General features: G+C 35.4%; 2 protein-coding genes across 2 annotated transcripts; both read right to left on the bottom strand.

Annotated features, from left to right (window-relative positions):
* Nucleotides 1–36,792: 36,792 nt before the first annotated feature.
* On the bottom strand, nt 36,793–42,889 carry LOC128200484 (uncharacterized). The gene is made up of 3 exons (XM_052894068.1): nt 42,545–42,889; nt 40,980–41,472; nt 36,793–37,083 (listed from the first exon to the last, which is right to left on the bottom strand). The coding sequence occupies exons 1-3, from the start codon at nt 42,702–42,704 to the stop codon at nt 37,044–37,046; spliced, it is 693 nt and encodes a 230-aa protein (XP_052750028.1). The 5' UTR covers nt 42,705–42,889; the 3' UTR covers nt 36,793–37,043.
* Nucleotides 42,890–45,503: 2,614 nt separating this feature from the next.
* Nucleotides 45,504–47,149, bottom strand: LOC113514887 (uncharacterized). The gene is made up of 2 exons (XM_026898979.3): nt 46,935–47,149; nt 45,504–46,276 (listed from the first exon to the last, which is right to left on the bottom strand). Exons 1-2 carry the CDS (start codon nt 47,089–47,091, stop codon nt 45,639–45,641), a joined length of 795 nt encoding a protein of 264 aa, XP_026754780.1. The 5' UTR covers nt 47,092–47,149; the 3' UTR covers nt 45,504–45,638.
* Between the last annotated feature and the right edge of the window lie 24,940 nt (nt 47,150–72,089).

Below are 72,089 nucleotides of genomic sequence, written 5' to 3'. Positions count from 1 at the left end.
GGCCCCGCCAGCGTATCCCATTAGCGCAGGCGGGGTTACCACTCCAATTTTCACCCAATAAAAAAAAATCCATTATCATTTATAAAAAAAAATACAAGCAAAATGTCAATGTAGTCACGTCTCGGATAACAAGATATTAGGTTTTTGCGAGCACGCTGTAACATCTTGTCCAATTGTTATTCTAAGAACATTTCAATATTCATAATGCAGTCGTGCAAGCCAGCGGAGCCGCTTTATCGCAGCCATAACTAGCCGAGTCTGCTAGGTATATTAGCTGGAGGATGTGGGGCCAATTAATGTAGCCCAGAGTTAGTACTCTACGTGATAGTTCTTTGAACTTCAAGTTGTTTTTTTTTTCTTTTTCTCAAATATAATAGTAAACAATTATGATTTATTATCATAATTTGTCATTGTTGATACATATATGTACAGGTCTCATTTACTATGTAGAAAATTGACTCTTTTTTAAAGTAACAAGACGTAGAGTGGTTTTACAAAATTTTGAAATTTTCACATTGTTAGACTTTTTTTTTATACAACTTAGAATGGCAAACAAGCTAACGGCCCACCTGATGGAAAGTGGTAACCGTCGCCTATAGACATAAGCAGTACCATGGACATAACAGTACCCTGTAAATTCACGCCATATCCCATCCTTCAAACCGAAACATAGCCATGCAAACAAAACTGTTTCATGGTAGAAACACAAATGGGACAGAGGTACCCAAGCAATCGACTTTTGTACAAAGTCTTCCTCCACAATTTAAAAGGAATGTTATTGAAAATTTACCGATTAATTACCTAATAAAAAGGTTCATGTGTAAGTAAATAGAGAATCGTGAACAGCTTGTATCTGAAATAAGAAGAGAGAACGTCAACTGGAGTCTTTGATTGGGGACGACAAAACTTAGTCCAGTTCAACCCTGCTAAAAAACAAGCTTGCGCGTTCACCGCTAAAAAAAACCATTTCCTGTGATTCCACAGTTCCAGGGCACGTCTTTTAACATCTCTAAAAACATTATTCGATAGTTTAGTTTTTCAATCAAATTTATTGGTCTTGTCACAATTAAAATAAGTATTTTTTGTGGAATAAATTATATATTATAAGGTTACGCCCTGACCATTCACTGTATGTATAATCAACTCCTAATTTCTGGGGAGAAAGGGATTGTTAGTAAGGGGGCCTAATAGCTTTATGCTTTCATCGTCACCTATCATATCTCACTGATGCCCTGCTAGCGTATACCGATAGCGCAGGTGGAGTTACCATTCCATTATCACCCATTAAAAAAGAACTCCTAATTTCTACTTATCTTTTATTAAATTTAATTCTAAAGAATACAACGAGTCTGAGTTTAAACGATTTTATAAATAGACTAAATATCTTTTATTCAGTGTAGAAATAATAAAAAATAATGTGATGGTATCTTCCCTGTAGAAGCCTGGTTAAGTCTGGTTTACGAATACATAAAATACAAAATGGCCGCCTCTATAAAGTTTTTAGTGCTCGGGCGCAGTTATCGTTAAATATTTTGACAGGTTTTATTCGTCATTGATGCTAAAATTCAATATGGTAATGCTGATTCACCGTACGACAAAAATATTTTACACATTGTTGCCTTGTGGCCGTATTACTTACTGAACTTGAACGTTGACTGAGCGACATCCTTGCGATTTCGCCGCGATACCAACATAAATGCAAAGTTACGGGCGAAAAAGCTGCGAATTTTTTTTTTGGTATAACAGTATCAACAGATTACAAACAAAACTTTTACCAATAGAATACAACAATAGCATTATAAGTTTGCAATCCAAATACAGTTGTACTCAACATTCAGAGAGATTAAATAGCGTACATTGATTTTGAATACAAAAAGAATGTTAATGAACGATAAACCTAAATAAAATAACTACCAAATTATGCTTATAGACTATTTTTTTTTGATGGGTAAAAATGGCATGGTAACCCCGCCTGCGCTAACGGGATACGCTGGCGGAGCACCAGTGAAGGGTGATAGATGAGAATGAAAACAGGCCAGTTGGCCCATCATGATGAATTCATCAGGAATTAACCATGATAGTTTCTAGGGGGAACCGCGAGGAGGACGACCTGGTTGGGTATATTGCTAGCAATGGGATTCTCAGTCTCCATTACCAACAATCCCTTTCCCCCCTAGGAATATATATTGGGAATGCATTTTGCTGTGTTCTTTTTTATTTGACTGTCTGTCTTTACTATTTTGTTGTTTATTCGTTTATGCACTTATGTATTAGCTTATCTTTTACATTATTATTATCTCATTCTAATTATATTTATTACTAGTTTGTTACTAATACATTATATATTGCCTATGTATACAAATTGATGGATTATTATGTGACACATTATTGTTTGCGTACAATAAAATCGCAACAATAATGCAAAATAATTTCAAAGATGTAATGTCAAAAGCAAGATCATCCATGTGGGCATTTGAGTACTTTTCTTTCTAATCAGAAGTCAGTTCTTTGAGCTATGTGACCAGTCCATTGTTACTTCAGCTTAGTTATCCCGCAAATTTTTTTTAACAACTTAGTATGGCAAACAAGCAGACGGTCCACCTGATGGAAAGTGGTAACCGTCGCCTATAGACATGAGCAGTACCATGGACATAACAGAGTATACTGTTTCTACCACGATACCCCCCCATGCGTTGCCATTCCTGAGGACTCAGGTGTTATTTCTCTGTAAATTCACGCCATATCCCACCCTTTACACCGAAACACAGTCATGCAAACACAACTGCTCTACGGTTGAAACACGAATGGGACAGAGGTACCTATGCAAACGACTTTTGTACGAATTATATCAGTCACTACGGTTCTTCTGCGGATATTCTTATTTCGGATTTCACACACATAGAAACTCCGAGCATGGGCCATTATAATAATAATAATTATATAACAAAGTTATACCTTAGGGTAAAAGAGAAGAGACAATTCATAAGAACTATTGACGATAGAAGGGAAAAAATATTGGGACACTTGATACGACACGACGAACTTATGAACATTATAATAGAAGGTAAGATAGAAGGAAGAAGGGGAAGAGGGAGACCGAGGCATAGTTACATCAGGGAGATCAAGAAAGGAGTTGGTGTTGTGTCGTATCAAGAGGTGAAGAGACTCGCCGAAAATCGTAGTGAGTGGCAAAAGCTCCACCGACAAGAGCGCAGCTCTTAAATTGGATAGATAGATAGGCAGATAACAAAGTTATATTTATGCATCAATATGTAATGCAGTTATGGTGTAAAAACAGTTGCGTCTGTAGTTAACAAGGCGTCAGGTGTCTAGGACATTCTCGCCTCATATGAGATACAATATGCTTAGTTGTTCGCAAGAAATGTAGCTTTATCTTGCTTAGGGTTGCCAGTTAGCCGGAACTTGGGAGTTTACTTATAATGTTTACCGCTTTTAAATATAAACGTTTATTCAATTTTATCATCGTAGATAAATAAACTGCGTTTATTTTTTATACAACTTAGAATGGCAAACAAGCTGACGGCCCACCTAATGGAAAGTGGTAACCGTCGCCTATAGACATGAGCAGTACCATGGACATAACAGAGTATACTGTTTCGCCCATGATACCCCCCATGCGTTGCCATTTCTCAGGACTCGGGTGTTATTCCTCTGTACCCAGTAAATTCACGCCATATCCCACACTTAAAACCGAAACACAGCCATGCAAACACAACTGCTTCACGGTTGAAACATAATATTAGCAAAAATATGCTGGAAAAGTAGGGGAAAGAGCTCCACCATCTCTCTCTGAATTTCACCAGGATAAGTAGGACACAATTAAATAATAGATTTTGTTCATCTAAAAAAAATCCCGAATTCAAAATTCAAAATTCAAAATTCAAAAATCATTTATTCATGTAGGACATTTTAGCCGCTTATGAACGTCAAATTTTTACATTATAATTTTATATTTACCCTACCGTCCAGTTCGGTATATAGATCCAATTGAGAAGAACTGGCAAGAAACTCAATTGAATTACTTTTTTTTTTTTTTTTTTTTTTTTTTTTTTTCAATCAATTTCAATCCTCAAACCCGTTGTTCTGATTTAAAAACTGCTACTAAACCGATTTTAATAAAATTTTTTCGAGATAAAATTGCAAATATAGTATATATTTGCAGTTTTCGTCAGATATAAAGATTTTTTCCATATCAATTTACAAATGAAGGAGTTCTGAAGTAAGAAATATAAAAAAAACAGCTGAATTGAGAATCTGCTCCTTTTTGAAGTCGGTTGAAAAGAAAACCATGTAATTTTTTAAAGTTAATTTAAACACAGATTTTTAGAAGTCTATGATAAAGTGGATTTTATTATAGACTTAGAGTCTTTATAGTGTGTAGTCATACGTAAATCAATATTCATTCTCTTCATTAGAGCGATATATCATTTGTGACAGCCCTGATGCCAAAAATGGTAGTCCAATCGTTCAGTAAGCAGAGCTCGCTTCCTCGTAGCGCGCAGGCGCAGCGGCGCGACACCATCCGCATACAACACTAATGTGCGAGGAGTCACAACGTCCACGCAATTTTTAAACGGTTTTATTTAGCTCGACCTGTACGGTATTTATTTATTTGGGTCAAAATTAGAAATTGGAATTTAAGCACCTTCCCGTTGTCAGATTGATCTGAAATTTGGTACACACATTTAATTTAGATGACAATACAATATAATAAAATCAATAACATTATAAATCTAAGATGGCCGCCGATACAAAATGGCGGATTACATATTTTTCCTTAACCCCCGCAATATGGGTATCAAATGAAAGGGCTACACTGGTAAAACACGATGATTATGTCAAAATTTAAAATTCAAGATGGACGCCGTTCCCATATGGCGGACTAGGTACATATTTTTCCACAACCACCACAATATGGGTATCAAATAATAGGACTACACTGCAGAATACTGTCATTATGTCAAAATTTCAAATTCAAGATGGACGCTGTTACAAAATGGCGTATTAGGTGGGGGCATGATTAGTCGTATCGAGAACAGTTGCGTCTAAGATTGTGTGACGTTAGAGGGGCAGATAAAAAAAATAGGTAATTAGATACCTCGTTAGTAAGCGGTAGTTATACCACCCAAGTTAAGGTAATAGGTTAAAACGTGCCGAGGACTGTATGCCATTAGGGTGGATAAAAATGTAATGTCGTAAGCGCTTCCCCCTCAAGATTGGGCGCATCTTGTTGTATATTAAGCCTTGCCCCTTTACTGGACTGCGGGGGGGGGGGTCGACCGTCAAAATGCCCCTTAATTGTGGGAACAACATAGTAACAATAAACAAAAAATACCAACAAATATAAATAAGACTGGAGGCTTACCATCAGTACTTGAAATATTTGTAGGTGCAAAAGTAATGTTGCGGCCCAACATTGACGTTACAAAAGGATTGGTAAATGACGCTATAGGCCACATTACAGAAATTTTTTGGCCTCAGTTCCGTCGAACCCAAATGTACGAAACAGATATATCATCAGTTTTAATTGACTTTGGCACAGACGGCATGCACGTTATTTACCTTAAAGCCATACAGTTTCCAGCAAAATTCAATTATGGTACGGCTGAAAAAAGGATGTTGCCCTTAGTTTTGTCTTGAGCATTCACCGTCCATAAAATGCAGGGCAGCACCGTCGACCATGCAGTAGTATATTTGGGCTCAAAATGGTTTGAGGAAGGACAAGCGTACGTGGCTCTAAGTCGAGTCAAGTCTCTGGAAGGGCTATGTATTGAGGAATTAGATTGTACTAAATTATCAGGTAAGAAACCATGTAATAATGATGCACTGAATGAATTAAATAGAATGAGGAATATTCGGTAAACAATTTCACTACCAAAAACTAAAAACAAGAAAATAAAAATCGGTAAAAAAACTTTTAAGTTAAACGGTTTTATTTTATGTGCACTGAAAACTACAAAATAAATAAATAGTTACTTACCTATCAACCTACGTAGGTGATCTCGGTCATTAATATCTCTGATGGTAGTGGTTGTCATAGCATGAACCATGTCAGCGGCCGAAAGGCAGTTCATGAGAGAACACTGACACCAGGGTTTGCTTGGTAGGTAAACTAAGCAGCCCACACTATAACAAGTAGGTATTTTGACCTTCTAGTTCAGAAATATTTTAGTACTAGGCAGAATAGCTTTTAGGCATATTAGACTAAAATAAAAACATGGGGCCCCTCTGAAATCATACCTATAGCAGAGCATATCTTATACTTTGGTAGATCATGAGCTCAGCGTTCGCTGGTGAAGCCGTAACGGCTGGTTATTGATGGTCAAAACCTCCAGTAACGATTATAGTAAGTCGATTCAGCGGACCCTGGACTCCGTAGCTATGAGGTTTCGGATGCGACCGGGATAAACCGCTAGGATGATGATGATGACGATTATAATAAGTCAATGCAATCCACACTTAGTATAGTAGAAAGTAATACAGAAATAGTTAATGGGCCCCACGTTTTTATTTTAGTCTAATATGCCTAAAAGCTATTCTGCCTAGTACTAAAATATTTCTGAACTAGAAGGTCAAAATACCTACTTGTTGTAGTGTGGGCTGCTTAGTTTACCTACCAAGCAAACCCTGGTGTCAGTGTTCTCTCATGAACTGCCTTTCGGCCGCTGACATGGTTCATGCTATGACAACCACTACCATCAGAGATATTAATGACCGAGATCACCTACGTAGGTTGATAGGTAAGTAACTATTTATTTATTTTGTAGTTTTCAGTGCACATAAAATAAAACCGTTTAACTTAAAAGTTTTTTTACCGATTTTTATTTAAAATACAATTAAAAGCCAATCTGTGACAAAATTTGTATTTTTTATACAACTGGCAAACAAGCTGATGATCCAGCTGATGGGAAGTGGTAACCGTCGTCTATAGAACAGCAATATGGGCATCATTGTGACGCCTACAGTACTCTTCATACATTACCTTCCACAGTTCTATGGCGTTACACCTCCATATCCTGTAATTTCATTGCCATATCTATCCCTCCTCTTAAAACATCACCAAAGCCTAACTGCGTTTGCCAACCCGCCTGCCAAGCATGGCAACTACTGGCAAAATCGTCCTTATGGGGGAGGCCTATGTTCAGCAATGAACAGTTAACGGCTTTATGGTGACAATGATGATGTCTCCCTCCAAACCGAAACACAGCCATGCAAGTATAACTGGATGGGGGAAAGGGATTGTTAGTAATGGAGACTGAGAATCCCATTGCTAGCAATATACCTAACCAGGTCGACCTCCTCGCGGTTCCCTCTGGAAACTATCATGGTTAATTCCTGATAAATTCATCATGATGGGTTAACTGGCCTGTTTTCATTCTCATCTACCACCCTTCACTGATGCTCCGCCAGCGTATCCCGTTAGCGCGGGTGGGGTTACCATACCATTATCACCTATCAAAAAAAAAAGTATAACTAGTTCTAAATTTGTTTATGGAAATACACTCTTTGCAGCAGTGACCATTCGACCTTAATACATATTTCTTACAACAAACTACTACATGCAATTATCGCTTATCTCTCTCGCCATCCTGCGCAAGCGCCGCCGCGACCTGTCCCGCAAACGCACTTGCTAACAACTCAATACCAAGAAAACGACTTGGGATTCCATTAAAAAAGTATGTAAATTGACTTGATACTTGAATTGCAACATTTGTTCTAAATGGATATACACACAGGGCAGTAGCTAGACCTACGTTTAAGGTAGGGCAAAAAAACTTTTTGGTTGGGCAGAAGATATAATTAAGTGACTTCGAAAAAGCAAATCTGTCTTATTTTCTTGTAATTTTAAGGTAGGGCATTGCCCCTCAATGGCCCTTCCCCCTAGCTACAGCCATGTACATATATATTATAGTTTTATGGTTTTTGTCATTATAAATATCATCAACATATGGTCCGTTTACTGTCCACTGCTGTACACAGGCTTCCCCCATAAGGAGGGATTAGTCCGGGGTTAAACAGTAATTGCCACGCTTGCGGTTCGCAACCTCAATTAGGCTTTTGGCGATGTTTTAAGACAGACGCTGCTGTCCATCCCTCGTCCATTATGTTCCTTTAGTGGCCTTGTACGACACTCACAAGAAAGCTAGGGATGACTCATTCTATGCCGGGGCCACACCGCATAAATGGAATAGACTACTTCAATGGAGTTTAATTTACATGTAACCAAGTTTTCTCGAAATTATTCCAGAAACACTCTCTAAATAGAATAGAAATCATTTATTCAAATAAACTTACATTGAAGCACTTTTGAAAAGTCATTACATTTTTTTTTAATTTACCGCTCGTTCGGAAAGCTGTCTCATCACAAGAAGAACGAGCAAGAAACTTGCGTGATGCTCTTTTAAATAATTTTATTATTATTTTACATTTTTAAGTTTAATTGTGTGAATACAAACCACCAATTAGCACTAATTCAATTAAATACTCAAAAAGAAAAAAAAAATTGAATACATAACCAACTGGTTAAACAATTAATAAGAGGAAATCAGTCATAGTGATTAGAGCAGACCAGTCCCTACAAGCAGCACCCGTTCACGAGTATGACGGATGAGCCAGCCATCACTGCGCTCGACCATATTTTAGGGAGCCCAATGACCCGGCCCACCACGCCGCCACAAGTCTGGACATTTTAGTGAGCATGACTACTCAAAACACTAGACCACGTCAAAGCTACTCACAATTGCCATCTGATAGTTATAGTATTCACATTTTACATAAGAATGCATGCGGCAATTAATACAAAAAACCGCTACGCTTTCATATTTCTAAAATTAATCAATTAAATCAAGAAAGCAATGAGAAAATAAAATTATAACGTTGTATGCTAATAAACTAATTATTTACTTGATATGTTGTCATCTATGAATTCGTCTATCCTGTAATAGGCTTTCTTACATAAAAATTGTTTAATATAAGATTTGAATTGCCTCTCTGTCAGATTTAATGCAGATTCCGGCAGTTTATTATAAAATCTTATGCAATTACCATAGAATGAATTACTGATTTTGTGCAGACGGCATTTAGGTAAAATAAGCTTATTTATATTGCGTAAGTTTCTACTTGTACAGTCTTTGAGTTTTTTAAAACTCGCTAAGTTCTTCCGTGTATACATAATATTTTCATAAATGTATTGTGAAGTAACTGTGAGGATATTTGAGTCTTTAAAGCACTGACGTAATGACTCTCTCGAACCCATACCATAAATAGAACGTATGGCTCTCTTTTGTAAAACAAATATAGTATTTATATCGGCTGCTTTACCCCACAGCAGTATGCCATAAGACATTATGCTATGGAAATAACTAAAATATACAAGTTTAGCCGTCGCCACGTCTGTTAATTGCCTAATTCTTCTAATTGCATATGCAGCAGAACTGAGTCTACTGGCCAATTTTGAAATATGGGGCCCCCATTGTAATTTCGAGTCCACTGTTATACCTAAAAAAACTGTATCATTAACAAAATTTACTATTTCGTCATTAAGCAATAACTGTGTATTTATTAGTCTTACATTAGGAAGTGTAAATTTTATACACTTTGTTTTGCTGGAATTTAATAATAGGTTATTACATGTAAACCAATTTAATATTGCAGACATAGCACAATTTACATCGTCTAATTGATTACTTTGACGTCCAATTTTAAACACTAACGAAGTATCATCCGCAAACAGCACTATATCTGCAATTTTCTCTACCATAAAGGGAAGGTCATTTATGTAGATTAAAAAGAGAAAGGGGCCTAAGATTGACCCTTGTGGAACGCCCATCTTAATATTAGCTCCCTTAGATTTTACACCGTCAATATCTACAGTTTGAACCCTATCCTCTAAATAAGTTCTCATTAATTTTAGATCATTATCTCTTATACCATAATGTTCGAGCTTGTACAAAAGCGTTTTATGATCCACACAATCAAATGCCTTTGATAGGTCACAAAAAACTCCGAGTGCATCCTGTGACCTCTCCCAAGATTCGAAAATATGTGTCATTAGCGCAACACCTGCGTCAGTGGTAGACTTGCCGGCGGTGAAACCATATTGCTGACTGTGAAGCAGTCCGTTAACCCTGAAGTGATGTAACATTTGATTTAACATTATCTTTTCAAACACCTTACTTAGAACTGGCAAAATAGATATAGGTCTATAGTTCCCTGGCTCAAATTTATCTCCTGATTTAAATAGTGGGATTAATTTGCTAAATTTCATTAAATGTGGAAAAACGCCATTATCAATACATTTATTAAAAATAGTGGCTAGATATGGAGCAACAATATCTATGAAAGAACTAACTACTTTTACAGACATGCCCCAAAGGTCTTCCGTATTTTTTAAATTTAGCTGTTTGAATATTTTTATGATATGAAAGGGGCTAACATGTGAAAATTTAAATCTTAAAGAACAACAACCGATATTAGTCTCTAGTAATTTTTTTGCTCGAGATTGAGATGAGTCCAGAGAAGATGTAATATCAATCGGAATATTAGCAAAAAAATCTTCAAAAATATTAACTACATCTTTTGTTGTTGTTATTAATTTATTATCATAATTTAATGTAAATTGATTACAGGCTATTTTAGATCTTCCAGTTTCTTTATTTATAATGCTCCAGATGGTTTTAATTTTGTCAGAAGACTGCTTAATTTGTTTATTAAAATAATTAGACTTAGCCATAATACAAACTTTTTTAAAAATTTTAGAATAATTTTTTACATAAGTGGTGAATTTGTCATCAAATCGATATTTTTTTTGATCGTATAAATCAAACAAAATATTTCTACTTTTAAGTATTCCTACTGTTGCCCATTCCGTGAATTTAGATTTAACATGAACTTCTTTTTTCTTGAAAAATTGTTCATATTCTCCGGATAAAATATTAATTAGCTTGGTGTAAAGATAATCAGGATTATTACTAGATTGTAACAGCAAATCCAATTTATTTTTAATCGCGCTTTTGTATTTATTAATATTGTAAACGTTTATTTGTCTTTTTGATTTTTTATTATTGTTGACTTTATTGATTTGACTGCTAAACTTAACAACTTGACCACAGTGATCTGAAGGAAGTTTATTTATTATGAATTTTTCTGTATACTCGCAGTTACAAAAAACATTGTCAAGACAAGTAGCAGACGTGGCAGTTACACGAGTGGGTTCATGAAAGACATGACATAAATCAAATGACTGAAATAAACTAATAATTTTTGTACATGTGGGTGTGTTACAAAGAATATCAACGTTAAAATCTCCACATACAATAATTTTTTTAATACTATTAAATACTTTTTTTAAAATATCCTCCATCACCCCTTCAAAAACATTGTAATCACTATTAGGAGGCCTGTACACACATATAAGGATATAATTTTCTAGTTCTATACAAGATAATTCTATACAACACTCAATAGAAAGTCTAACAATGTCAGCACGTTCCTTTACTTTAATATTATTTCTTGCAATTATCATAGACCCGCCTCTGTTAACTGACTTTCTATTGAAGCAGCTGACAACGTTATAATTATTTAAATTGAACATCATATTGCTTTCTTTAAGCCAATGTTCTGTGAAACAGACAATATCAATATTATACTTTTCTAAAAATAATTGTATAATTAACTCGCTGCCGGGAAAACTTTGTATGTTCTGATGAACAATTATTAATTCTGATTGCTTTCCCTTTGTCTTTGTGAGCAGTTTAAATCTGCAGTCATAGTACTTATGTCACAAATATTAATAGAATTATCTGTTATGTCAGCATTTTTATGTTTAAGTTTACCATGTAAACTGTTCATGTAGTCAATATTATAAGCCACTAAAGTGGCTATTTTATTTTTAGATGATTTAGAAAGATACATTGTATCTTTTGTCAAATAAAAATCACTAATAAAACTATTAGTATCAAAAAATGTCAAAATGTCACTATGACGACATGTCAATGTATGTAATAAGTTATTCAGGTAATGTACCTTACTGTTAATTTTTTTATGAAGATGTCTATTTGTGTAAGGAAAAGCGCACAATACAATCTTATACACATTTAATTGTAATAAATATTCAATTCCTTTAATTACATCCTGCCTATTTAACTGAATACTATTACCAAAAAATAACACAATTGTGGTCATATTGTTCATTTTCGTAGACTTAATTTTATTTATTATTTGTGTAAATGATGCTTCTGGCATGCAGTAGTGTAATAAATCACCCTTAAGATGATACTTCAATATAGACCCAAAGTTACAGCCTATTCTGTCAGAGAACACCATTGTGCTACTCTTAGGGTTACAGTCACTGGCACAAACACCCTGAACTTCATTTTCCAGCACAGTTACAACTGAATTATTATTTGATATATTTGTGTGATTACATGTACAATGCTTAGTCAACGACTCAAAATGGTCAGCATTGTATTTACTGACATCAATCAGATCATCCATTGCTAAAATATGCTCCTGGATTTGTTTCTGAGAGATAATATACTTTGTATTTAAATCATGAAGCGAAGATTCTAAACTATTGATTTTTGAAGTTAGGTAGTCTGTATCAATGTCATATAACTTTTGGCTTTCCACTAACTTATTATTACACTTATTAATGTAATCATGCAATTTTAAATTATTCAAAGTGGTTTTTTTCAATAATTATATTATATAATAGCATTGGTAACAAATTAAAACATTCTTTCATTCGATCGATATTTTATTAATGACATTATTGGTCTTATTATTGGTCATTCATTTATTTATTTTACACTTTATTGCACCAACACAACAGGATTTGTTGAACAATATTCGATAAGTATAGTGTAGTACAAAAGGCGGTCTTAATGCTAAGCAATCTCTTCCACACGACCTTTGGGTAGAAAGAATTAAAACATAAGTAGGTAGGTGGCGCGTTAAAAGAAATAGATCTGTAAAAATAATATAAAATAATAAATATATATATATATATATATATATATATATATATATATATATATATATATAACACACATAAAACTGGAAATAAGGAGGACCAAGTGATTATAAGGATACGTAGTGGAATTTAACTAGGTTTTGAAACTGGGAAAATAATCTATCTACCCGTGCGAAGTAGGACCGGATCGCTAGTACCAATACATAAAAACCACCGGCACCTAACCCTTCTGAAAGTGGCTGAAATGAAACAAAATATATTCGTGTACCGAGCGAGGCCGCAGCGCCCTACATTTCTCTCACGTGTCACGTATAAAACGTGCAAATATATACAACATCGAATGATGTATCACAATACTATAATAACTGTTATATACATACATACATACTTCATTTTATTTATATCGAATAATTTTGTGTGTAGAATTTAAATTATAAAATGTCTTATTATCATCGTCATAGCGGCTTTTAACTCTCCATTGCTGAACATAAGCCAAAGGGAGACTTTGTAGGTGGAATATGGCGTGAATTTACTGGGTACAGAGGAATAACACCTGAGTCCTCAGGAATGGCAACGCATGGGGGGTATCATGGGCGAAACAGTATACTCTGTTATGTCCATGGTACTGCTCATGTCTATAGGCGACGGTTACCACTTTCCATCAGGTGGACCGTCAGCTTGTTTGCCATTCTAAGTTGTATAAAAAAAAAATACAAGATATCATTATCATATCAACCGTGAACTGCCCACTGCTAAATATAGGCCTCCTCTATAATATACTTTCAAGACGACCTCCACCTGGTCCCCCTTGGAAACCATTGTGCTGAATTACAGATGTATTCACCACGATGGGGTAACTGACCTTTTTTTTAACTTCTGGAAAATGCTTTATGCAGACACATACAACTTGTATCTACTATATACTATCACCTCTCACTGATGCCCCGCCAGCGTATACCGTTAGCGCAGGCGGGGTTACTATTCCATTGTCATCCATTGAGAAAAAATAATTAAAAATATATTACCCATTTTTACATTCATAAATACAAACCGTCAGAAATCAGCACTTCCTCCGCTCGGTATAGAAAAATCATATAAATATAAAAACTAAAAGGCTTACGCATCAACAAAAACACAGAGAGAAATCAAAAGCGAAACTAGCACGTAATATATTCGCCCCCTCCCCCCCCCTCATCGCCCCCACCCCTCGCGGGTCCCAATGTTTCAATAAACCGCACATAAGCGGTACATTTTCATACAAATCACTATCACACAAATCATACATATTTACACACGCGCGGTAAGAGTACCTGCGTACTCCCCCCCCCCCCTCCCGACCCTTGGAGAGTTCCTTGTTGTTTACAAAAATATGAAAGAAAACGCGAATAATAGTAGATATCGTGCCAAGACACCGTGCAGATAAGAAGTCGCGACACACACAAACATAATAACATTATGAATTTTTTTTAAGGGGGAAAATGGAATCGTAACTCCGCCTGCGCTATCGGTATATGCTGGTAGGGTATCAGTGAAGAATGACAGGTGAGGATGAAGGCAGGTCAGTTGGCCCATAGATTATGGAGAGCGAGCAATTAAGGTAGCAGTGTCTCTCTTAAGTCATCTCCAAAGCCTAACTGCAGTTGTCAATCCGCCTGCCAAGCTTGTTTTTTTATGCAACTTAGAATGGCAAATAAGCTAACGATCCACCTGATGGGAAGTGGTAACCGTCGCCTATAAACATGAGCAGTACCATGGATATAACTGAGAGTGTACTGCTTCACCCATGATACACCTCATGCGTTGCCATTCCTGAGGATTCAGGTGTTATTCCTCTGTACCCTGTAAATTCACTGTCATATCCCATCCTTCAAATTGAAACACAGCCATGCAAACACAACTGCTTGGCGGTAGAAACACGAATGGGACAGAGATGCCCAAGCAAACGACTTTTGTACAAGGACTCTCTCTGGTGGTAACTGCTGGTAAAACCCCCTAAAAGGGAGGCTTATGTTCAGCAGTGGACAGTTAAAGGCTGACATGACTATCTATATAAAAAAAAAATTAATGAGTGATACTGAAATGATAACACCGCCTGCTTTCAGTACTTCTAAATTCTAAATTCACGCATGAAAAAAAAATTTTATCTATTTGTTTTATACATTTTGCTTTTTTTAAATGCATTCTTTTTTTCTCTTTTTACATATATGTCTGTTATTATTTGTATGCTGTAAGTAATTCAAATAAATTATATATCTATCTGTATAAATTAAAATAAATAAAACATACACCAGTTTTTAAGTTAAACATCCAGGAAAACAAGAATGAAAACAGCATTTGATTTGCTAGTAGTTTTTGTATCACCACAACAAACATACAGACAGTCAGACAAAATTTCAAATAAATATCCCTCATGTAAAGATGTCGGCCAGTAACAATTTATTATCTTAGTAAGATGTCCCCTGCCCACTTAGGACTAGACGTTCTCCGTGTCTAGACATGCCAGATATGCAATAACGCATAGTCAGTGTCTCAGGCCGATGTCAGAGGGCGGTTTGTACGCGGAACGAGAGTTCGAGACATGATTGTATATGTACAATGTGCAAGATATTAATATATCTAATGACAGTGTGGTCATAGTGAATTTAAATTAATAACTAACTAGCTTTTCTTTATTATAATTACTAACCTTCCGTATACTAAAATAAATTTGAAAACGTCTCATTGTAAATAAAAATTAATTTGAAAATTTCTTACTGTAAATAAAAATGAATTTGAAAATTTCTCACGAATTTCTTTCGACGGAAGCTTAAAAATGGAGTAACTTCTTCCGTTTTCCCAACATTTCCCTTCACTGCTCTGCTCCTATTGATCATAGCGTGATGAAAATATATTATAACCTGCCCAGGAGTATGAAGAATAATTGTACCAAGTTTCGTTAAAATCCACCGAGTAGTTTTTGTTTCTATAACGAACATACAGACAGACAGACAAAAATTTTACTGATTGCATTTTTGGCATCAGTATCGATCACTAATCACCCGCTGATAGTTATTTTGAAAATATATTCCATGTACAGAATTGACCTCTCTACAGATTTATAGATAGTAATTAAAAGTATGTATTTAATTATAATTAATTTTTTTTTTTTAATTCCACAGGTAATACAGACGTTGATTGACAGAATAGCCAGAACAGAACAGACAGAATAGGTCTTCAGGTAAGATCATTAAGCTTTTACAGAGCAAACTTCAATTGTAATTCCAAAATTTATTTATTACAGCTTTTATTTCTTGTCATAGATAGATAAATATATAATTTATTTGCATTGACACAAATGACAACAGATATAGATAGACATATACTAAAGAAAAGAGATAAAAGAATATATATAAAAAAAAGTAAAATATATCTTAATCAATACCAGGAGACTTTATATGAAATTCGTCTTCATGAGTGTAGTGATACACATATGTCAGTGAATTTACATGGTACAGAGGAATAACACCTGACTCCTCAGGAATGGCAACGCATGGGGGGTATCATGGACGAAACAGTATACTCTGTTATGTCCATGGTATTGATCAGCAAATTTTGATAAATCACTATTAACTATTCTCATACTAATACGACACCATACGAAAACAGAAATGATTTATGTAAAAAATATTTAAAAAAAATAAACACTGCCCAAAAATAACATACCTGGAAATCGAACCTGATAACATCTCGATAATCCGGATGTAAAAAAAGGGGCAAATATCAGCGTTGATATTATTATACGAATGAAAACGTGCGTCTAAAGTCAACAGTGTCCCATGAACCGAGAACTGATAAATCTGTAAATGGATTCACAAAAAAATCTCACAAAAACAAAGGTACATTCAAGTAGGGAGTGCCATTTTTAAATTGTTTTTGGGGTTCAGTGTTGTATTTTATTAAAATTTATACATGTTTTCAATATTGCTTGATTAAATTGATGTAAAACAACGGAATGATAAAGGAATCGTCTAGCGTAATATATGTGTTATTAAATACTAGCTTTTATTTATTTATTTATTCATTAGTACAAATATGTGTACATGGCGGACTTAATGCTAAAAGCATTCTCTCCCAGACAACCATAGAGAAGTGTCAGAATACTCGAATGCGGCACTAGTAATTATTGATATAGTTAGTACCATATGTATGCTAAAATTACATATAGAAACGAATAAATATATATGAATAACAAATATACTTACACATATATGACATATACTATATTATACACGATATTGAGAATAATCCTGGTGAGCGGGATATGTTTACTAACCGGCATAGAATTATTCTCCATCGCTTTAATGAATGTTGTCCCAGGTTCGATTCCTGGTCAAGCCCAATTTAGAAAATGTACTTTTCTATAATTCAAAAAAATAACCGTCACATATTACATAAAAGGAAATAAACAGATACAGGCGTCTCATAATAAAACGTTTATTACCGTACGGAACCCTAATAATATTTAAAGCGATGCAGTGATGTCATTATTTGTCCCAGAGGGAACACAACTTATCTTTCAGATCTGTGCCCAACAAATAGCGTATTCGAAAGCTGTCCATCACTGCGTTTGACATCTGGCTATACCTGCTCTTATCTGTGAGTGTGTTGGTGTAAAAAAAATACTGAAGTTACAATGTTTTGGGTTGCCTAAACAGATAATGCTTACGTATGTCTTCAAAATGCCATTTTAGCCCCGTATGCTTTATTTCTTCTCTATTTTACATTTTTCATGTTTTTCTAAAGTTTGACTGGGAAAGAATGTTATGAAGCATTAAGCCTGCCTTTTGAATAGTGGATTTAAAAAAAAATACGATTTAAAAATGCTTGTAAATAAACCTACTTGAATAAAGACGATTTGAAATTAAACCAAACATTTTTTGTAATATGGTCAGGTCAATGAATAAATAAATAAATATTTTGACAGCTAGTCTATCAAGTAAATATATCATTTGATATGTGTATTAAACTTTATATTGTACCAAACATGTGGGCAGAATAAAAAAAAAATGGCTCCCCTTCTCGTGTGATATTTCGATAGTCCTTAAATGCCTGATATACATACTATAGAATCTATATGTACCAAAATTTTCAAGTTTTTAAAACTCCATGCTTTTCACTGCGTATTATTATCAATTTGATAGTAGCAGATAAAACTCTTTATCACTTAAAAGTATTTATAATTTAATTAAAAAAAAAATAAAAAAATATTGTTAGTTAATACCTTTCATTGTATAATAATGTTTACAAAACATTACAATACAATGTAAACCAGACCTGGGCAAATGGCGGTCCGCGGGCCAAGTCCGGCCCGCGGTAGAATTTTGTCTGGCCCCTGAAGCATTGTATATATTAAAAACACAAATATTAGTTTTTGTCAAACCTAAATTGATGCATAAAAATTTTTAGATACAATATTAAGCAATACTTATATACACATTATCAGGGCCGGTGAAAGCCAAAATGTTCTCCCGGACAACCGCTCTTTTCAAAGCTTAATAAATATTTTGATTCAAAAATGTTGGTTTTAAAATTCATTAATTGACATCCTTAGCAAAAATTAAACGTAAAATTAGAAAAAAAAACTGTTTGACCCGAGGTCTAATTTTCATCTGCAATGTGGGCCCGACTATCAAAATATTTGCCCACCCCTGATGTAAACTAGTCGTGAAGATAATATTACGTTGTCAGTATACTACACTGTTATTAGAAACAATAATCAATAAGCCAATACACAAAGGTGGTTAAAACAATCAATTAATATCGTGTTCATACAAAAAAGCACCTAACGCGGTGAGTCACATGAGTAAGTATAGCGGCAGAACATAAGCTACAAACAAGCGGCGCACTGTGAATAAAATGTACGTAATTTACCAACCAAGCTACCGTCGATCCACCGTAAACTAGTGGCCAGTTCAGATAAACCAAGTTCGAACTATTCTCTAACTACTAATATGTACTATTAGTTATGCTGGCAGCCAGACTTTTTTGTATTTTGTACATATTTGTGTTTTTATATTATTCTTTTTCACATTTTTTTATATATATTTTTATGACACATTTTTATTAGTTTCAATACAAGTATACAGTTTATATGACATGCATTGACTTTATTTTTCCTCCAATCTCACATCATATAAAGCGAATCATTTAAATATATAAAATTATTTAAATATATCCAATTAAAACAAAAATTAAATAATTATACCACATACTCCATTTGGATAGTGATTTTCATTGATTTTTGATCACACTCAATAACGATACTTTTATACGAGCCAAAAGCCCAAATTTCCTTACCAAAATACTTAAATACCATACTTTTCTATTTATACTATCATTCAAACATTGTTTAATTTTTTTTATAGTATTTCACTGATAAAATTTTGATAAATACCTAAATCGCGAATAAATTAGACAAATTAAAATATAAATACTAGTACTCAAACTAGAGCACTAGACAAGATTGTTTTATTCACTTAACTGTAAATAGATAGATACTCTTTATTGTTTCCTCCAAAAGATTACAATAGTAAACTTATTATAAATATAAATAATTACAAGAAATAATCACAATGAGAAAACAATGGGCGACCTTATCGCTAAGAGCGATCTCTTGCAGGCAACCTTTGGATGGAGAGGAGTAATTATAAACAATTTGGTGGGAGGCACGATGAAAAATTTTGTTAGTTCTAAATATGGGAAATGTGATCTGATATTATATTATAAGCATTTATATATATTTAAAGATATTTTATACATACATACTTGCCACTGCCTACAGTAGACCGATGTATGGAACTTGAATTCTTTAAGGATACGTACTCCTGTGACGGAGAGCCAGTTTTTTGTAGCACCCCTAGCAGGTAACCCGTCAAATGTTTTGACAGCTGAAGGATTATTACTAAGAATTGTCTAACAACAATGCCAGTTGATAGTTTTTATGGCGTCAACAATAATCACCTTATAATCCTCTAACAAGGGTCTAAACATTATAAAGAGCTGTCACAGTTCTTTCATTGTAAGGACAATGCGGCGTGTGACATTAAGGAGAATTCTTCTGTTATCAATGTTATTTTGTTCTTAGCTGTACAATGTATCACTGGGTCGACTCTGAATATTATTATTTCGTTAAATTTTATATTATATTAAATTAAATATGTGCATTTTGCCATGTGGAACTCATTCTCTCTTATTCTCCATATATAGATCCATCTGTTTTAATTGTGCATTATTCAAACGAATTTTTCTTTATGAATATATATATATATATATATATATATATATATATATATATATATATATATATATATATATATATATATATATATATATATATATATATATAGAAATTTTCAATTGCCCTATATATATATATATATATATATATAGGGCAATTGAAAATTTCAAAATTTTTTAAAAATAAAGCTAATAAAAGTCGAAATAATTTTATCTGTTATAAAAAAAAATAGGTACATAAAATACTAGACAAAGATTAAAATCAAATTAAATATTTGTTACGACTCATGGGTAAACAGTATTTGTCTCACTACGTCCTACCTTGTCGACGTACAATATTATTACAACAAGAAGTATAGTAAAATAAATTATGACCGAATTAAATGAAATAATGAATGATAATTTTATTTGCTCGAATACAGGTTATTACATTTTTTTATACGACTTAGAATGGCAAACAAGCTGACGGCCCACCTGATGGAAAGTGGTAACCGTCGCCTATAAACAAGAGCAATACCATGGACATAACAGAGTATACTGTTTCGCCCATGATACCCCCCATGCGTTGCTATTTCTGAGGACTCGGGTGTTATTTCTCTGTACCTTGTAAATTCACTACCATATACCACCCTTCAAACCGAAACGCAGCCATGCAAACACAACTGCTTCACGGTAAAAACACGAATAGGACAGAGGTGGCTAAACAAATGACTTTTATACAAAGTCTCCCTCCCTTATCCTTTAACATAATATATCCATTTTGTAAAATAAATTTTACGTCTAAAATGATACGTCACTTACAAAATCTAATAAATACTATAATAATATTATAATATAACTAATATAATAATATTTAAGACGTTTAACACATTTACATCTAAGCTTTAAATTCTAACTCAGATGCGACTCAGCATTACTAAATACGCCCCAACAATCCCTAATTAGATCCCTAACTCCAAACTGCAGCCTACAATCAAAGCTTTATTGGAGCCAGGGGCCCGTAAAGGCGTGTCCAAGGGTCGAGCAGGGCACATTAGCGCTTAATTTTATTGATTCAACCGCCGCCCGCCAGATAATCATGTTTATTTATGTTAATTAGCTAAACGATTTGGTAATACTCATTATAATAAGCGGATACGCGCGTGCGATGTTATTTATCGTATTCTTTCTTATCTGATTCCCCCTGATGATACATGGGAGAACCCTGTTTATATATTGTAATAAATGATAACTGGCTAAATTACCTAGATTATTGCCTGAATACCTGAATGTGACAGAAAGTGATCTCTGACTACCCCTCATCTAATGGTATCTGTTATTTATTTATTTATTTAGAATATAATATCAAATGGAGGCAAATATAATGGACACATACAATGCAGTTTGTTTATATTTCTTTTTATGTTATTTTTAATTATTTTGAGGAGTCTCGCGACTGACTCTTGGCCGCAGCAGAATATCAGTGTTTTGCTCTTTTAAGGGCAAAGCAATAAACTGAGCTGTGACCACATTTATGTTACTATGGCACACGCATAAAGGAAAGGAAAGAAAAGAGATTGTTAGTTTATATACTTTGTTTTTTTTATTTGTGCTTTTTTATTTTCATTCTTTTATCTCTTTTACTGTGTATTATGTGTATTTTTTTTTGTATTGTAATTTGTGTGCTGTAAGTAATGTAAATAAATTATCTATCTATCTATCTATCTAACTGTCGTCGATTTATACCAATTTTTTTAAAATACAGACTATTAGAAGACCCCGCTTTATGAGAGAAGGCCCATCCTCGTGATAATTACCTCAAGCTAAGATCATCTTTGTAAGAAATGCATAAAAGTGGCTCTAGTCGAATCTGAAACAATTCGCAACTAATACTCCAAACTTAGTTGTAGCGTATACCGTTAGCGCAGGCGGGGCTACCATTCCATTTTCATCCATAAAAAAGACCTACTTTTTCTTTTTCACCTGTCATCCCTTATTGGTGCCCCGCCAGTGTATACCATTAGCGCGGACAGGGTTACCATACCATCAAATGTTTTCCACAAATGTTTCTATCTTGCATGATCTGTACCAATATTTGTAGAGCCGGCCAAGACCATGTTCCATCACATACGAAGTCTTCCAAGCTACGAATATAAACTTATAATCTTAAAAAAAAAATTGTACAACTTAGAATGGCAAACAAGCTGACGGCCCACCTGATGGAAAGTGGTAACCATCGCCTATAGACATGAGCAGTATCATGGACATAACAGAGTATACTGTTTCACCCATGATACCCCCCATGCGTTGCCATTCCTGAGGACTCAGATGTTATTCCTTCGTACCCTGTAACTTATTATAACATAAAACATAGTTATTACGCAATTACACTTAATTTTAATGCTAAATGCCCTAACTTAGTGAATATTAGCAATAAATTGAAAGTGTTAACCTAAACATAATTAAATTTAAACTAAAGTAGCTCATAAAATATATAGAACATTAAAATAAAGGCGAGTTCTGAGTTAGCGAAAGGCGCAGAGAGCCGGGGAGCGTGATAAGTGCGACTGATAACAACCTCGGGGTTCAGACGGCCCACTGGGCCTCGCATAGAGTAAACAGTATATTATGCATAATACCAGATGTGACAACTGACAATTATTGTTCTAGTATTATACCTATAATAGTTACATAAGCATAAATATACGATTGTATTTAAAATCAGAGCAAGAAATATAAATATTTAGATAGATAGATAGATAATTTTATTTGCATTACTTACAGCACACAAATTACAACATGCATACACAAAAAAAAAGCGAGATAACATAAATGACAAAAAAATACACAAAACCAAATGCAACTTTCGTTTGTGAGTGTGCCATAGCAATACAAAATGGCCACAACTCAGTTTATTGCTTCGCCCTCAAAAGAGCAAAGCACTGATATTCTGTTTAGATATTTAGAATTACATAACATCAGTCGCAACCTACATACTGACTTTTGATCCAATGGAATTAGGATCAAATTAAAATAGTATTAAAATAACAAAAATTGGGCATTACCTTGCCTTATAGTTTTATTTGTTATAATTTTGTTTGTATCCTAATAAATACAATTGCATAAAAAGTAGTGAATTATTTATGATTTATTGAACCAACTTATCGCTGATTTTAAACACTTTCTAATATGTTTGACTCCAATTACCACGTAAAATTTAAATTTCATTCACGAGGTTTTCCCTAGAGATTGAGAGTATGGGGTTTGTTAAAAAGGATATATTAAAGTTTCGTCAGGTTTGGCATTGCGCACGTAATGCCCCTGGTGTTGCAGACATCCATAAACTACTGTAACCGTTTACCATCAGACGAACTGTATGTTTTTTTCTACTGTCGTGGTAATAAAAAAAAACCGTAACATAATTTATTCTGAATTAAAGTTAATATTTAATGAGCAGTACAAAAACGCGTTACCGTAATTATATGCTTACAGTCGACATAGATAGGTCACCTGTATTTTGAAATAACAATAAAACGTCGTTTTTAACATTCTTTCTTACAATATAATGATAAATAAATACGTTTATATTTTGATAGTGACAAAATTACTTTTTACAATGTCTCTGAGAGGCACTAACATTTATGAAACATTAACATCATTGTTGATGCGTCTGCGACCATTCTATACTCTATGGACGTCTCAAGGCGCGTTATCTACAGCCGAGCATCAGGTCACAAGTCGAGCGCCGCATTAAGATCCCGGATAAGCAACTCCTCACTGACCGAAGACTCAGCGATAGTTTTACTGCCGTATCTGGGCTGCGTTTTGCGAAATGTCTCAGTTAACATTGGAAGCGACCGCGACGACGAAATTTAGCTTTTAAACGACTACAGAAAAGAAATGGCTGTCGACTAGTCCTCACATTATGGTCAGCAACCCGATTTTATTGGGGGGAAAGGGATTGTTAGTAATGGAGACTCAGAATCCCATTGCTAGTAAGATACCCAACCAGGTCAACCTCCTCGCGGTTCTCCCTGGAAACTATCATGGTTGATTCTTGATGAATTCATCATGATAGGCTAACTTCTCATCTATCACCCTTCACTGGTGCTCCGCCAGCGTATCCCGTTAGCGCAGGCGGGGTTACCATGCCATTTTCACCCATAAAAAAAAAACGATTTTATTATCTCATTTATTTATTCATTAGTATATACATAGCGAATAATTAATGCTAAAAGCATTCTCTCCCATAATCCAGTCATTTAAGCTTAAATTGGGTAAGAATCTCGGAATTCGAGATACCCAGCTGTAAGTTTGTTGCCTAAACTGAACCTGTCTAGAATCGCACCCAGGACTATTTATTCAAAGTTTAGATTATGGATCCAGAGTAAACTCTTTCAAGTAAGGAAAAGGGTTTATTTATCGCGGGAGCCATCAGCTCCATTACGATCACAATACCCTACCAGGTTGACCTTCACGCCGTCTTCTTTCGTGGTTAATTCCTGAGACACCAATTGGTCCATTATACCATTTGACCTGATTCCATCACCGCCTATTATATGAGAACTTCTCTAGTTCACCATCAGCAATAGTCATAACGCAGGCGAGGTCACTATCATAAAAAATCCTTCCTAGAAGAGAAAAGACGGTATCTACTGGATTAGATACCGTCTTTTCTCCATTTTCCTTTAATCTTTAATTCCATGTTCAACCGACTTTAGAAAATGGGAAGTTCTCAAGTCGGTTGTATTTTTTTTATGTTCTCATAACTCCGTCTGTTATAAATCGATTTGGAAAATTCTTTTTTTTTTATTTGAAAACATATAGTAATTTAATTGGTCCCATAACAATTTTATCAAAATCGATGCAGTACTTTAGTTTTGATTATTTTATACCACTGAGGTGGCAAACAAGCATACGGCCCACCTGATGGTAAGCAGTTACCGTAGCGTATGAACGCCTGCAATACCAGAGGTATTACGCGCGCGTTGCCGACCCTGAAGAAACCTCTTTACCCCCCTTTTGAAGAACCCCATGCTGTAGTCTCTTGGGAAAACCTCGGCAGGGAGCTCATTCCACAACCTGAGTGTTCGTGGGAGGAAACTTATCAAACTTGATATCAAAGTTACTACTTTTATAACAATTGAAGTTGATTTTTTTGTGAAATCCAAAATTTTTAAAGAACGTGAAAAATTTTATATCACTTGCAATGTATGAATCCCTAAAAAGCAATATTCATTCGTTCCCAAATATTTATAAATATTTGAATTCGGATACGACAACAGGAGATATAGTAGAAAATATCATTCTACTAGAGTTTATCAATGTTTATTAAAATTAAACCGCATATGTAATAGAATACTCCATCCAATAAATATTATTATTAAAAAAGTCCTAACTTATCTCCGTCACACTATTTTAAGGTCGGCGTCACACACACGAAAATTAAGCAATTTTATTCTAACCTAAAAATCGCACGATCCTTATTTTTAGTACATCATTTTAGTGGCGAAAGTTCGGTAAGAGTATAGTGTTCAAAATACAGCCTTAATCCCTTTGTAATAAAACACAGATTGTTTACAATATTGGAGTCCGTCATTATTATTTTTCTCCCACCTTAGTTTAACGAATAAAAAAGTACCGACTGAATGGAGGCGTGTGCGCGGACGCTTGCTCCTGTAAAACAAATGTAATTTGTATGTTTTAAACTGTACGAGTATGTGCCCTGAAGAACCTGTAAGAATTTGTGTGTGCGTGCATATAGGAGTTGAGGAAGAACTGTCGATCACCTACAGCAGAAAAACTCACGAAGCCGATGCCAGGTTATTCCTCCTCGACAGACAGAATCTTTCCCTTATAAAACGCTTCCATTGCGGTGTTTTACCTTAAACATATAGCGATAACGAAATCTATCATTTAAATTAAATTTGCTAATGTTTTAATTAAATTTTAATTAAAACATTAGCATATTAGTTTTTGAACTTATGACATATTTTGTTTAATTCCGATACGTAGTTTAATTACGGTCAAAAAAGTGTAAAGTTAATACACGCTTCGCACGCACACGCACGTATGTATGTATGGAATTTTGTTAATCTTTTACAAAAAACTACGTAACAGATTAGAAAAAATTTGAAACACAAGTAGATTATAACCTAACTTAGCATATAGGATATTTTATATTACTAATTGACGCTAGTGAAGCTGCGGGATACAGCTAGTCGAAAGAATAAATACATGTAATGTTAACAGAGATTTAAAACAGTAACTGTTGAGTTTCTTACGGGCTCTTCTCAACGGATAAGGATCTTCCGAAACCAGCAATAGATTAAAAAAAATACGTTTTAAAAGTGCTTGTAAACAAGTCTATTTGAGTAAAGATTATTTAAATTTGAAATTGAATAACGCCGTCAGTGAAACAAGTCCCTAACTGTGATACTATCTCTTGTAATACATACAGTATTATGTTATCTGTGGTAACACTAAACGAGATGCAGCGGATTTTAATAAAATATCCCATTGAAAATGAGATGGTAATCGAATTACCAGTACTACCACAAATGAATGAATACATATCGACTTTATTACCAAGCAATAAGAGTTAAATTAATAGATATTGTATTCAGCCACTATTTCTCTTAACAATACGTAATTTTCGTGAGTGACAGCTTTTATAAGTAATCTTATTATGATTGTATATTCTGTCTATATATTGAGTCTTTGTAAAATTGAGAGATTTTGGACAATACTGTTTGGATAGATTTTTTTTTATACAACTTAGAATGGCAAACAAGCTGACGGCCCACCTGATGGAAAGTGGTAACCGTCGCCTATAGACATGAGCAGTACCATGGACATAACAGAGTATACTGTTTCGCCCATGATACCCCCATGCGTTGCCATTCCTGAGGACTCAGCTGTTATTCCTCTGTACCCAGTAAATTCACGCCATATCCCACCCTTCAAACCGAAACACAGCCATGCAAACACAGCTGCTTCACGGTTGAAACATGAATGGGGCAGAGGTACCCAAGCAATCGACTTTTTTACAAAGTCTCCCTCTGGTGATAATAGCCAATACATTTGTATTGGCTATTTTTACCACCAAGCAGCTCGCCTATCGACTGCTTACCTCCAATACCTTCTGACATTAATTATTCATTATTCACCAGGGGGAAACTTTGTACAAAAGTCATTTGCTTGGCCACCTCTGTCCTATTCGTGTTTCTATCGTGTAGCAGTTGTGTTTGCATGGCTGTGTTTCGATTTGAAGGGTGGGATATGGCAGTGAATTTACAGGGTACAGAGGAATAACACCTGAATCTTCAGGACTGGTAACGCATGGGAGGTATTATGGGCGAAACAGAATTTAACTCTATTATGTGCATGGTACTGTTCATGTCTATAGGCGACGGTTACCACTTTCCATCAGGTGGGCCGTCAGCTTGTTTGCCATTCTAAGTTGCATAAAAAAATTACATAGTTGTAGACGTTTTTTCTAACTTACCTATCTTCTTGCCTATCTCATTCTTCTTCTTTATTATTATTATTAATATTAAAACCAATGATCCTTACAGGCTTCCACTTCCATTACCGTGAGTGTCGTAAGAAGAGATAACTGTAACTTAGGGAACTTATTGGTCGAGGGATAGGCAGCGGCGTCCTTCTTAAACTATCACCAAAGCCTAACTGCGATTGCCAATCCGCCTGCCAGGTGTGGCAGCTATTAGCAAAACCTCTCAAGAAAAACAATTATATTTAGGAATGCACAATTAACGGCTAACATCATCATCGTCATAAATTTACTGTTTGGTTCGGAATAAATACTTGGCCACGTTTTATTTTTATCAAAATCGATTCAGTAGCTTAGTCTTTAAGTTAAAATAACTGTTTTTGCCTTAGTTGAAGTCTGGTGGTCTACCATGAAATGAAATTCCAAATTTTCGTGCTCAATTTTGTGTTTTTGTTCAAACTAAAATCGACCCAATAAATGGAGCTTAACATTTCGTTCAGCATAAATCCTATCTTAATAGTCCAGAGGAATGATATTTTAACATTTTTAATAATTTTAAACGGCATATATTATGTAATTTTAACATCAAATTTCTGTTTCGTTCGTCCCCGAAATTTCGGAAAATATTTCATGGGAAGCTCTGTTTTTATGAAAAGTAGTCTTAATTATTTATTTTCTTCAATTGTTTAGTTGGTTAAACACTCCCTTACAAAGAGGCTAACGTTTTGAATTAAATCCTGTATAAAATATATATATATATATATATATATATATATATATATATATATATATATATATATATATATATATATATATATAAATCCCAAAAAAGGATCAGCCAACAGTCGGTCGATGCGTCATTTTTTCATGCTGAATATTCAATTATTCAATCTCCGTTCAGGATGCACGAAAGTCTGAAAGTATAATAGGTATTATACATAACATAGTAAATATTAATAAGTCATTTTATTGTCTGAAAAAATATTTTTTATTTTATTTATTTATTCATTAGTACAAATATGTGTACATACTTAATGTTAAAAGTATTCTCTCCCAGTCAACCATAGGCAAGTGTCAGAATACTCGAATGCGGTACTTACTAATTATTGATATACATACATATTAAAATTACATATATAAACGAATAAATATATATGAATAACAAATATACTTACACATATATGACATATACTATATTATACACGAAATTGAGAATAATATAAAGCACTTACTGCTCGGATAAAGTAATAAAGTGAGCGTGAACTACGTTAATAATTACTAATACAGTACGCCATTTTGAAAGACGTTCTTGATCTAAGTTAGATATATCTCCTTTAAAATATCCTATCCTATTTATATTAAAAATATGAAAATTTGTAAAAATGTATGGATATATGTGGCAGTATACACTGAATACACTGTATACACAGAAAAACACCTGAGTCCTCAGGAATGGCAATGCATGGGGGAAACAGTATACTCTGTTATGTCCATGGTACTGCTCATATCTATAAGCGACGTTTTGCCATTCTAAGTTGCATTAAAAAAATATATTTATTTTTGTTAACGCTGTGGGATCCCGACATTAAACGGGCCTACCTTTCCTTACCCATAGGGGTCGAAAAAGTAACTAAGGGAACATAATGGTCTACAGATGGGCTGCGGCATCTCTCTTAAAACGACACCAAAACCTTACTGCAGTTGCCAACCCACTTGCCAAGCGTGGCTACTACTGACGAAACCCTTCTAATAGAGGGAGGGCTACATTCAGCAACAGACAATGCCGTTGATTGTGGGTGATCATGGGCGGCGGTAGTCACTTACCACCAGGTGAGCTGCATGTCCTTAATGATCCCAATTCTCCTTCCTACCTTCGTTCCCGGTTCCAATTGTTACCTCCTCCTTCCAGACCTAGACGTCTTTGTCTGAACCAGTCCAGGGTACTGAAGCTTCCCAGCTGTAAAACCCACTTTATGGGTAATTCATTTGCATATAGTGCTGTACAGCTGTGGAATAAACTTCCCCTTATTCAGAATAGCCCGTCTGGTAACCCCGCCTGCGCTAACGGTATACGCTGGTGGCGCACCTGTAAGGAATGATAGGTAAGAATGAAAAGGCAGGTCAATTAGCCCATTGTGATGAATACACCTCGAATTCAATACGATGGTTTCCAAGGGGGACCACGTGGAGATCGATCTGACAGGGCATATTGCTAGCAATGGGACTAGTAGTCCGTATTACTAACAATCCCTTTCCCCTCAGCTAAACTGATTCGAATTAAATTTAATACACTCTATCCTAATTATATCTCTCCTATCCTACTCTAACTCAATCTCTAATTCTAACTCGTTTCTGTGTTAGGCAAGGTTAAAGCACTCAATAAATATATATAAATATATATTTATTTACGTATATGCAAATTACGTAATATTATAATAATACATATTATAAAAATTTTCTATCGACTCCATCAACTGCCTAACCTGTAAATCGTAAAATCCACAATGATAACTCACCACCCATCAATCCGCATCAGAAAGGTTATCCTAAAGGTCATGCTCTCAGTACCCACTCAATGATGAAGCCCAAACTCTTTACCCATATACATAATTACCTAATCGACTGCAAACCTTGGCATATGCGAGCGTACACCAAACGCGCAACCGCAAGTGCTTGGGAATCCAAACCCAGTACATTGAACAAAAAAAAACTCATTCTCTAACTAGTTATATAACTAGGATAGAGTTAGATAAACCTAATTTAGTACATAGGATAATTTATGTATTAAATGACGCTGACGAAACTGCCAGTTACAGATAGAGTGATTCATAATTAATACATAATGCCTACACAAGATGCCTACATCCCCAATACGTGTCACATATGATATAGCTAAAGATCACATCTGTACTTAACAATTCGAGAAAGGTATCGTATACACTAATCCGGATAATCCGATTTGTGGATTATTGTCGAGACGTAATTTGCTGGGACTTATTGAGTCGTGACGCGGGGCTTTTCATCACACTCTGAGATTTCTTCGTGCCAGTACCTTACCAATGTGTATTTCGATACCTGATCGATTTATACAAGTATATCTGAGAGAATTGAAGTCTTCCTAAACTGCATTTTTTTTATGGGTGATAATGCAATGGTAACCCTGCCTGCGCTAACGGGATACGCCTGCGGAGCACCAGTGAAGGGTGATCGATAAAAATGAAAATAGGCCAATTAGCCCATCATGATGAATTTATCAGGAATTAACCATGATAGTTTCCAGGGGGAACCACGAGGAGGTCGACCTGGTTGGGTATATTGCTAGCAATGGAATTTTTAGTCTTCATTACTAACAATCCCTTTCCCCCCTGCCTAAACTGCATTAGGTAATACTATGTATGTAAAATTTTTTAACCACATTTTGAGTTTATTTAAATGTCTTCAAAACTTCTTTAAAACAGTTGGATTTTTTAAATGAAACTTCGTACACGAATGATCTATATATTCTATATTTTTTATGCAACTTAAAATAAGCTGATGACACACCTGATGGAAAATTGTAACCGCCGCCTATACATGTGAGCAATACCATGTACATAACAGATATAATGCGTCACCCATAATATCCTTCATAAGTCGCCATTCCTGAAAACTAAAGTGTTTGCCTCTATACCGAGTAATAACGAATGAATAGTTTATTTTTCTCTTCACAAAAGGTATTAAAAAGAACAGTTTGATTTACAATTAAACATGTGAGACCAGTTTCATGAGAGACTGATGCCTGCAGTAGGTTTTGAAAAGACCTGTGTCACAAGTCACCAGTAATATAACATATTAGATAATTTCTTATGTATATTTTATTATATATTTTAATATTTTATTTAACTGTATATTTGTTTATGTATTAATAGTTGTAGCACTTCAGCTGCCCGCTAACGAAATGCTTTCTCACTGTACTGGGTTAACTGGAAGAGATCTCTGTCAGAGATAAGTCCACCCTTGCTCACAACATTTATAAATACATTATTTTATATGTAACTTACAAGTGCAATAAAGAATATATATATATATATATATATATATATATATATATATATATATATATATATATATATATATATAATTTCTTACAAATGCATCGATTTAATAAGTTTTATGACTTTCTGTTAGTTTAAATCGTCTCCAAGCAGAGAACACTTGCTACACAAACTATGGGTAACATTAAACAAACGTAGCCATTAAAACTTCAGGTGATAAGTACGCAGCAACTCACTGTAAACTGCAGTTAAACTCTTATCGTCCATAAGACTATCGGCTTCAATTTAAACTGCGCTTCTACACATTCGATCGCACTGTGGAATCGCTTGCACGTGACCTAATCACCTATTTCGAGGCGAAAATGGAATGTTAATAATGGAGACTAAGAATCCCATCGCTAGCAATATATCCAACCAGGTCGACCTCCTCGCGGTTCCCCCTGAAAACTATCATGGTTAATTCCTGATGAATTCATCACGATGGGCTAACTGGCCTGTTTTCATCCTCATTGATCACCCTTCACTGGTGTCCCGCCAGCGTATCCCATTAGCGCAGGCGAGGTTACCACTCCATTTTCATCCAATAAAAAAAAAAATCACCTATTTCAATTTCTTTAAAAAGGTACGTATGTAAACATCAACATAGAATACAAGAAAGAAAGGTTCTTGAGTGACCACCTCATACGCCACACGCCAGGACTGTTCCCTATGGCAGTAATTATTTTAATTAAATAACTTATCTCATGCTTTTTTATTTTAAAACCAATAAAAGAAATTGATGAACGATGAAACATTTTATAGATTCAATTTGGGGTGTAGTAGTTTATATTAATTTACCAAATTGTGTCTACCTTAGAGATATTGCTCCAGCTTGTTGCAATAAACACTTCGCTGCGCAAAAATAAACTGCGGTTTCAATTGTTATAAAACTAATTTACCTATCTATATAAGATTAGTAGGTACAAGAAAAAACCTATACCGATTAGAAAAATGAATTATCAAAATCGGTTTTGAATTGAAAATGACTTTTATGAATTTAGGTATATATAAACAAAAATATACACAAATTGAGTGCTCTTCTCTCAGTAGTCGTTTAAATGGCCGATATTAAAAGAGAACTAGAACGAAATCATAGAAAGTGGCCTTATTTTCACAAGAGTACAGCTTAGTCCTGTATTTTGGAACCTAGCCAGTTTCCATTTATTGTTACACGACCGATCCGCCATTGCACTGACAATGCGACGCCATTTTGTGGAGCTGCTGCAAAGCGCGGGAAAACGTTGTCTTTGTACACATGGTGATAAATTGCGACCACCTATTGCTGTTAAGGATAGCAAGCTGAGTTGCATGTCTGTACATTAAGATTAAAACCGTCAAAATAATAGATTTATTGTCATAACTTTATGCAATAGTTGTCTTATTCATTCTTATAATAGAAGTGTTTAGTTTATCTGTATTATTTGTAATACTTTTGTGACATTGCACTCTTCAATTACTACAACACGCGCACACACGCACGCATGCACGCACGCATGCACGCACACATGCACGCACACACGCACGCTTTTATATCTATTTAGTATAATTATCCTATTTATTTAGAGTGAGTCTAGACTTAATTTATTATTTTATTAATTTCTATACGTGTACATTTATATAATATTGATGAAAAATAAGCAACGACAATGCACCTACCCTGAACCAGCGACCTTAGTGTGAGATGAAGTAGGCAATAAAAGCTAAAACTCCACCGAAATCCCTTTATTTAAGAGAAAGATTTAAATTATATTCTGAAAAACTTTGCAGCCGTGTTTGGATGTTTGGTACTTAATCACGCTTAAATATTTGAATGAATTTGAATGATTTTTTTTAGTAGCCAGTCGAAGTAATCACATACCACGTATTAAAAGGATATTGAGCAGACCATGCCCGAGAATTGTCTAGTGGCTATCATACGATTTGTAGCGGATCTTTCAACTATAAGCATAGGTCTAAAAAAACACATGCACCTTTTTTAAGAGCCTACCCTGAGAAAATAATCTTAAATACGCCAATAGACACACATGACTGAGAAATTAATTCCAAACTTCACAATAATTCAACAAAGATGAGAGTCTGCGATTATTTAAAATCCAGATAGATTAAAACGTGGAATATTTTAACTTTTTTTTTATATACCACTGAGGTGGCAAACAAGCATACGGCCCTCCTTATAGTAAGCGGTTACCGTAGCCTATGTACATCTGCAATACCAAGGGTATTACGCGCGCGTTGCCGACCCTTTTACTAACTGCAATCACAAATATTTCAAATAGATACATAGCTAATTCAATAAAATAATAACCCTTCAATAAAGGTAACTTGGAAACACTTGACACCGCCCTCACACACTTATAGCAATTTTTGAGTAAGAAAATATATTCTAATCGTTAAAAAGGCTCATACTCAACATGTGTTCTTCTTTTTAACGATAATGGTATGGTAACCCCGCCTGCGCTATCGGTATACGCTGGCAGGGCACCAGTGGAAGATGATAGATGAGGATGAAAGTAGGTTAATTGGCCCATCGTGAGGAATTCATTAAGATATTAATCACGAAAACTGCGTAATAGTACCTACCTGATAGATTATATTGCTAGGAATGGAGTAGCTAGTCCCCATTACTAACAATCCCCCTCCCCCCTTAATATATACGGCTCTGTAACGCTGAGTAAAGCACATTTCCTCACAATACAAAATCTCTCGCCGTCGTAAGCAGTAAAGCAATTGCCAAAATAGACATTCTTCGTTCATTCATCAGAAATAATGCTAATTACGAGATGAAAAGGGAACAATACGTCAATGTGAAATCCGAGCCACCCGCCATTGTTCAATGTACCAACATGGAGATAGAAATAGGACGTGGAAAGAAAATTATTTAGCGCATCGTAGATAAAAATATCTATGGAGATCATGAAGATATAGCCCAATAAGTAAATACATAACACCTAATTGGGGGGAAAGGGATTGTTAGTACTGGAGACTGAGAATCCCATTGCTAGCAATATACCCAACTAGGTCGATCTCCTCGCGGTTCCCCCTGGAAACTATCATGGTTAATTCCTGATGAATCCGTCATGACGGGCTAACTGGTCTGTCCTCATTCTCATCTATCACCCTTCACTGGTTCTCCGCCAGCGTATACTGTTAGCGCAGGCGGGGATACCATACCATTTTCACCCATAAAAAAAAATAACACATACGAGTAATTACGTCATTACCGTGTGGTCCCTGCATAGAATAGGCCACCCCTTCCTTACCTTTTTAGTTAAATTTGGCACCGATATCTACTCGTAGCATTGCATTTAAATGTCCCGGAGCAAAAATGTTAAAATCGCTTCGAGTCCATTTTTTAATTACCCCCCCTTAACTATCAAATTGCCCCTCCTGTGAGGCATGGGCCCCACGTTGGGAAACACCGCTCTAAAATCATTTAAAAAAATTAAATTTTCATATATTTTGCTAAATTAATCACGGATTTAACTGCTAGAGCAGACCGCAACAAGTTTACTACTCAACGACTGTTCCATTCAGTTTTATACTTGTGTTGCTGTCATTGACAAAAGCAATGCAATGGCCTGCTATTTATTCTGACGACACGGAAACGGAAACCTTAGCTTAATTTTGTTCAACACGTCTTTTTAATTAGCCTCATTTCCCCAGTTTTACAGTGGCAACACCAAAATTTAACTAGTATTGAATTACAATTTATTTACGACCTTATCCAACGTCAAATGTGTTCTATGTTCGCTTTAACATGTCGCATTAGTTGTTCAACTATTTCGTCATATAGAAGGTTGTAATAATAATAATTATTACTATTTATTTAGACAACATAAGGCCCATTTTATTAATTATAAATTTACTTAACCTATGTTAGTAAATGAGCGGTCATGATGCTCTTGCATTGATCACCTGTCCCACCCAATATTCTAGGATGGGACAGTGCATTTTACCGGCAGTTGTCTTCAGGACATTGTTTGAACTAACACGCACCCTGCCCAACAGCGAAAGAATTCGTTTGCGCCGTATTGCGTTAAATTCATCTCGTGCAAAGATGTGTGATGCTCTAATGAGGATAATATCTTATCGTGGTTTTATTACTATTTCATTATCACCTATAAAAAAAAATTTTATGTAATAAATATTGGTTTAACGGTAGGATTAAGAAACAAATACATTTGACATCCAAACACTTTAGACAACTTAATATTAATGGATTTTAGACAAGGATAGATTGGACAATGGATTTTACCAAATATTAGAATAACGATAAATTCAAGGAACATTTCCATTAGATAGGCAGGTAATTTTAATAATTAACATTTCTTGGAAGCTTCGGAAATTATGATACGAAACGATAAAAGGTTAGATTTACATGAAAACGTAGAGCAAAGAGAGATCCGGACAGAGTATTGTTGAACGAACAGCGCACTTGAAATCTTTTGAACGAACTCTAGCTGATTGCTATTCAGAAGGTCAAGGCTGAGGGGACAGGAAGCGTTTGCGTAGAAGACAAGCACTGTTTATATAATAGAAATCGTTACAGATGGTAAATATATGTAATTTCATTATATCTCTTCTCTTTGTACTAAAATATTGGCAAGGATATGAAAGTAAGTTGATATTTCTTTTATTAGACCTAAACTTTCGTGCAATACTAGCGATCCGCCGCGGCTTCGCATGGGGATAGATACTTTTTATGTCATCATCACAATATCACATTATTGTACCACATTTTTAACAATAAACTCGTTCGTTCGTTCATTCATTTCTATAGGCGATGGTTATTATTTTCCATCGGGCGAGCCGACAGTTTGTTTACCATTCTACGTTGCATAAAAAAGAAAAAAGGATTGGATTAAATTGATAGAAAGTTAAAGTAATATTTTATATTAGATTTAATAGGCAATTTATTATACATAACAAATTTGTTAAAATAATAACAAACTTAAAAAAAATACAAACGAATTGAGCACCTCCTTCTCTTTAAAGCCGGTTGAAAATACATAAAGTTTTCATTCAAAGAACGACGTCGTAAGCATAACGTCAATGTCACGAACTAACGCGTACCACGACCGAACACATTTCCGAGACCGTGTTATCCACAATATATTTCACTTAGCATTCCATCATTCACAAATGTTTAACCCTTCTAATCCAATATTCGTTATACAGTCAGCAGCGACGCGGCGCGCCCGTAGATTCGTCAACGAGGACGGCGGCCCGGCATGATTGAGTTATTCCGTCTGTAATGTCCAATGTGTTATTGTTATTAATTACATATTTATTGGATGGTGCGCCCACGGCGGTGTAGTATTGCAGTTACTGATTAAGCGGTAGCGGAAACGACAAGTGATTACATGTTTGTTCCAGACGTTGATATAACTAAGTAAACCACGTGATAGCTCTTAACTTAACCCATTAGGTATTTTTTTATGGGTGAAAATGGAATGGTAATCCCGCCTGCGCTAACAGGATACGCTGGCGGAGCACCAGTGAAGGGTGATTGATGAGAATGAAAACAGGCCAGTTAGCCCATCATGATGAATTCATCAGGAATTAACCATGATAGTTTCCAGGGACAACCGCGAGGAGATCGACCTTGTTGGGTATATTGCTAGCAATGGGATTCTCAGTCTCCATTACTAACAATCCCTTTCGCCCCACCCATCAGGAATTGTGAAATTGAAAATAGCAAACGGGCTGGCTTTCTATCTATTGAAAAGTGAAATATGTAGGCGATGAGTATCTGTATAAGTTGTCAGTGACATCTGTCAGAATTGATGTTTAATATGTCATTAAAATGTCAAGCGAGGAGTCTAGAATATGTCGACGACTAATAACTATATTGTGTATCTAATTAAATTCGAAGTTTTATAATTAAACTTAGTGCTGATTTTACTTGTGATATTGAAAAGCAATGATTTACTATACATATATGGAGAATGCATTTACTATATATTTATTTATCAGAGGGAGACTTTGTACAAATGTCGTTTGCTTGGGTACCTCTGTCCCATTCGTGTTTCAAACGTAAAGCAGTTGTGTTTGCATGGCTGTGTTTCGGTTTGAAGGGTGGGATATGGCGTGAATTTACTGGGTACAGAGGAATAACATCCGAGTCCTCAGGAATGGCAACGCATGGGAGGTATCATGGGCGAAACAGTATACTCTGTTATGTCCATGGTACTGCTCATGTCTATAGACGATCGTTACTACTTTTCATAAGGTGGGCCGTCAGCTTGTTTGCCATTCTAAGTTGTATATAAAATAAAATATATACCTCTATAGCTGTAGCATAAGGAGAGTTTAAATAATCAACAATGTCGATGATTAGAGTGAAGTACTAATAAAGAAAAAAAAGGAGACAATTCTAATAATGGTAAATAAGTCGAAGGTCTAATGTTGGAAAGTGGTAACCATCGTCTATAGACAAGAATATTGATTTTTATCACAGTTGTCAGGCAGGCGTCTTACATCTATTTTTCCTTATTGCATTAGAATTATGCATCTTCTCATAATCAACGTGCTAGGGATAAAAAGGAGTGATGGCACATTGTATTCTTAGTACGCGACCACACTACAGAATACTAATCGCAACAAGGAAAAAAGATTCCCATACTTGTGTTTTACACGACTTCACTCCCGCTTCCGATCGGCCACCATTACCCCGGCCGTACCAGAATTAATATAAATAACATTTTGACAAGGTTCGTGAGTGTCATACTGCAATAAATAACGTAATGGCTTGTAAATCGTGTCGGCCGGACGCGGTCGTGACACGACACGACGGCGGCAACGCGGCGCGCGAACTTACCGGCTTACCGCAGCTAATTAGGGCCAACTTATATTGACATAACGACATAATATGGGTATTAGGAATGTATGTTTATTGTCAACAATATGGTAGGTATGGTATAAAAAGTTAGTTAGAAAATAATGAACATCAAGTAACACATTGCCGTGTGTGCCCTGACATAGAATGGACCACCCCTTGATTAATGGTTTCCACAAGTAAATAGAACATATCGTCACCTTTATGGTAAACTTGCGAAACTGAAAAAGATACATTTTACAGGGGAACGTTTTAAAACATTAGAATGCAAATAACTTGTGACAGAAGACTAGTAAAAGATCATGCTAACATTTTATGTTTTAAAATCCTGTTTTTTATTGAATGCGCTTAATTAATTATTATTATATTACAAGTATCAGAAATAAATGCATATTCGTTACTTTGCACCTTCATACATGAGAGTTCCTAGGTATTGAGTTATACAACAGCAAATCTACGAAAGTGGCAGTTTCGTAAGTTGCCAAAGAAAAACATTTATTTTAATATGTGGCAAACTAACGAAAGTGCCACTTTCGTAAATATACCAAGGTATAAATCACGTGTTTTGGAGAAAAAGTTTAAATAACAACGTTATAGCAACCATTTATGTAAAATAACTAAATTAGGATTGAAAAATTGATAAAATAATTATTGAAATTTTCAAATTAAAGTGTTTATTATAGAAAATACTATAAAAATATGCTAAGTAAGTTTACTTTGGGTATATCACAAAAATATGGAGATTCGAGCTACTTGATTTCTTTAACCGTTAGAGATAGAAATTTGAAAATAAGCCACAATAAGTAGTATGACGCAAAATGTAGATTTTTAAAGAAATGTCAAATTTGAAAAAACTGCAGATTCGTAAATTTGCCATAGAGATGACGATATTTAACAGTGAATAGACAGAAATAAATTACCCATTCAATAGTAATTACATAATTATGAGATATTTCCTGTAGGTTAAGATCCTACAGTTAAATATATCTATACTAGTAAATTTAATATTATAATTATTGCAAGATCTGAACAAAAATGTATTTAAAGTATAATAAGTAACATTAACAAATATTCTTATTCTTAATATCTTTTTTTTATTTACCACTTACAAGGATACATTACAGTGCATAACTATTTAGATTTTTATCTTAAAATGGGGGTCCTTTGAGGGAATCTGGAGTCTGAACTAGGTCGAAACCTGTACTACAGATCTGTAGGCTTTCTCGGGGATCTTACATTATTGTAGTACGTAATATTATTCAATTAATACAGTTATTGTGAGGTATTAAAATAACATTTTATAAAAAAAAATCATTTAAAGAAAAATGTGTTGTTTTATTATTATTATTTTAAATTTTACAAAAATTCTCATCTCCCCTCTTAAGAAGAGGAGATGGCAACTAACCCCCGGCAAAAGCACAGTCGGCCGGGGTTCAGGGCCCCAGGGAGAGAAACTGGCGTACAATGCGGGTAAAATCTAAGAGCACCGCTTTCTGCATCTTTCCCGGGAGTGAGCCGCCTCGGAATCCCAACCGTCTGAGATGTTGTTCAAGACTGGTTGGGATTAGACCGTTCACCGTTCAACCGTTCACAAAATTATTATTATATATATATATTATTATTTCGGCTGTTAACTGTCCACAGCTAAACATAAGCCTTCCCCATAAGCGGAGTTTTGCCAGTAGTTGCAACGTTTGGCAAGCGGGTAGGCAACCGCAGTTAGGCTTTTAGAGATGTTTTAAAGAGGGATGCTACAGCCAATCCCTCGCCCTCTCTTAGTCGCCTCCAACGACACCCACAGGAAAGGGAGGGATACCTCATTCTATGCCGGGTCCACACGACTAAGATATAGGTACCCACAATTTGCGTTACTAAATACCATAGAGTTGTCCTGATGGTTTTTTTTATGCAACTTAGAATGGCAAACAAGCTGGCGGTCCACCTGATGGAAGTGGTAACCGTCGCCAATAAACATGAGCAGTACCATGGACATAACAGAGTATACTGTTTCGCCCATGATACCCCCCATACGTTGCCAATTCTGAGGACTCAGGTGTTATTCCTCTGTATCCAATAAATTCACGCCATATCCTACCCTTCAAACAGAAACACAGCCATGCAAACACAACTGCTTCACGGTTGAAACACGAATAGGACAGAAGTACCCAAGCAATCGACTTTTGTACAGAGTCTCCCTCTGGTAAAAATGTAGGAATTCAAACAAATATCATGGCGTTATAAATTGTTTATTTAATAAAAAAAACTGAACAATACATTCTTATAATTGAATAACAATAATTTCCTTACTCTTGTTCATAACCTGGTGGAAACTGCACACCTTCGTCCTCGATAACCATTTCATTTATTGACTGATGACTCGTAGATGAAGTGGACAAGGGATCATCATGCGATAGTGTAGAAAGTCTGGTGGTACAGACCTTAATTCCCGAGATCCGTGACTGATCACGCAACAAGACTTCTTCCTCTGCGCGAGTAACTGACTCGGAGATCTCTCTCTGTACCCTCAATTGTAAATGTTTAGGAAGATCTCGAGTCTTCTGGTACAAACTTGAAAATAAATTTGTCAAAGCATCACGAGGTAAAAGGAGAGGAGAATCGCTCACATCAGAGCCTACTGCAATACTTGACAAATAGTGTTTTATCCCTAAATATGGTAAGATGAATTCCATTTGTTTTTCATACATCCAACAAGCGTTAACCAAATATCCCCTTTTTCTTCGTCGTAACGCGTTACGGAGACCATAGCGTAATCTATGCCAATATGCTTTTGCTTGTTGTTCTGTAAACGAAACGAAACGTAACGAATAAAAAAACGAAATGTACTTAAAGAATATGTTTCACTTTGCCAGCCATTGTACAATATCTCAAATTTTATCTTAACAGTGAATCCACTTCATTAATTGACTAATTTCTTGCTTTAATTATATTTATTAAGATTACGTAAATCGTTGCCCAAACTGTAAATGAATTATAGATCTAAATAGGTATATTCCAAAATATAGACGTTTAATTTTGTGATACGAATTTTTAAATATTTCTCGTGTCTGATAGCTGTTTATGGATTTTCATATATTAGTGCCCATAAAAAGGTCAATCAAAATGGCGTTAATTATTATTTCATCCTGTTTGACTGTATAATGCAATTCTTTTGTTTTAGATTTATTTTGTGTCCGAAAACAAAGCAAAATTATTATAAAAGATGTATTCAATTCAATTATATTTTAGTATACCTCTAATGCAGTACCACAGATTAAATAGAATACACTGTGACATCCAAGATGCGCTATAATGAATTTTTGTAGTTGTTATGAATAAATATCCTTTTGGAAGTTTCAGTGCATAGATGGACAGATAGATACTTTTTTACTTATAGTGTACAATGACTAGGCCCATACAATACTGAAACATGTTCTTTATTAATATATATATAAATATATATAACTGTGTATTTACACTTATTTACAACATGCAATATAAACAGGTGATAAGTACCACAATATACACATGCAACAATGTAGATAAACTTATAATCAACGGTAATAGGACTTAGAATGCATTCCGGGTATAATTCAATTTGACCCATTATGCAGCCATGTTGCATATGTGCAATATAGTAAGTCAAATACAATAAATGCAAGTAGTGTTCATGCTTCGTAAAGAGTGAAATTACTATGATAGATGAGAAAAACAAAGTATTTTTAACAGAATCTAATGGTAGGCGAGGACAACGACCCCACACTTTATCTTTATGTTGATCCCGAAAAAATCTGGTGTAAATATAAACAAATATAATATATATGTCTATATATAAATTTAAAATTCGAACTCAGACCAAGAAAAAAATAACTTACTGTTAGACATATTACATTCATGGGCCACCAATGCCCATGTTTTATTCTTAATGCCCAAATCTCTATACTTTTTATTGGTCAAATCCCACAAACATGGATTACTTTTAACGGATCTAATAAATGTTTCCATTGCCTGTTTATCATTATAAAATTTAAACATTATTTTTATTATTAACTAGTTTTAACGCAGTATTTTTAAAGCGACGATAGACACAAACGAATGTTGAATACACACTGACAAAGAAACGCATGAGAGGGGATGATGTCTGCGGTGTGTGGTGAGAGAGGTGGGGGGAGGGAGCTGCGCACAATCAACGCACGTGTAGTTTGTGGAGGGAACAAGTCGACTAACTTCACGAGCTAAGGTAGAGTACTACAGCGCAGCGTCGCGGCCCATGATCACGTGAACACGTCACGCGCGATGACGTCATAGCTACATAGTCATACACATATGATTGTGGTATATTATATGCTATGTTATATGCTATAAATGGAATAAATATAGAATAATGTATATTATATTTTAACTGTAAAAATAACTAGAATAACTTACTATTAAGAATTCTCGTCTAGTTAATTTTAAACTTTCGCGTTGTTGTAACACATATTTTAAATACTATCCTGACTTAACGTGATGGAAAATTGTAGGTAAATAGTACCTCCATGCCTGCTTTTTCACTGCCAACGTTACGACGTGAACATTTTCATCGACTTAAGTCCCGATAGTGTATTTTTTTTTAATGGGTGATAATGGAATGGTAACCCATTAACAAATTACCAGAGGGAGACTGTACAAAAGTCGATTGCTGGCCGTGTTTCGGTTTGAAGGGTGGGATATGGCGTGAATTTACAGGGTACAGAGGAATAACACCTGAGTCCTCAGGAATGGCAACGCATGGGGGGTATCACGGGCGAAACAGTATACTCTGTTATGTCCATGGTACTGCTCATGTCTATAGGCGACGGTTACCACTTTCCATCAGGTGGGCCGTCTGCTTGTTTGCCTAAATATCGTTTATATAAAAATAAGATTACATTATACATTTATTCTGTGACGGTTTGGATGTAAAATAGGCTCCTGCGAGACTGAAGTCGCGCCGTACGCGTTATCTCGATGAGTCATTAGGTTGCACCTTGATTTTTTTTTTAGTACGTTTGTTCCGTTGTGGAACAGGCTAAGGTCGGAGACCATGCTGCTTAGTCTTCAATATGATAAATTCTCTGGAAATCGCGCCTTGGTTCGTCTCTTTGTTTTTTTTTTTAATAGATTGTTTCTAAGGCATGGTATCCTCTTTTACACTAACAAATGAAAAGACTAGTCTATTTATTTTTCTAAGGAATACCGTTTCCCTAAATATTGAAAGCCAGTTACCCTTCGCTGTCGGGATACCAAGTGTAATTGTGAATTTACGATTTATTTATTTGGTTTCAAGTTTTAAATTTTCTGTTATCATGTGTATGAATATTATAATTTTTTTTTTATACAACTTAGAATGGCAAACAAGCTGACGGCCCACCTGATGGAAAGTGGTAACCGTCGCCTATAGACATGAACAGTACCATGGACATAACAGAGTATACTGTTTCGCCCGTGATACCCCCATGCGTTGCCATTCCTGAGGACTCAGGTGTTATTCCTCTGTACCCTGTAAATTCACGCCATATCCCACCCTTCAAACCGAAACACAGCCATGCAAACACAATTGTTTCTCGGTAGAAACACGAATGGGACAGAGGTACCCAAGCAATCGACATTTGTACAAAGTCTCCCTCTGGTAAAAATCTCTTTGTACTTATCCACTATTTATGCCAGGTTGTCTGTAAGAGATCGCTTTTAGCGATAAGGCGGCCTTTTGTATATGCACATTCTGTATAAATACTCCTTGTATACATCTCTATTGTACGCAATAAAGAGTTTATTATTATTATATTCCTTACCGAGGTTCAGTCATAAATACAAGTACCATGACCCTTCGGTACATGAGAATCCCATTGCTAGCAATATACCCAACCAGGTCGACCCCCTCGCGGTTCCCCCTGGAAACTATCATAGTTAATTCCTGATGAATTCATCATGATAGGCTAACTGGCCTGTTTTCATTCTCATCTATCACCCTTCAGTGGTGCTCCGCCAGTGTATCCCGTTAGCGCAGGAGGGATTACCATACCATTTTCACTTATCAAAAAAAACCCTTCGGTACAATGAAAAACACTCAAATTGCTACGAATCAGTAAAAGTAGACTATTATGTTTATAGATTAACTAATTATGATGTATAGGGGGAAAGGGATGGTTAGTAATGTGGACTGATGGCCCCATTGCTAGCAAGCCCTGTCAGGTCGACCTCCTCGCGGTTCCCCTTAAAAACCATTGTGATTAACAGTTAACCCATGTAACGAATGCAAGGAGCATTCGTCACGATGGGCTAACTGACCTGCTTTCATCCTCACCTATCATACTTCACTGGTGTCCCGCCAGCGTATACCGATAGCGCGGACGGTGTTACCATTCCATTATCATCTATTAAAAAAAATATAAAGGCATAACACCTTAGGCTTCAGGAACAGCAACGCATAAGGTATATCATGAGCGACACAATATACCCTGTTAAAGCCATGGTAGAGACTGTTCATATCTATAGGCGACGGTTACCACTTTCCATTTAGGTAGACCGACAGTTTGTTTGCCATTCAAAGTTACATAAAAAAATTAACTGTTTTATATAATGCTAAATATTCAATTTATATAATGCTAAAGTATAAAAATAACTCATTCAATAGTGAAAACCGTACTTTTATATTAATTAACATGGTATTAATATCCCTCTCTTGCGTGATTTTGAACGCAATTTAATTGGGGTCAAATCTAATCGATGAAAAACGTTAACTAGATGTTACCATTTCTTTAAAATGCACTCTACTATCTCCTGTTCTGAGAGCACAAATTACAACAACAATAATGCAGCAGTGAAATATGTTTATTGTATTAAAAAAATATAATTAAAACATATAATGGAAGAGAATTAATAACAATGGCCGCAGTATCATGTTCCCAACGCCATCTATGTGCTTATTTTAAAATTACAAATCTATCATTACGGCTCCTGTTTAATCTGCATTCCTTCATCTTCGATGTCTACTTCATCCTTTGGCTGAACAGTCGCAGATGAACCCGGCCTCGGGTTTACGTATTCATACGATGATGTAGAGGATCTTCGGCTGGAGCTCATGTTCACGGTTTGATCAAGCGACAAGGCTTCCTCCTCAGCACGGGTGACTGATTCGAAAACTTCCCTCTGCACCCGCAATTGTAAATACTTGGGCAGTTCCCGTGTCTTCTGACAAAGACTGGAGAACAAATCGCTCAGCCCATCGTTAGGGAAACGATTCGCGTCGACAGCTTGCCGTCTCATTTGTTCTCTTTCCGTCTGTTTATTGTCTCTTCTCTCGTGAATGACGTCGTCAACAGTGCTATTCTTATTTATTAGCTCCACTCGAAACGGAAGTGGTATTGGCGAGTCAATTTTAACATTACTGCTTACACCAGAATCCGCTGATGACATATTTGAAGAATTATTATCTCTCTTCTCCGGCGGTATGAGAAACTCCATCTCTCTCTCAAACTTCCAACACGTGCTTCTAATGTGGCCCCTTTCAGCAGCAATTTTTTTACGTCGCAGCGCTTCCCTGTGGCACTCCCGTAATCTTTTCCATTGTGATCTTGCTACTGATCCTGTAAATGTAAAATTTAGATTAGGCTAAGTGAGAAGTAATTGCTGCACACACCACAGGACCAACATTTCTGTTTCTAAAAGTTGCAAGCATTTCTTAATTATTTTTGTTTTTGTCATCCATAATGATAATTTCTTATATCTTAAATATATTTTTCTATATATATTTGCCTATATTGTAATAACTTGTATAATTTAAACAAACGAATAATCATTAACTAATAATTAACCTAATTACAATACTTATTGCATTAAAAATCGATTAGGTAATTGATTGAACATTGGGGGGAAAGGGATTGTTAGTAATGGAGACTGAGAATCCCATTGCTAGCAATATACCCAACCAGGTCCACCTCCTCGCGGTTCTCCCTGGAAACTATCGTGGTTAATTCCTGATGAATGCATCATGATGGACTAACTGGCCTGTTTTCATTCTTATCTATCACCCTTCACTGGTGCTCCGCCAGCGTATCCCGTTAGCGCAGGGTTACCATTTTCACCAATCGAAAAAAAAAATGATTGAACATGATACCTTATATAATATATTTCAAATGGAATGTATATTGTAATAAATTCAACTAAACTTGGTTACCATCTCATTGAATTGTAATTAACTACATATTAAAACAAATTATACAAATGCTCACAAGCTTTACTTACCATTAGGTAAACCGCATGCTCTAGCTACCATCTCCCAAATTAAGTCCTTCCGTTCCGAGTCTCTATACAGAATATTGTTCACGTCCCACAAGCATGGGTACTGCTTCACATTTTCTATAAGTAGTTCCATTGTGAAATGAATATTAGTGTTGGACATGATTGCGATAAAGTACACACGTTGGCAGTTCGATATAGACTGAGAGAGAACGGTACGGCGGTGGCGGTGTGGGGCGCGGGTGCGAGGGGGAGACGCGTACACGCCACGCCAATGGCCGGCCCACGTGAGCGAGTCGTGCGTGTACGTGAGTAGCGTGGTCGGGTGACGTCAGCGTTTCCCCTGCACGCACGCACGAACGCTATCGTCGATGGAAAGTCACCGGCGCGCAGTAATGTAGCACGCAGATCAACTAAATTGAATATTACAATACAATATTACTCACGATATTTGTTATTCAACAATTCTTTCGAACTACATTTCGAACGAAAAAATTTTTTTTTATTATATCACCAAAGGGAGACTTTGTACAAAAATCGATTGCTTGGCTACCTCTGTCCCATTCGTGTATCAACCGTGAAGCAGTTGTGTTTGCATGGCTGTGTTTCGATTTGAAGGGTGGGATATGGCGTGAAATTACTGGGTACAGAGGAATAACATCTGAGTCCTCAGGAATGGCAACGCACGGGGGGTATCATGGGCGAAACAGTTATGTTATGTCCGTGGTAATGCACATATCTATTGGCGACGGTTACCACTTTCCATCAGGTGGACCGTCAGCTTGTTTGCCATTCTAAGTTGTATAAAAAAAACAATTGGTAATTGTCAGTCACCGCTGTCACCCATAGACTATTATAATAAACTGTCGTAAGCCACTTGCAGTCGCTGACACCCTGCAATGCATTTGAGGTCGTCACTCCATCTAGGGCGGGGTCGTCCCACACTGCGTTTGCCTGTACGGGGTCGCCACCCAAGAACTATATGACCAGCCCATTGCCACTTCTGCTTGCTTGTCCTTCGGGCTATGTCAGTGACTTTGACTCTTTCGCGGATATGTTCGTTTAGGAGTCTGTATCGAAGGATATGTTGTAAATTGTCATAACAAGTTTAACTGGGATGAATTAATTTGAAAATAATTAAATTATATTAATTCCATCACATTCATTAAACGTGCGATATTAAAACTGACAAATTATGTTCAACATTAATATTGAATGAAATATTTAAATTAAATTAAAGTTACAATTTTGAAGCGCCACCTGTCTCGAAAGGTGAAATTTAAAATTGATAATTTAACAAAAGTATTGTGTTACAAAGTAAATTTATAATTAAATTGTATTGCATAAAAATCGACTTCAACTGTGCCAGATGTAGTTATTTGTATTTAAAAACTAAACTTCTGAACCGATTGTGATAAAATGTATGGGACCAATCTGTAAGTACATATATCCTATCAGATAAAAGAAGAGTTCCAAATGAAGACTCTTATTTGTAATCGGTAGAAAATAGAAAATGTTATACGGCCGTATAACCCTACCAAATTCAGATACAACCTGCTTGCATACTTTCTACATAAACTATGTCGAATATATAAAATAACAACAACAACAAGAGTTCTCATTGCCCGCCAGGTGGTGTGGGCGGGCGAGGTAGGGCCTCGGGGCGTACCCCATTACCCCGGCTTCAACTCTGGAGGTAACAACCTCCGGGTCACTGGATTTGAAGCCGACATACACTGCTGGTCTGTGTATGTCGTCGTGGCGTCTTCTTTCTTCATCTTCGAAGCAAATGGCGTCTCTTCTCTCTTGAGATGATATAAATTAATTTATTAATATTTTTTTCTAGTAATTTAAATGAATAAAAATTTTACATGTTTTTTTTTATTTTTTTATACAACTTAGAATGGCAAACAAGCTGACGGCCTACCTGATGGAAAGTGGTAACCGTCGCCTATAGACATGAGCAGCACCATGAACATAACAGAGCACACCGTTTCGCTCATGATACCCCCCCTGCGTTGCCATTTTACACATTGTACACATTTTCTATACACTAGCCTGTTATGAATTGAAAAAATAGCAACTGATGGTGTATCTTTTATCCTCTTTTTACTAATTATATTTGCATAAGAAGAAAGGAGGCAGCCATGTGATTTACAGTTTTTATTTTATCATTCCTTCTATATAATTCCTTGTTCTTAGGGTCCTAATAAGACCAATAGAGACCGAAACATTTTTTTTTGGTTCATCTGCATAAGGTAATGCACCAAATCGGATGCGGTTTTTATAGTCCTGAAGGTCTAACTTAAAATCTGGTATATATTTTGTTTTGATACATCATCTAAAAGAGGTCTGCATTTTCACTAATTTTCCTACGGTTTTTTGCCGTCCTAACTTTTTTTATGCCACTTATAATGGCAAACAAGCTGACGGCCCACCTGATGGAAAGTGGTAACCGTCGCCTGTATACATGAGCAGTACCATGTACATAACAGAGTATACTGTTTCATCCATGATACCCCCCATGCGTTGCCATTCCTAAGGACTCAGGTGTTATTCTTCTGTACCCTGTAAATTCACTGCCATATCCCACCCTTCAAACCGAAACACAGCCATATAATCACAACTGCTTCACGGTAGAAACACGAATGGGACAGAAGTACCCAAGGAAACGACTTTTGTACAAAGTCTCTCTCTGGTATAATCTACCATAACACAAGCGTAAAGTTACAGAAGCGTTCCTTTATCATACTGTCACAACATCTGGCAACAAAATGTTTCATAATTTTTTAAAAAATAATAACGAACACTCAAAAAACGCGGGAACTATCGAGTATCGATGTTATCAAGATCGATTTATTCAGTTTTGAACATCATTTTGGAGTTTCATATTTCGAACGCGCCCTTCACCAAACATTTTTCACGTCGCAATGACAAATCACATCCAATCGATTACGACACAATCCATTTCTGCTTCAAACAATCTACACGGATATTTATTGGGAACTTTAGTATCAATGTATAACGAAAGGGTGGCGTTAGAAAATTGGTCAATTAAAGTATGGTAACGAATATTTTTTTTTTGTATATATGAGTACCATTTGTCAGGGAACTGTCTCTATTTATCACACGGTATCTGATGCCCACGCGACAGTCGGTAATTAATATTTCTGTTGTTATTCATTGACGTCTGCGGTGTTAGTTAGTTTTATAGTACATATTTATAACTAATTAATGTCCCACTACTGGGCAAGCGTTTCTTCCCTTAAGAGGAGTAGCCTAGATATTATTTTGAACCAATGAGATTTTCAATTCGGTTGATTTTTTAATTTTCTTGCGTCATAACTCCGTCAGTTGAAAACCGATTTAGAAAATTCTTTTTTATCTGAAAGGATATATTTTTATTTATTATTTATTTATGTAATTCTTTATTGCACCATAAAGAAAAATATACAATGACAAGTGAATAATTCAAGTGAAATACAGTAACATAAATACAGATTGAAATATACACATAAAGGGACAAAAGGCGCTAGTCTTATCGCTAGGGCGATCTCTTACAGACAACCTTTGGTTAAAGGAGAACAGATAGAAATGGACAGGTGGCGCAAGGGTGAATTAATAATTTTTCGTGCATAAAATACAAAAACCTGTAATGCACAATATAGTTAAAGATTGGTCCCATGAAAATGTTATGAAAATCGATTCAGTTGTTAAATTTTTAGACCAAAACAGCTGATTTTGTTACAGTTGTAGTCAGTTTTATTGTGGTACACAATCTTTAAAAAACTTTTTTAATGGGTAATAATGGCATGGTAACCTTGCCTGCGCTATCGGTATACACTGGCGGGGCACCAGTGAGGGATGACAGGTGACGATGAAAGCAATCAAGAAATAAATCAATCACGATTGGTTGGTTTCCAGGGGGAACCGCGCGGCGGTAGACCCGACAGGATATATTGTTAACAGTGGGGTTGTTAAACCCAATTACTAACAATCCCTTCCTCTATTTCTACTACTACTACTACCGGACTATCACGGGGGTCGCCCAACACTACGTTCGCCTGTATGGGAAATAAATAAACGTTCATAGTTAGTTATCTATAAGATATTGCGTGATCATCTTAGAAAGAAGAGGAAGACTGCACTTTCGTAAACCTAAGTGGAATGTAATATTGAGAAGGGGTGGCCGAGACGCAGGTTATTAATTGGACAGAGCGAGGGCGGCGCGCGGCGCCTGCTCAGTGCTCAATTAGGACGCGTATCTACACTAATATAAAGAGGATAGAATAAAGAGGAAAGATTTGTATTTTTGTGGTATATGTTATTCATTGGATATTGGATTCCTGGTTGAACATATTGCTAGCAATGGGATTCTCAGTCTCCATTACTAACAATCCCGGGGGCAGCGCCTCTCGCGTGAATTTGGTGAACTATTGTTGTGTCTCCGCTTGAACGAAAACAAGACACGATCGCGCTGCCTCCTTACATTCTCTGTTAATTAATAGTGTTTTCTTCTACATTCCCTACAACCAACCAGGGCGACCTCCTCGCGGTTCTCCCTGGAAACTATTATGGTTAATTTCTGATGAATTACGGACGGACGGACAATGGCTGAAATCATCATCATCATTTCAGCCATTGTCCGTCCACTGCTGCACATAAACCACCCCCATAGACTGCCATAAAGAACGATCCTGAGCCACCTATGCATTTCAAGTTGTCACTCCATCTAATGGGAAGGTGTCGTTCTACACTGCGTTTACCCGTACGCGGTCGCCACTCAAGAACCTTTCGTCCCCATCGGTTGTCGGTTTTTCGAGCTATGTGACCTACCCATTGCCACTTCAGCTTGCGTATCCTTCGAGCTATGTCGGTTACTTTGGTTCTTTTACGGATATCTTCGTTTCGGATTCTATCATTGTATAATATATGTGTATTAATTAATTAATCGATTATAATCCAATAATTTAAGCGTACACTCGATTAGATCGATTATTACAATACGATTAATCGATAAGTATATAGTTACTTATAATCTATTTAATTGTTAATAATCGATTATATCCGCTTACATAATCGATTATTAGATTATTTGTAACCCTAATCGAGCTATTACTACAAAAAATGTGTGTAGAAATACGAAATAACAAAGTTTATTGGAACAAAACGTAAATGCGTTTTGTTACCGATGCATATATATTTCCACACACCTCCATACAAAACGCCTTACAACATATCACTGCTTATAAACCAATCTAATTCCGACCCTATTCCCATAACGTGGAGATTAACTTCGCAAATTATCACATACCGTTCTAAAATTAAACAGGAATGTAATTTAAACCGTAAGTCTTAGCGGGCAGGGTGTATTTTTACTGTGTTTAAAATGCATTAATATTAAAATACCAGCTAAGACAGAGTATGGTAATATTCGCTCGGTCGCGTCGCTGACAGAATTAGTTCCTAATCAGTTGATTTAATCAACAACGACGGGCAGCATAAGTTGCTTGCAAATATCTGAAATCGACAGCCATGTTTAAATAGATTTTATATAATAATAATGGGGGGAAAGAGATTGTTAGTAATGGAGACGGAGAATCCCATTGCTAGCAATATACCCAACCAGGTCGACCTCCTCGCGGTTCCCCCTGGAAACTATCATGGTTAATTCGTGATGAATTCATCATGATGGTCTAACTGGCCTGTTTTCATTCTCATCAATCACCCTTCACTAGGGCTCCGCCAGCGTATCCTGTTAGCGCAGGCGAGGTTACCATACCATTTTCACCCATCAAAAAAAATATAATATTAATAAACTATTACAAACTGGACCAAAGTTAAAAAAAAAAACATATCACTCCAAAAAAGAGAAGGTTCTTAGTTCGATTATTTCTTTGTGTGTATTTTATGGAAGTTTAACTATTCATCAAAATCGATAAACAATCGATTCGAATTGAAAACTTTTTGTACAATTCTCTAACATAGAACCTAAGTCTATGTCGCAATACTAAACGATAGCACGAACCATTACTTTCCTCTCAACGATGGCCCATTCAAACTTAACCGTTTAACTGTTAAACTTTAACTATTAAGCCATTAATCTAGAATTTCTGCGAAGTGTCGGTCACAGGCAGCCATTTTGCATTTCCGCGCCATTTTTACATCGACAAGATGGTGTACGTTGGTGAAACAATGCGCCGATTGCGCACGTGCGTTGTTAAATCTACATTTCCTGGAGCGTGCGTTTTCAAATAATACTTTTTTTTGCCAAGGTTTGAACCGACGCGATACTTTTTAAAGCAAATTAAGTTCTTGGTATTCGATACTGCAATTATAAGGAGTGTGACTAACTTATTATGCGAAAACGTGTATCAAATTCTAACAATACATTTACTAAAACAAATACACGTATTTGTTCGTATAATTCAAAAATTACTTAAAACATTAATTAAAAAATATATATTATTTACCTATTAAATATATACTAGCTGTATTCTGCGGCTCTGTTTACGTAAATCAATACATAAAATATTTTATATGCTAAATTATAATATAATCTACCCATGTACCAAATTTCATTTGAATCCGTTTAGTAGTTGTTGCATGAAAGAGTAACAAACATCCATCCATCCATTGCTACAAACTTTTGCATTTATTACATTAATAGGATTTAAGTAAACTATACCCATGTTCCATGTACGTTGTTTAATCGCATATAGACAGCTGAACAAATTTGACTGAATTTTGTTACAAAAAGTATATGATCTTAAGATTATCTTACAATGATATATAAAATAATTGTATTCCTAAAACATGCGGACAAAGTCGTATGATAAACTTATTTGAAGATATCAAATTAGTAGCCACTTTCTACCATCGTACGGCTCGCCATCGGCAGGGAGTTCATCCTCATGTCCTACAGCCTCAATGGTCGCGTACTGCGCGGTTTCAGAGATGTTTCCTCCCACGAACACTCAGGTTGTGGAATGAGCTCCCTGCCGAGGTTTTCCCAAGAGACTACAGCATGGGGTTCTTCAAAAGGGGGGTAAAGAGGTTTCTTCGGGGTCGGCAACGCACGCGTAATACCTCTAGTATTGCAGGTGTTCATAGGCTACGGTAACCACTTACCATCAGGTGGGCCGTATGCTTGTTTGCCACCTCAGTGGTATAAAAAAAAAAGTAAAAAAAAATTTAAACGCTTTCAATATCTACATAAAGTGGACTCATTCTATAACACGTTTGTAAGTATTTAAAGTCCGAATAAGTGTCCAATAACATTAATATCAGTCATAAATAATTTTAAGGATATAATTTGGCAAAAGGAAAAGAGAGGGGTCCCAAGTGCGTGCCCTTAAGAACGCCACGAGTTAGGACACCCAAATAAATATAAATGCGTTTTGTTGGATTGTGAGAATTGATATTTATGGTCGAAAAAACGACATCCCGCTGCGGGACAGCTGCTCGGGCTGCGGAAAAAATGGACGCCTTTAGAATAACGTTCCTTGACGTCAAACGGTGGAGTCGAGATGGTAACTGAAATGTTACAAGATACGCGGTAGTTTCTATTGAGTTTTTAACGCAGTCTTATAGTAACTTTATCATTGTTTAATATTAAAGCCTCTATTATTGTATTTTACCAGGGGAAGAATTTGTAGACAAATCTGTTTGGGTACATTTATCCCATCTGTATTTCTGTCGCAAAGCAACTGTAACATGCATGGCTGTTTCGATTAGAATTCGGCTTATTTTTTTTTTTATACAACCTAGAATGGCAAACAAGCTGACGGCCCACCTGATCAAAAGTGGTAACCGTCGTCTATAGACATGAGCAGTACCATGGACATAACAGGGTAAATTGTTTCGCCCATGATACCCTCCATGCGTTGCCATTCCTGAGGACTCAGGTGTTATTCCCCTGTACCCTATAAATTTACGCCATATCCCACCCTTCAAACCGAAACACAGTCATGCAAACACAACTGCTTCACGGTAGAAATACGAATGGGAAAGAGGTACCCAAGCAATCGACTTTTGTACAAAGTCTTCCTCTTGTAAAACACATAACACGTAAACACTTCTTAAAATATATATGGTTATACTTATATCTATGAAATATATTTATATATATAAACTATGATAAACTCTTTATTGCGCACATTAGAGATGTATACAAGGTGTATTTATACAGAATGTGCATATACAAAAGGCGGCCTTATCGCTAAAAGCGATCTCTTACAGACAACCTGGAGATATAGTAACTATTGAGTAACCTGTAACTAGAGCTGGTTTTGTTGACTCAACAAATAATTAAAAAGTGTTCTTTTAAAAATATGCTTTATGGGTGCTCTGCGTAGGTCTACAGGTATTATATATCATAGTTCTCAACTCCTCTAGTAGAGTAATGCATGAAAAATATGTAATAAATAAATAATAATAAATAAAAATACCCATCCTGCTGTTCATGTCTAGGTCAAAAGCTTGTTGCTGAACTTAGTATCAATGTTTGTTTTATATGTTGCATAAAAATATAATTATTTACTTAATCCGTTAATATCTTGTTTATAATTACTCCTCTCCATCCAAAGGTTGCTTGGAAAAGATCTCTCTTAGTGATAAGGTCGCCCATTGTTTTCTCATTGTGATTATTTCTTGTAATTATTTGTATTTATAATAAGTTTACTATTGTAATCTTTTGGATGAAACAATAAAAAGTATCTATCTATCTTTGTTCACAGATCTGATCGACGAAGATTGCATCGCACTATTGCTATTATTGTAAGTATACTTTAATTATATACTTTATATACTACATTATATAAGTCACATGGTAACCATTGAAACTATTGGACATGTGGTATTAAACAACTCATTGAAAAAGATACATTTTAGAGAACAAGTAAAGAACGAATTTGATCGAAGTAAACTTAAATTTAATAATTTCTAAATGGTTATTTTTTTATAATAATTCTAATAATTTTAAACTGTTTAATGCAAATAAACTCATTTCATTTCATTTCTTTTATTATTTCACCGCCATCTATTTCTATTATTTTTACTAGTTTCTAAACTTTTAAATCTTTTAACGGAAAGTAAATTAATAATTACTAGTACCACATTCGAGTATTCTGACACTTCCCTATGATTGACTGGGAGAGAATACTTTTAGCATTAAGTCTGCCATATATATATATATATATATATATATATATATATATATATATATATATATATATATATATATATATTGTAGTAATGAATAAATAAATACTGTTAATACCTTTAAAAGGCATGTGCATTAATATCGTATTGTATTTAATGTTTGTTATACCTATATGTTATAATTCAATATGCTGTTGGTGTTCCTTTAAATAAATAAATAACAAATTTTCAAATGAAAAATCCAACAAATATTTAATTAACACTTCTACAATTGATAAAACATAATTAGTGCAAATGTATTGAGCAGTATATTAAGCAATATTTAGTAATTACAACATGTTAATTCGCGAGGGAACAGCAGTTAAGAGCTGCGATATACAGCGCTGTGCGCGGTCGCTGAATGATATACGTATTAATAACACCGCGTCGTTGCCGCCGCGGAATATTTTAATTTGCATACAAATTAATTCTGGCAACACTAATAGACACAATAACTACCACGGACAACTCGATAAGTGATCCTGCCGATTCTGATACAAATCTCTCCCAATCATTTAGACTTGTTTTAAAGACATATGGTAAGTCGATCTGCGCCACTATCTCATTCCTTTTCTGCCGCCATGCCAAAACAATTTGTCTGTTTTTTTATGTTACGTGATTGCTAATTGTAAACCGATTTTGATCATTCTTTTTGCAGTCGATAGGCTTTACAACTGCATAAAAATATTGTCGCGATTGTACTAGCAGTTCTTTTACAGAGCAATATCTTTAATCTGAGGGGAAAGGGATTGTTAGTAATGGAGACTGAGAATCCCATTGCTAGCAATATACCCAACCAGGTCCACCTCCTCGCGGTTCCCCCTGGAAACTATCATGGTTAATTCCTGATGAATTCATCATGATGGGCTAACTGGCCTGTTTTCATTCTCATCTATCGCCCTTCACTGGTGCTCCGCCAGCGTATCCCGTTAGCGCAGGCGGGGTTACCATACCATTTTCACCCATCAAAAAAATCTTTAATCTTATGCCAAATATAGATTAGGTATGTTTTCGTTTGCGAAGTAAGAAAACTGCTTATTGTGGAGTAAAATCTACTTGTAGATACCTACACCTTTCTATTATTATATTTTTAATTCAATTCAAATCAATTTATTTATAGCATTTTACAATATTATTTTGAAAAATCTTAATAATTAATAAAGTACATTGTAGACCCTGTCAGGCACAGCAATTAGAAACGAGAGGGGCGTCGTTTTTTAAATTTTTATAAAGATTTCAATAATTTTTAATTTTATATACCTTATGTGTTTACGAAACATCTCGTCGTTGGTTAACATTTTATTATGATTAAAGTCGCTGTTTGTGCGAAAGCAAAACATACTTATTTACTATTACATTACATATATGTATTTGTACTTCTCTTTAATTATTTATTAATATTTTTAGTTACATGACGATATTATTAGAGTCAACAATAAAAAATATTTATATATCTGGCCGTGTGGTTCTGGCATAGAATAGCCCACCTTTTCTTAACCCGTGGGTGTCATAAGAGGTGACTAAAGGAGGGCGAGGATTGGACAGCGTCCCTCTTAAAACATCTCTAAAGCCTGTCTGCGGTTGCCAATCTGCCTACCAAGCGTGGCAACTACTGGCAAACCCACCCAAAGGAAAGCTCAGCAGTAGACAGTTACCTAAGGACTGGCATGATGATGGTAAGGCTATATTTGTATTTCTCAAAGCTCTCCATTCTACAGCATCAAATCTTCCATATATCATACGTCCTATCATACGTTGTCACTTATACCATTGTAGACTAATTAGCCTTCTTTCTGTACATTTTTTATTTTATCATCTGAATCAACCAACAGGAACTAAACGGTTGTTAACTTATGCCTAAATCAAAAGATTAAAACGTGGGTGTACCTTAATTACAATTATAAACTTAATGCACCTATATTGTAGCCAGAAAAAGAACAAGTCACGGTATAAAGTAAACATAAACATAATGTTTTATGTGTGAATGTGATTATGACAACCAAATTACACGAGCCAAGCCGTGGGAATAGCTAATAAACTAACATTGTCTGTATTTTCGAAACGACAAGACCGAAATAGCCCGAAGGATCAGCAAGCTGAAATGGCAATCGGCATCATTATGTCGTCCACTGTTGAACACGTCTCCCGCATTTTACGTCACAAAATACACAATATAAGGCCAATAGAAGTAACAATAAGCTGGTTATATAGCTCGAAGAACCAACAACAGATGTGAAAGAAAGGTTCTCGAGTGAATTCCGGATAGGAGGAAGGAAATTGATTGCTATTAACTGGGTTTAACAGCCTCATTGCTAGCAATATATCCTATTATGCGATTCTTCGTGGAAATAATCGTGGTTATTTCTTGTGAATTTCGTTACGATGGGCTAATTAACTTGCTTTAATCTTCACATATCATCTCCTACTGGTACCCCGACAGCATATACTAATAGCGCAGGCGGAGTTACCATTCCATTCTCACCTGTTAAAAAAAAACTTGGTACTGAAACAGACAATGTAGAACAACCTCCAAAAGATATAGATGTAACACGATCTCAAATGTGCAGGGAATCGGTGGCCACAGGTGGCTCAAAACCGTTTCTCATGGCCGACTATAAGAAAGATTTATACGTTCGGCTGTTAACAGCTAAAATAATAAGGATGTTGGTGGTTTATCTTCACCCTATGATATATACAATACGGGATAGACATAATTAAGAGCCAAAACTCTCGATGCTTATATCTTCCTTCGATGCTTGAAGCGACGTCTTTAGCTCGTCGTATATACGCGTCGTTTCCCGAGAATCTTGACTTGTGTTATCTCAAACGGTACACGTTCTATCAGACCAATCTATAAAGTCTAACAAAGACTTGCAACAATGCACAGGTCCGTTGCAATATTTTCTAAAGTTATAGATAAAGATTATAGATATTTCTAAAGTTAAGAAAACTTTAGAAATAAGGGAAAAATTTAAAATTAATAACCCGATAGAAATTAAATTAGTCGCAAAACTAAATTAATTACTCGTTCAATTAATGTTTTCCTAAAAATTTAACTCCAGTGTAATCCTGATTGCTAAGAAAATAAAACGAAACAAAAAACAAAACAAAAAATCAAATCAAATAAGAATAAGAATAAGAATATCTTTATTTCCTTTAACAAAATTAGCCTATGGTACAATATAGCTATGACCCCACACTAGGCAAAGCCTGTCTCGTGGAAGTCAAAGCAAGTCATTTTACAGTTATGGTGCGGCGAACAGGGTTAATCTAATTATATAATGTTTCATGTGAGTTTGGGTACACGTATCATATTTATTCGCTTGCTACATGCTAAAATAAGATGTTACATATACAAATAGGTACATAATATGCAGCACCCTTTAGAGGTATGCAAATATTAAACTGAATTTAGTCTCTAGTTTATATAACAATTATAAAGTCCAAAACAAACAATCCAAACAGTTCAGAATAGGCGAAGATATTGCATAATCTCTAATAAGACAGAGACAGAGAGAGCTCTCTCTCTCTCTGTCTGTCTTTTCTTTAAGAGTTTCCTCTTGTCGGTGCAACTAACGTAAGATTAGAAAAAATAAATTCGAATTCAGAACTTCGGCTTTACCTAATTCAGCTGATACGAGTTGAGTAACCATAGATTCCCATGGTAGTGGTGAGTTTATCATTCTCACAGTGACGGAGGTGAGCCGCCATTAATGATTCTATTAAAGTTCGCTCCCAAACCAGACCAGATTTACGACCACCGGCATCGGAACGGCTCGATTGGAATTTCTGAATTTGTTTTTCTTGGTAATAATTGGCGTAGTCAATTTTGTGCTGATATATGGACCTGCTAAATATGCAAAACGCTCCAATTTGTAATTCTTTATACGGGTAACACCCGTCGCAGTTGTAAACTCTTTCTAATACTACATATAAAAATGAGAAGATACGTCTGTTCAGGAATACATATGTTTGATTACATTTTATATTCGGCACTAAATATGTACCAGTCTTAATAGTTTACTGTTTTTTCGGAACTTACCTAAACTCAATATTCTTGATAAAATTTGCATAATTTAGCATTATATTAAAATACAAAATTTTTATATATAACTTAGAATAGCAAACAAGCTGACGGCCCACCTGATGGAAAGTGGTAATCGTCGCCTATAGACATGAGCAGTACCATGGACATAACAGAGTATGGTATACTGTTTCGCCCATGACACCCTACAAACCGAAACACACATTCATGACAGAAACACGAATGGGACAGAGATATCCAAGCAGACGATTTTTGTACTATCTCCCTCTGGTCAGTATAACTGTATACACATATAGATAAATAATATATTATGTAGTAATTTAAATATGCTTAGCTAAACCTAGTGCATTCACATACCTATTTTGTATATGTTTTAATAAAATAAATTTATCTTTATGTATATAAACATGTCTTGCATTTCACACCTACATTCCACGAACAATATCAAACTAAAAACCTTCTGAAATACCTCCTAAATTATGAGCCATTTTTGCAAAACTCCGTAGAATGTAAACAAAAACATTTTCGAATTAATTAGCCTTTTCTCAAATAACAATGCTATTGATAAACAATATGAATAAAGCCAGCAAATAAAGAAACATTATAAGTATTCATTCGAACATCGATGTAATGCTATTTAGAAAGATAATCGAATAAAACGACAACTAAATCGAATTTTGAACAGGCGATTAACTAAAATCATAGCTGCAAGAGTAAACACGTCAGTCAAAGGGTTGGTTTGTTATTGGGCCGCGACGTGACGAATGCGTTTTTGGTGAATGAAAACAAACATCTGCGGTCGGGCCCGGGGACTTTTCGGTTCCAACCAGCAGGATACGGGAAATGGTAATAATAAAATTTTAAACGTTACAAATGTACCACATACTATTGGTTCTCGACTGTCATTGTTGACGTATTCACTATAAATAAGAAAAAATAATATAACTGTAGGATACTCTGAAATTATTTATTTATTTATATATTTTTGTACAGAAGTTAAGTCATATATTATAGAACCATTAGGTAATTTATACTATACTAGTAACATTGAATCAATTATAAATTTATTATTTCTAAAATTAATACTGATTCTTGGTAAAATTAGTTTTTTTTTTAAAAAACTAAAACAACGTCATCTAATTTTTTATTATCTGCATGATAGATTGAGATTACGCTTGAAATGTAACAAATTCAAAATGCCAAGTAACAGAAATATATTATATTTACTAACTAATTCGTTCAGTGAGTTTTATATAAAAGCCATAGGAAGACATTAAAAATAACAATTTTTTTAAAGTAATTAATCATAATATGACTAGTAATAAATAAGACAAGGCATCGAGTCTAAATATAAAATTCAACGTGTCAGACAAGCAAATATTTATATAGATATGGAATTTATACAAATTTCTGTTATGTGAGTATTCATACTAATAATTTTTCAAGTCCTATAATAGGTAAAGATTAAAATTTTTCCAACAAAATATTCATTGCACACATAATAATTTTATTACCTAATATATTTGTGCGTACAGATAAAAATAAAAAATATTAAACGACAAAATGGCGGCAGTCCGCCATTTTATTCAGTAATAGCGGTTGGAGATAGATAGCTAATAAGAATGTTGTAAATCTTCAAGTAATAAGAATAGTTCTCATTCTTCGAGTGTTGCCAGTCATATACATGCTAATGATAGCGGAATTAAATAAAAATAATCCTAATCAACTAACAAGTAAATGATAAAAAAATAAAAAAAAGCGATTTGAAATTTGACTGCTAATAAAATAAAAATCGAGTAATCAGTAATGACAATATGAATCTACCCACATTGAACTATGTTGCACCAAAAGTATCTTGGACATTGCAAACTTGAGTGTGTTTTTTTTTATGGGTGAAAATGATATGGCAACCCCACCTGCGCTAACGGGATACGCTGGCGGAGCACCAGTGAAGGGTGATAGATGAGAATGAAAACAGGCCACTTAGCCCATCATGATGAATTCATCAGGAAAACTTGAGTGTGTTTGTATTCAATACTGTAACATCTCATATAAATATTTAAGTCAAAGGAAGTTATTTCACTATCAACTGTAATACAGCCTCAGCCTAGTTCGGTGGCTAGTACATCTAACTAAATATAATTTATTATTCATTAAAGACAGTTATTCATACGAAAAAAAAAACAGTAATAGTGGATGATTTCCTATCGCGTTCCAATAGTAGGCACCACGCAGCAATGACAGTCGGATTCTGAAGAGGCGTGCTAGTGCGGGACGGCCGTATTCGAGATGTTTGGATTTTACAAAATCTATTGATTATGCCACCCACTAGCGGTCGTGACACTCTGAGGCAATACTGGTACTAGTGTTGTTCTAACATTTTCTAAAGTGCTTAACTATTTTCAATGGGTGACAATTTCTAATACGAGTAAAAGGGGGGAAAGGGATTGTTAGTAATGGAGACTGAGAATTCCATTGCTAGCAATATACCCAACCAGGTCGACCTCCTCGCGGTTCTCCCTGGAAACTATCATGGTTAATTCCTGATGAATTCATCATGATGGGCTAACTGGCCTGTTTTCATTCTCATCGATCACCCTTCACTGGTGCTCCGCCAGCGTATCCCGTTAGCGCAGTCGGGGTTACCATACCATTTTCATCCATAAAAATAATACAAGTAAAAATAACTTTTTTAATGGGAGTACATGAAATGGTAGAGTAATATTGAGAGATTTTAGATGAAAATGTAATGAATGTTAGTCGTAACTAATTTACCTGGAATTAACCAACAAACAGACTTTTTTTTAATTTTGACATCGTGATCTCCATATTTTAATACAATTAAGACGTTGATGAGAGTTTTTCGGTAAAAATCTATAATGAGAAAGATTTATATAATTAAATTTCTTCTTTAAATTTTAATTAATAATAATAATATTTCTTTATTTTTTGACATAACTAATAAAAGATACATCAAAAATATTTCTTTGTTTAAATTTTATTATAAGAATAGAACAATATCTTTAAATCATTATAAATTAATTTTTTAATATAATCTTTCAATAATTGTAAATTACGATAAATATAAATACGATACGACAACATAACCTTCAAGAAAAGAGCATATTCCTTTTTAAAAGGCCGGCAGCACACCTGCAATGGCGTTAGTGTTGTGGGTGATCATGGGTGACGGTAGTCTTACAACCAGGTGAGCCGCATGCTCGTTTGCCCGCTGTGTTGTTGTAAAAAAAAAAGATATTTACGCAACTAAAAGGCCGAATAGTAAAGTAAAACAAGTAATCATCAACAAACGGTAATAATTGCAAAAGAGCATCATTAATTCGAATACCTACATAAAAGGTTTATGGACGTACCGTCCACCTCATACTATATACAGTCTCGATCGTAAATATCAAAGATTACAAAATAAACAGAGAGCAAACGTTACAAAATCACGCACCATTAACCACCATGAAGGTGCTTTAACGGCCGTCGCAGATACCTATTTATAATTTTAATCTACATTAAAATCTGCATGCGTAATGTCCATCATAAACGGTGTTGCCAGATTGGATATTTTTTCCCAAATTAAGGGTAAAAATTTTTATCTACGAGAAATTTAATTTTTGGATTGGCGTGGTGAATTTTGGCTAAATTTCTTGATAGTTAATATATATATATAATCATAGAATATACCATTTAAGGTAAGAGGACGTTGAGAGTTCAATATTGCTCGCGTCGTATTTAGACTGTAGTGAGTTTGTGATTGGATAAAAGTGAAGGAAATCGAAATTTGAAGAGAAAATATTTGAAATGTGAGGAAGAAACAAAAATTGCGTATAGCAACCCTGATCATAAAAACGGAGGTGAGATGCGAGGCTGCGCGCGCGCACCCGAGTGGATCCCACGCACCATTGTCCCCACCCACGATATTGTACAATCCTTACAAAATTATCAATACACTTATCAAAGCAAATACTACCTTATTATTAACGACACATAGTCCACAGTACACGCAATAGTTACTTATTTAAATAACCATACACAATCCTATAACGGCCACACCAAAAGCGGTAAATTGAGCTTTAATGAGTCGTAATAAGAATTAAATGACAGTAAATAAATGTTTGCAAGCAATGTAAACTAAAACGAACAGACGCCATTCAAGGCGCACAGGGAACATAAACATTGCGTTAAATAAATCATTTGGGGGCATGTTTGTGACGACTGCGTTTTAGCTTTCGATTTTAGATTCTTATCATGCAGTTTGTTTAGTGGTGTGAGGAAAAATTTATTACCTTGCGATAAAATTGTAGTCATAAAAAAATATACACAAATATAAGGATTTTTTTTAAACCACTATGGTGGCAAACGAGCCACGTGTTTACCATCAGACGGGCCGTATGACCATATGATGGTAATCGGGGTTACCGTAGCCTATTAGCCGTTAGCCGACCCCGACCAATTTGTATAATTGTATATGAATATTAAAATTAGAAATAACCCAATAGAAATAATAGAATATGGCTCTTTTTAAAGAAAAAATAATATTAAATACGCCAAAAACTTACACAACCATAACTGAATCCAAAATTTGAAAACAATTCGAAATGTGACAATATAATACAAACGTCATAAACAGTCAATAGATGCAAATAGCTCTTTAAAGTTCTTGAAGTATATGTAATCTATACAAAAGATCTATATTTAGAAGTAAACAATGTGACTGAATTAATGATGGAAAAAAATAATAATACCAACAAACTTTGATGTTATCTTTCTTTCAGTTGAAGACCGAGTCCTTTCTTTTCATTTAAATCTTATACCAGATTGCCTATCTGTTTTTAGTCTTTGAGATAGGAAAAGCTCTACCGCACAAACAGCGTCATATTCTCCAGAACAACGCTATTTCAAAATAGATAGTTGACAATATTTACGATTTATTTCATACATTTATGCATGGAACGTAAAACGAAACTCGTAAAACTCGAAAACGGTATACTACTTTAGTGCATTCCATAAAGTATTGCTAAAACATTATAACAAACATAACCCCTAAAGTTTCCCGTCCTATTCGTAACTAAATACAAAATTAGCAAATGATTACGAGATTAACCCACGAGACCGGGGTTATAAATAACTTAACTCGATTTACTGATCGTAAAACGGGCTTAAACAAACCAACCGCAGCGGACGCCCGCCATACGGCACAGATTTTTTGTGCAGACATCCCCCGGGCTTGTTTTTTTAATACGGCAACACTATCTTTTTGGCGCGCCCCACTCACGACACAAAATGGCAGCAGTTAGATGGAGACACTCGATAGTGGATGCAAAACCGGATTGATAGTGCTAGGTAGTCACCCTGCCGACGTTTACTGCTATCCGGCGGCAAGAGTTATGGGCGGCGGGCATCGGCAGAAAGTTCGCCTTAAAACTACTTTATTGGCACCACTCCAGGGCAGTAAAGGAAACGAACCCGACGTATCCGAGTTCACATTATTAATTAATTCACTGCTCAGCTAAAAAACATCATATTTCTCCGATAATGGCATATGTCGCTGCCAACGGTGTTTGTAAATCATTTATGCTAAATCCGATTCCTAAAACAGTACAATAAACACAATTTACTTCGATAAATTACTGACCATATTTACATATTTTCCTATGTCCATTATTTTGACAGCTTCACTGAAACATTCCAAAACAATAAACTTGTAAACAACGGGCGAAAGAGCCCCGCGCGAATCAACGACCATAAAAATGTTTCTAAGCAAATTCGCAACAAAAAAATCAACTCGTTATTGTGAACAGCTCGGCTGTTGTGTAAACATCCGATGGATGAATCGGAACGCGTTCTCCCAATGCCATATTGTTGTTTTTTCGGCATTTACCGGAAAGATTTATGGGCAGTGACAAAGTCAATTTTATGGAAGGACGCCACGGCGATACGGCACGGCACCGCGCCCCGGGTCCGCTGATGGAATTTGGCATGGGCTTTTAGTTCAAATTGTCCTTAAGTAAACATTTTACTTGCCAATTGTGATGAATTACTTCCCCCATTGTCAGCGTGAAAGCCTGTCCACTTAACAATTCAATTTCTGGCAATTCCGTGATAAAATAGTTTTTGTATGACGTTTCACGAGGCGTTGAGAATAATTTTAAGTTGCTTTGTTGATTTCGTTAAACGAAGTACAATTTATTAGATTTCATTTATTTGCTAGAATAAGACAAATTTTTATCGGTGTTACATCAGAAGCAAATGCAACTCTGAAAAATATATATTATACCAAATTGATTAAAAAATATTGAGTTAACTTACAAAATTAGTAATATTTACTGATGTTTTGATATATATACATTTAAGGGTGCAAATAAAGTTGCATATGCCCTTCAAACTGCAGAGTATGACATTTAACGAATTCACATCACGTCCTAACACCTTCAGGCAATATACCAACCGTTCCGTGAGGCAAATACAGCGCGGCTGTACATGGCAACACGTGAAAGATATCTCCGTCTATTAGTAATTAATATGTCAGCGACGAATAGCCCTCTCAGAAATGCGACAGTTCAAGGAAATGCAACAAACTAATATTATCACTTCAAATATCTCACGTTCACGCTACTGCTTCTGAGAAACATTTTTTTTTATTTTTTTATTTTTTTTGTCACCATCAATCCTGTCATTTTTATACGTTCCCGCGTTTTTCATCTGTCGAGCTTCTTATGTTACTCGTTGGTATCCAGTTACGTAACATATTCTACCTGTTGGATCGCGTATGAGAAATATTAATATCAGAAAGTAAGCGATCACTACGGTAAGAGTCGGCACTGATGTTAAATTAACGAAACTGAAACTTGGAACTGGAACTTATTCTAGGTTGTTACATAAATTAAATAGATAGACAGATAAACTCCTTATTAAAACTAATTAATGAATAACTTATTTTTATTGTAAATTAATGTCTATGTAATTACCTGGAATAAACAATAAAATAAAATAAATAATTAAAGATAGTATTACTGTACAAGTAAGTATTTATAATGTTTCTGTCCAAAATATCGATAGATAACATAAAACAAAAGAAGTAGCTACTTTACACTGTACAATTTGGAATTTTAATCAATTGGTTACATAGATTTTACACAAACAGTATTTTTGTTCGAAGTCTGACCACGCTTAAGCACGTTCTGTATTTGATATTATTTTTGGCGCGATATTATTTGTATGTTGGTAGCTCGCGGCGTGTTCCTCATCAATCTCATTGGTAATGAGGAGATGCAGTGATAGTGACATTTGAGTGCACGCTGAAACGCCGGGCGCCTTCGCACGGTGGGCTAACGAGCCGCGTCTCGGTGCGATGAAAAAATAACAAAAAGAAAATCGAACACTTGCGTCTTATTCACGATATATTTGTCGATACCATACCTCTGTTCCAATTACAGAATCGAGAGCTCACGAACGGGCGTATATCGATTACAATGTCACGAACACGCTACTAAATATTCACTAAAATACCAATACAACACAAATGTCTCCCTGAACCTTACTATTAGTTAATTTATTTAAACTTGTTTTATATAGTTAATTTAGTTAATCCACATCGAAATGTAGCCAATAAAAAAACAAATAAGTATGTAGGTGCTATTTACTTGCAAACATTTTTCATAGCGTTAAGTCCCGACAGTGTATCGCCTTGCCCCTGAAAATCATCGTTAATTATTGTCGAATTTGTCATGATGGGCCAATTGACCTGCATTCATCTTTTTTTTACTTACCCTTGACGGATTTTGCCAGTAGTTGCTACGCTTAGCAGGCGATTTGGCAACCGCAGTTTGACTTTAGTAATGTCACCCTACGATCACATGTCATGTGTCATCATACGACACCCATGGGAATGGTAACCTATTCTATGCTGGGACCACACAACAAGTCATATATTTTTTTTAATTATACAATACTATCACACCTACTTGTACAACAATTAGTCCATTACCTTAAGGTTGTCTTGAAAAGATCGCTCTCAGCAATAAGACCGCCTCACTGTACTTATACAATTGTATCGTTGTGTTTGTAAATCGCCTTGCTCATTCCCTATATTGTATAATGCAAATAAAGTATACTCATTCATTCATTCATAAATACAACAAATGCTTAATTCAGTGAAGTTTACATAACATGTAAATTACTTTATTCTTCGTGTACTTCGTAACTGATAAACAAATTGATAAATTATGTAACAATTCAAGGTATCCAATCTTATAATACGAAATAAAACCAATCGTCCAATCCGTTTTCCTAAAACTAACTCGGCTTCTCTTGACTTCGAACAGTGGAGTGGCATCATTCGCTCGTCTCACAAAGCCACTGGCCACCAAGCAAAGCGTCAAGCGAGGCGTAGGTGGTCCCTATCTCTGTCCCCACTTCCTAAGTCAACATATCTCGCTGAGCTTTTGTTGTCACACTTACGAGTATTGTCTACAACCGAAAGACCTCCAGCACAGTACCACCGCGGCGTCAATAGAAACTGTACAGAATTGTAAGGTATTTTAAATTAAATACACTCGTAAAAGCGCCAGTAAAATTCTGTTTTCGCGTAGATTAGTGAAGCGTGTTCCGGGAGTTTACGATTGTATTATCATATACATGACGCCATGACGGTCCGAGGCGCGAGGGCGAAATTAAAATATATCTTAGCGTTCTACAAGCGTAAGGTCACCCGCGCATTGCGCAACTGAAATCCAACGAAATGTCAAGTTATATTGACAGTTTGTGGTAAAATATGAATAATGTATGTTGCTATTAAGCGACATCTACCGCCACAAACGTTGTATTGTATTGTATAATTTTTATTATACACTAGCGACCTGTCCCGGCGTCGAACGGGTGGACATTTTTACATTTTATAAAGTGGCCATTAAGGCTGCACACGCGACGGCTGCTTAAAAATGGAGTAACTTCTTCCGTTTTCCCAATATTTCCCTTCGCTGCTCTGCTCCTATTGATCGTAGCGTGATGAAAAGTATACTTCCTACCCAGGAGTATGATGAATAATTGTACCAAGTTTCATTAAAATCCGTCGAGTAGTTTTTGTTTCTATAACAAACATACAGACAGACAGACAAAAAAGTTACTGATTGCATTTTTGGCATCAGTATCGATCACTAATCACCCGCTGATAGTTATTTTGGAAATATATTTCATGTACAGAATTGACCTCTCTACAGATTTATTATAAGTATAGATAATTTACATTGGACGCATTAAATGCGTACTTATCCCATAGAGAAGTCTCTTACAGTCGACCTTTGGGAAGCTTAAAGAAAACTATGGAATATTCAAGAGTAAAAACTATACAGCCAAAGATAAAACTCAATATAATACCTAATTAAAATTGAACATGCTGTATTATACAGTAAAAAAATACTGTATAAACTTACATATGTAAATAATAACAATACATAAATAATAAGTTTACAATCAACAAAAATAATCAAGAAATTAATTAATATCGCAATACCAGAGGGAGACTGTACAAAAGTCGATTGCTTGGGTACCTCTGTCCCATTCCTGTTTCAACCGTGAAGCAGTTGTGTTTGTATAGCTGTGTTTCGGTTTGAAGGGTGGGATATGGCGTGAATTTACAGGGTACAGAGGAATAACATCTGAGTCCTCAGGAATGGCAACGCATGGGGGGTATCATGGGCGAAACAGTATACTCTGTTATGTCCATGGTACTGCTCATGTCTATGGGCGACGGTTACCACTTTCCATCAGGTGGGCCGTCAGCTTGTTGGCCATTCTAAGTTGTAGAATAAAAAATTGTACCCAATCAATATTAAAGTGTCGTATTTCATTAATTTAATAGCGTTATTACCTTAAGTCTTCGCGTTGCATGATTTATGGTTTCTGAAAGAATTAATAGGATTAGGCACTTTACCCCTTTTCTTTTCTTCCCTTTCTCGTTCTATCAGCACAAACCTTTACATGCGACCTACTTATATTTCGCTTGCATTAAATCCCCAATTAAAATAATACCTCGTTGTAAGAATGATAAATGTATTTACTTAATACAGAATTTGAAAATGTAACAGGAACTTTTGTTGGTAGCAATACACATTTTTTATCATTTTTTATTTATTTTTTTATGTAACTTAGAATGGCAAACAAACTGACGGTTTCCTTTTGAAAATTTAGCAAAAACAAAACTGTAAAGAATAATTTAAAGTCTAATGTGTAAAGCGACATCTACAGACTCGAATATTTTAATTTTTCTTTTATACAACTTAGAATGGCAAACAAGCTGACGGCCCACCTGATGGAAAGTGGTAACCGTCGCCTATAGACATGAGCAGTACCATGGACATAACAGAGTATACTGTTTCGCCCATGATACCTCTCAAGCGTTGTCATTCCTGAGGATGCAGATGTAATTCCTCTGTACCCTGTAAATTCACTGCCATATCCCACCCTTCAAACCGAAACAGCCATGCAAACACAACTGCTTCACGGTAGAACCACAACGCAATATATGCTGTCAGGTCGATCTCGACGTGGTTCCCCTTGGAAAACATCGTGCTAAATCCCAGGTGCATTCATCACGATGGCTAATTGACCTGCCTTTTTATTCTCGCCTGTCATCCTTCACTGGTACCCCGCCAGTATATACGGATAGCGCGAGCGGTGTTACTATTCCATTTTCACCCATTAAAAATGGGACAGTCCATTTTACCGGCAATTGTCTTCAGGACACTGTTTGAGCTAACACGCACCCTGCCCAACAGCGAAACAATTCGTTTGCGCCGTATTGCGTTAAAATCTAAAATTTAAATCCAATAATTTCAAAATTCAAAACAAAAATGACTAACATCTAGTTTCGTAAACGAGCACATTATTAAGAGTCCATAAATCACGGTGTTTGTGGATCTAACACATAAATGTGTGTGCAACTCGACACCGAAAGCAATATTGTTTGCATTAATAAACGCTTCTACGCGCCATATTTGAATATATATAGATGTTTTATTCCGCTTTTCAGTATGTACTGCCTACGCATTGTTGTCAGGTTTATGACATTATAAAATCGTTTCCTCCCAACGGCCGATGGCCGACACGAAAAATATTGAATGGTTCACACCGATGAACGCTATGGCTTAATGCGGATGTGACGATATGGGCAATGAAATTTCATATATTGGGAAAATTATTCAATGTTCATATTTATTAATGGATTTTAACTATCCATTGCTGAACATAAGCTCCCCTTGGGGGGTTTAATAGTTGCCACGCTTGGCAGGCGGATTGGCAACCGCAACCAGGCTTTAGAGGTGTTTTAAGAGGGACGCTGCTGCCCTGTCCTCGCCCTGCTTTCGCATCGCGCATTTCGCGCATCTCTCCACCATAAGCTCCCTTAGTCGCCTCTTACGACACCCACGGGAAAGGAAAGGGTGGTCCATTCTATGCTGGGGCCTGCACTACTAATTTTCTTTAATTAACTTAATTATAACAATTAAATGCAATTATCAAATAGGTATTTTGAAATTGATTTAAAAATTTGTTCACATGTGTGAATAAAAGCTATATTGTAAAACCTAAAATAATTATCGGATTTATTTATACAGAATTATTTATAATAAAAAAAGGCCATAACTTACAATATTAAACACAAAAGAATAACAATCGAATACCGTACTAATAGTTATAATGACACGTTACTATCACGTTAAATTTACATAACGATTGTGGTGAAGTATCAATTTGTATCGATATATCGAATCGTACACTAACACGAAATAATCGGAATGAATTATTCAACAGATGTATAAGTACCTATTATAAGACCGTTATAAGAAGAGCCCGTATTCCTTTAAAACTTACAAATATATTTACTTTAGCTACTTCTAGCTCAAAGG

Source organism: Galleria mellonella, unplaced genomic scaffold (assembly GCF_026898425.1).
Source record: "Galleria mellonella isolate WM207_F2 unplaced genomic scaffold, CSIRO_AGI_GalMel_v1 utg19, whole genome shotgun sequence".
NCBI classification, from domain to species: Eukaryota; Metazoa; Arthropoda; class Insecta; order Lepidoptera; family Pyralidae; genus Galleria; species Galleria mellonella.
Note: the sequence above shows the minus strand (reverse complement) of the source record. Positions and strands in the feature narration are given on the sequence as shown.

Bases quoted from the DNA above. Each gene is read 5' to 3' on its own strand.
- LOC128200484 (XM_052894068.1), bottom strand. From the start codon at position 42,704: ATGTTTAAATTTTATAATGATAAACAGGCAATGGAAACATTTATTAGA. The intron at 41,473-42,544 runs GTAAGTTATTTT...TTTCGTTTACAG, and splicing joins TGAATGTAATATGTCTAACA to AACAACAAGCAAAAGCATAT. The intron at 37,084-40,979 runs GTAAGGAAATTA...TGGACATTACAG, and splicing joins CCACCAGGTTATGAACAAGA to ACGGAATAACTCAATCATGC.
- LOC113514887 (XM_026898979.3), bottom strand. From the start codon at position 47,091: ATGTCCAACACTAATATTCATTTCACAATGGAACTACTTATAGAAAAT. The intron at 46,277-46,934 runs GTAAGTAAAGCT...TTACATTTACAG, and splicing joins AGCATGCGGTTTACCTAATG to GATCAGTAGCAAGATCACAA.